Consider the following 72089-nt stretch of genomic DNA (forward strand, 5'->3'; position numbering starts at 1 on the left):
CTTTTCCAATTTTTATTTGTAATGTAATGCAATTTAATTGTTCTAAAAAAGTAAAATCCCTAACCAAAAATGAAAATGACATTTAACTTACTGGAGCTATACCATACCATAGAATCATGCTTTTATAGACTACCTTTAGCTGTTACAATTAATATTTTATTGCAAATAATTCAGCATAGGCAGTAGATTACCATGGGTCCACTACTGTCTTAAAGTAGGACAGACAATTCTGAATTAAGAGTTTATTTGTATCATTTTGTAAACATTGTTATTAACTTAGGGACATTAAATAACAATGACACCATAAGTAGTACAATCATCAGTTCAAAACAAAACAAAACAGAAGTTTTTACAAATGTTTCCCATTACAGTCATCAGTTTATAATGCAAAAGTGGATAACACTGATTCCCAGTAGAAGTCTATTACAAATTAGGTAGAACTATGCAGGAGGCTCTATGCTTTCAAGAGAAGATTTTTAACCATTTAACTATTTTTTGAAATTTAAAAGATACATATATTTTTCTTTTTAAAAAAATTATATGCCAGGCGGTGGTGGTTCACACCTTTAATCTCAGCACTCAGGAGGCAGAGGCAGGCCGATCTCTGTGAGTTTGAGGCCAGCCTGGTCTACAGAGTGAGATCCAGGACAGGCACAGAAACCTTGTTTCGAAAAACCAGAAAATAAAAAATATATACAATATATTTTTATCACGTTTCCCCTTCCTGAACTCCCCCTTGATCTTCCTAACCTACCAACCCACCCAACCCATTGTCCTTTCTTTTTCTCTTTAGACAACAGGCAAACAAAAAAGCAAACCAAGACACACAAACTAAGGCAAAAAATATAAGAAGCCTCTCTATTCTCTCTCACCCTCGCTCTCTCTCTCATACACACACACATACACACACACAAATATATAAAATTGAGGACTATATTATACAAGCAAAACACCAGTAAGACAAAATTTGCCCAAACAAAGCAACATGAAATAAAAAGTCTACAAAATACCATTGAGTTCATTTTTTGTTTGCCATCTGCTGTTAGTAATGGGGTCTACCCTGAAGTACTAGAGCTCTGTAAAGCACTTTGACATCAGACATGGCCCTGATGGTTTTTGCACTTGCTTTGTTCCAATATTTCCTCACTATGCTATAGTGATATTTTATTTGTGCCGAAATGTGATTTTATATATATGTTAATAAATAAAGTTGCCTGGGGATCAGAGCTAAAAGTGGGACATTTAGCAGAAGTCTGACAGTGGTAGCACACGCCCTTAATCCAATCACATGGCAGGCTGAGTCTCTGTGTGTTCAAGGACACAGCCAAGCAGTGACACTAATTTTTAATCCCAGTACTAACCATAAAGACCTGGAGGTCTGTATAGACCAGCAATGATGAAGAAATCATGTGACTGGGTTTAGAGCCAATGAGAAGACAGAACAGGAAGGCAATAAAAAGACAGTCATACAGGAAGAAAGTCTCTCTCTCAGGGGAAGGACAGCAGCAAGTGGTAAGCTAAAGGCTATTTGCTAATGCTCTGATCTCTTGGGCTTTTAACTCTGCAGTTGGCTCTGTGTTTCTTATTTAATAAGACCTAAGACTGTTTAGAATTTCATTTACACTATGCCCCCTTTCCTCCCTTTTGAAATGCTAATGTATATTCTATGCCATTGTATGTTAGAAGTATGTGATCTGATCTTTGGCTTTTGATTGTACAGAACAGTATATTTAAGAGATTGCCATGTATCTCAGAAGACACTTTAAACTTGTGCTTTTAAACAGTACTGAGACTGTGGTAAACTATGGAGACTTTTGAATGGATGCATTTTGTATTATGATATGGCTACAGGCCTATGGAAGCTAGTGAGTGGAATGTGGTGGTTTGAATAAGAATGACTTTTACAGGCTCATATATTTGATTGCTTAGTCATCAGGAAATGTGTAATATCCTTCCCTATCTTTTCTGGTTAGTTTTGGTTTGGAATCTATTTTGGCAGATATTGAAATGTCTATACTCACTTACCTCTTGGGTCCATTTTCTTGAATACCTTTTCCTATCTTTTACCATGAAGTGATATCTATTATTGATGGTGATGTATGTTTCTTGGATACAGTACAAAGATAAGTCCTGTTTTTTTAATCTAATCTGTTAGCCTATGTCTTTTTATTGAATAATTGAGACCATTAATATTGAGAGCTACCTATCACCATTATTTAATTCCTGCTGTTTTGGTGGACGTGGGGACCCCTCTTTTTGATTTATTGTTCTGGGATTGTTTATTTCTTTGTTCATCTTGTTTGTGGTTAACTGCTTCTAACTAAAGTTTTCCTTCTGTTCCTCTCCATAGAGGTAGACTGGTAGACAGAGTAGATTAAATTCAGATTTATAACAGAACCTTTTTCTTTCTCTATTCATTGAAATTGATATTTTTCTGGGTATAGAGTCTGACTGGCGTCTGTAGTCACTTAGAATTTGTAGAATATCTGTCTAGGCCCTTCTTGCTTTCAAAGTATCCACTGAAAAGTCAGGTGTTGTTCTAATGTCCCTGCCTTTAAATGTAACTTGATCTGTTCCCCCCAAAAGATTTTCATATATTTTATTAGTTAAGTTTAATTTTGGGTTATTATTATGTGTCCTAGGGAACTTTTCTAGTCCTGTTTATTTGGTGTCCTGCATGCTTCTTGTATCTTGATAGACATCTCCTCCTTAGGTTAGAGAAATTTTCTTGTATGATTATATTAGAAATATTTGTTATGCCTTTGACCTGGTTTTCTCCTTCCTCTATTCCTAGTATCCACATTTTTGGTCTGTTCATAGTTTCAAATTTTTCCTGGATATCTTGTGTATGGATTTATTTTTAATAATCTAAAAGATTTAACATTTTCTTTGACTGAGGTATCCATTTTTTACCTTGTTTTCAATGCCTGAGATGCTCTCTTGTCTTGTAATCTGTTGCTGATACTTATTGCTGAGATTATTCTCTGATTTCTTAAATGTGTCATTTCAGTTTTTCTCCAGTAGTTCTATTTCTATGTTAAATTCTATTTTCATATCTTGAATTGTTTTTATTATTGCATTCAACTGTTTCTTTGTGCTTTCATGCTCTTCTTAGGGGATTGTTCATATCCCTAATACCAGAGGATAAGACTGGAGAAATCAGAGGACAAGTTATAAAAGGTTCCTTGAACATATTTGTAACTGCTATTTTGACTCCTTATCTTGAGTTTCAGCTATATTGCATTTCTCAGGACCTACTACAGTTGTGTTACTATGTTTTAGTAGAGGCATATTGTCTTTGCTGTTCATGAATTTATTTTTGTGCTGATGTCAAGGACTCTGGAGTTATGACTGAAATAATTCTGGGTGTTGATATATAGTCTTGTCCTTGTTGAGTGAATGTTAAGTTTCTTGGTTTCTGTTGTTCTCTCTATATATTAGGAAAGCTTGGCAGTTGTAATTTCCTTAATGGTGCTTCTGCAGGTGAATGGGTAGCAGAGAGAAAAAAGAAATAGCTAGAAGAAAATGCTGAAGGGCTGTGGGGAAGAACTAAGGGCATCTTGTCCACTCTAAGAGGCCAGATCCCTGGGGAATTGTCAGTGTGGTAGGAGGAGAAGCTCCTGCAAGTAGATTGCATTTGGAAAAAGAATATGTCTTGAAAGATAGGGATAAAAAGGCAAGAAGGACATGGTCTGTACTAGGTGATAGAATCTCTAGTGGATACAGTTGGGGTAGGAGAAGGAACATTTGCAAGCAGGCTAGTACAGGGTTGAAATTTGCATCTACATAGATCTTAATGTTGAACAGGAAGGGTAGTAAAATTTGCCTATCTGAGTCCCAGACTGGTGTATCCACTGGAAGTCCCAGGTAGGAAGCATTTTTAGGTATCAGCATATAACACAAAGGAATGAAGATGAGCTATATGGGAAGTCTGAGAAGGTCTGCAGTAAAGAGCTGAGTCCAGCACAATAGGTTGTGGAGTCCATAGGGAATCTATATATTTATTAAAAATACTGACTTTCCTAAAGATAAATTTGATCAACGTTTTCCAAGATTATGTGTATGCTGAAGATCCACTGGATTTCACAAATGTCATTATACTTTGAGGAGAGCAGAGGGTACTTTGATGTCAGTATGATTCAAAGACATCTTCTCACACTATTTTAAAGAAATGTGCTCAACTGCCAAACTATGCTTTAAGTTAAATGGAAGTTTTCTCTGCTTTAATAATGAAATTTGAAGAGTGAAGCCCAAATAATTGTCATATTTGTATTAAAAAAGCTGTTATAATTTTTAACAAAAAAACAAAACATATTTTAGTATCTGTTTTTTTTTTTACCAATTAAGAGTTTGTATTTCTAATTCAAACTTGCTAAATGTATCTTTATGAAAAAATTAAGAGAAAAACACATATTCTGAACTAGATATTTTATAATGTCTGTGTGCAGGTGTACATGTGCGTAATTTTTTTTTATCCTTAAGATTTGGGATTTAAATTTCTGTATGATGATGATAACCATACCAAAATAAAATTTACTCTTTTAATGTATAAATCAGAATAAAAATGAACATTTTCTAATTCACTCCAAATGTCACAGGATACTGGCAGTAAAGATGATGAGGAAAACAGCAAAATAGTAGATATTTTTCTGGAAAAAAAAGGGGGGGTTAGACTCAAGGAACCAGATTACTCCAAGCAGAGGACAAGACTAGAGAAATCAGAGGATAAGACTAGACAAACCAGGGAACAAGAGAGAGACCTGAAGACAGACCTAGAGTAACAAGGGACAAGACTAGAATAAGAGTAACAGGGTTAAGACAAGAGAAAACAGAGGAAAGTATTAAAGAGACAAGGGGACAACAGAATAATCAGGGGACAATGCTAGAGTAATAGGGACAAGACTAAAGAAACCAGGGAGTAAGTCTAGAGTAACTAGAGGACAAGACAAGGGACACCAGGGGACAAGACTAGAGTGACAAGCAGGTGCAACTGGGGATGGCTGTCCCTTTACTTATTGCAGCTCCCCTGAGTGCCATAATTTACTGAAACTTAGCTTTCTGAAGCACTCAGTTACAGTAGTACTTTCAGTTAGCTTTCCTGAGAAGCCTTGCCTCAGGGCGAGAATGGTTGCCATAGTAACTGAGACTCTTTTGTTGTTCAGCTGGTAAGATTCAAACTGTTTCTTAAAGGGGCCACACATTAATTTGCCACTAGAAGCAGTGTGGCTCCAGGTTCCATTTCATTCCAGCTTTTCTGCAGAAATGTCAGTGGAATCATTACAGCCGAATTTTCTTTTTCACACATTGTACCAAACTCAGGCAGCCAGCAAGCTTCATTTGGTGAGTGAGGATAAAATTCCCCCTTCTTAATTTTTGAAGTTGCATCTTAAGATTGCCATGAGCTCTTTTAATAATGCCAATGTTTCTCTCTTGCATCTCAAACACAACCCAAGTTTCTTTTTTGCCTGTAAGTTTTTTCCACACCCAAAGCAACTTCCCAGTGTTGGGATAGCTTTTCCTTGCTTTCTAAAGGATTTCAAAGCAGCTCCTTGACAAACAGCATTAGCACTTTAATTGCTTCCTGACAGGCAAGTTGTTCACCTGCTTCCCATTTTCAGAATATAATGTTAACAAAGCTTGTGGGAAAAGTGGCATTTTGGGGTTTTTTAGGCTATTCCGGCAGCAAGCCGTTCTTAATTGCTATTTAAAAGGAATTAAAACATCCACTTTCTCGATATTTCCCTTGGGCATCTTGCTGCTCTGTTATGAGGAACATATGAAAGTTTTATCCTAGACTGTCTACATTTTCCTCCAGGCCTGCCTGTACGGCCACACTTTTTCCAACTACATTTCCCAAGCTGCCTTTCTAGGTCCCAGAGAAAACTCAGCTGTGGCCAGTTGTGGTCACTGTACTCCAGTTCCATTCACTTGGTCTGTATTTGAGCTTTTGCTCTTTTGCCATGGGAGGTTTTTGAGTTAAGATTAAGTTTTCCACCTGGCACTGTCCCTGGAGCGGGTCATGCTCGACTGCACACACCCAGACTGACACTTGGTTCCAGAAACAAAAACCTTCAGGGCTTTGCTCCCCCTCCTCACTGGAGGGGTTGGGGATGAGAGTACTTGAAACAGGAGCATTTTCGGAAAGATCCTTTCCTCAATAGATCTCCTACTTGTCCTCACTTGTCTCCTCCCCCCAGATGCAGAGTTCTTGATGCCAGCTATTTATTCTCAGGATCTCTGCTACCCACTTTCTGTTCTTAGGAGGAGGGACTTTGTGCTAAGGCAATTACAGGCGACTTTCCCATTCTGATAGATGTTCCCTTCAGGTTAGTCTAATTTTGCCCTTATAGAAAGAAAATGAGACTTAAAGAGTTTCTAATTTTTTTAGTAAGAGAAATTACTAGATTTTTCAAGCCCTTCAGTTGCTTCTTTGTCTTATCCCAAGACTTCTTTTCCTTAAATTTGGTTTCTTAGCCAAGAAGGAACTGACCCTGATTGAACCATGTTATCAGCAAGCATTTTTATCCAGCAGCACTGGAGTGAAGGGTTTTCTCTCACCCACATCTGTCTCAGGGAAAATGTTTTCCCTTGACACTCAGGACTCAAATCTAATCTGTCCACAGTCCAAAAGCTTCCACAGGAATCTTTTTCTGGCCTGTTTTCCACACAGTACTTTTGCATGACTCTGATTCTTCCCCATGAGTCTGCGTTCAGAGACCCAAAAACACAGTTCCTCTGTCTTGTTGCTTTATTTACATTTTCTTCCAACACTATATTCCATATTCTACCTACCCTAAGATTTTTTGTACATTATATTCCTATACATAACCCTACATTTTTTCCTAATTTTATTCCTATATTCTACCTTATATATTTTCCTAATTTTAATAGATAGAAATTAAGAGAGAGAGAGAGAAAGAAACCTAGACAGAAAGAGATACTTGCTGCAGCCTAACTTCCCTCTTTGGTTTTTCTTTCTGCCACTTTACCTCATCTATATACTCCCCCAAAATAAAATACCATTGTCTTTATTTTTAATTCATCACCAGGCATGCCCTCCAGATCCACAATGTCCCCTTTCACCAGGTCCCTAGTTAAATTTCTGTACTGTGGGGTCCCTGAACCTGTGCCCCATGTTCTGGCACCATCTGTGGGAGGCCAGCTCCCACATTTTCCCATTTTCCCCCAGGGTACTCTTGAGGAGAGATGGATAAGAAATATTAGATAGAAATATAGTGGAGAGAGAAAAAGACAGAAACACAGAATAGCTTTAGGAGAGACTGGATCAAGATCCACTGGTCCCTCTTTTCTCTTCGAAAGGGTTTTTATAGGAATGCCAAGGGGCAGGGCAAAAGACCTCCCCTACCATAGCCAACTTTAACCCTTCCAATTATATGGTAACCATACACATGGTCAAGCCATCCCTTAATGTAGGCCTACTGGGTAAAGCAAGTTCAGATCTCACTAGGAAAACTCTCTGGGCCCCCACACTTTCCCTAAAAAGCAATTGCTTCTCACTTGGACATACAAAGTAACAAAACATTAGATTTTTTACTATATTTTTATAAAGTTAGAAGATATAAAAATAATATAAAGCTACAGTAATTGAGGCAGTAAGATATAGCCACCTAGAAAGACAAACATGGGAATATAAGAGAAACAGGACTCAAACATAGACCATCTGATGTGTGACAATACAAAAAAAACCAAAAACCTGTTTTCCCTTTCAACAAAAAGCACTATCTCGAACATTTATCCGTATAAAACTTACTACTACATCACAATATAAAAAACATTTACCAAAGACAGTGTTCACCTAAGAATATAAGACAAAACAATAAAACTCCAAGAAGTTCACTGAGAAAATAAATCACTCTTGACTTTGCAATAGGCAGATAGTTCAAATAGGATAATGAATATTAGCCACAAGATAAATTATTTATTAATGTTTAACTTTAGAACTTCTGTTTGTGAGCAAATATTATCAACAGAATTAAAATGCAAACAATGTCATAAGAGGAGATACCAACCATACATGCATTCATTGAGGATCAGTAACCACAATTTAACAAGTAAAGTTAAGAAGATAATGTTTAAATAACATGTAAACTTGAAACTGTAGTTTATGAAAGATAAGACTCACATAGAAAATAAGCATATGAATGTTCTTATATCATTCAGTACTAAGAAGATACAAATGAAAAGCACAATGGAAAACTCTTAACTGTAAGAATTATTATGGCAAAATTCTCCCTAGTAGCTTAAAAATGAATGTATGAACTATCTGTTAATTAAAAATGGATTCATAATTTTACATAGGCTACAACTGAATAATTTATAACAATAATTGAGGAGTTCTGGCCATAGATGGGTTAATTTCATAGACAGTGCTATCTTTAAAGAGCTGGCACAAATTAATTAATATATTCTGCATATATAAATTAAATGCTTAAAAAGATAGAACTACTTAAGCTAAAGACTATATTAGTGTTTATCTTTGGACAGAATGATACAGACAGGAAGACCTGAAAGAGGTTTCTAGAATGTTAACAAAGTTCTAGCAATGGCTGAATGAACATATTCCTTTTAAAAAGTTTATTGAGCTGTGTGTGTTTCATTTTATTAATGTTTACATGAAGCCATCTACAATGAATCTCATCATTTTTGTAATTAGGAAGCAACCACTTTTCAGACACTGCCTTCACAATTACAACTATTCAGATTTCTTGCTGTCAGAAAATCTATCTATTGGACAGGACACGCAATGTGAGAAAAAGAATATCATCACAATATGGCAATGTGTAACCCCATGTAAACACCAACAGTCCTCACATGACCTCACATGACCATAAGCAAGAGGACAAGTTCCTCTTTTGGTGATCAGGGTGAAAGTATTAAGAGCAAGGACATTTTTGAACATTCATGAGGAAGAAAATCATTAAAGCATGGAGTGTATCCATGCAGCTCCTGGTCCTCAGCAGAATGTAAATCAGATGAGACCTGCTCCTCCAAAGGACAATACAAGGCATACACTCAATGAGTCATAGTTATATTATTCATGTTATAATTTATTATGTTGATTTTCAAATAGCCATAAAATGTAAAACAATGAATTCACCTCAAAGAATGATAAAGTTTGAGAATATAACATGTATATTTATTTAAAATTTTAGCTCTGTCCCACTCAACTCTTTGCATAAGAGGGCATACCCCTATTACATAAGGTCATTCATTTATGCTTTACCTGAACAGCCACCTGATATATCTATGTATTTTTTTGTCATATGAAATCAATAGTAATTAAACAGTTCATATTACCTGAATTTTATTAACAAACATACTTTTTCTTATTGGAAATGACACATGAGTAAAAGCAAACGAGCTGGTTAGCTTTTACCAGAATCAAGACAACTGCCCTATGCTCACCCTTGTATGAACACAAATTTTATCAACTCTTGTTTAACATTTCCATTTAGCTATCTATTTTCCAGTTATAAGTAAGATTAATTTAAATAGGTATGAATACAGATTATGTGGATCTTTCATGAAAATACTAATAACAATGCAAAGATAATTGAACTTAAAGGAAGTAAAGAAAAACAACTACGTCCTTCATCTTTAAATACATTTCCATTTGCAAAACATTGAAACACATGAAAATAGAGTCAATATAAATATTTTCCTATTCAAATTCTAAAAATAAGACAGAAAAAGTTAAAAAAAAAATGGGAAAAGGCTTAATTACAATGTTGATTTCCTCTTGTTTATTGTATTTATAGAAGTGCTATATTAAATACATAACAATCATTAACAACATTAAAAAAAAAACTTATCTTGGAGTCCCAAGTTTCCCACAGAGTTCTGAATAAAATCTAAAAATCAAGCTCATACTCAAATTAATGAATTAACATAATCTGTATGGTACAAAGTGAAAATAATTCTCAGATAAAAAAATGGGATTAAAGGTATGTGTCACTACTGCCTGGTTTCTATGTTTAATCTAGTGGTTCATTCTGTCCTCTGATCTTCAGGCAAATTTTATTAGGGTACACAATTTATCATCACATTTTTTTGGCTAAAATAGTAAGAAGTTATAACTAATATAAGAAAAACTACATACAATAAATATATACAATATGTAAAGTCAAGAATTACATTAACAGTGTCCAGTCCATAAACATTTGACAAATTCAGAGAAAAGACACCATTATCTATCCTATTTTGGTGAATCCAAAGAGTTGTACCTAATTTAATTTCTATCCTAACTTATATTACCAACTAAAAACTATCTTTTGATGTCTTTCAAATTTATACACTTTACACCTCTCAAGTGAGGTTCTTTTCTGAATTTGTTAATAAAGAAAACTATATAATTATCTAGTCTTCAACAGCCTCAGAGACCTGAGAAGAAAATAATATTACCTAAGTAAGCAAGAAGTACAAACAAGTGACTTCCAAAAAGAATGTGAGAAATAACGGAAACAGCTGGCTGCCTAAATAGTCCCTAAGGTTCCTCTGAAAAATTGGGCCATCCATCTTCAGCCTACAGACCTAGCATATCTGACAGACTCATCTGTGAAGTAGGATTTTCTAAAAGGCCTTTCTACCTTGTCTTGGCAAGGTTCAGCAGTCCTTTTTTTTTGTGTATCCTGCTTATCCATTTGAAAAGCATACTGTCAGTAGTTGAGGCAAGGGAATTTTCTTGCCCAGTGGGTAACTTGCCACAAAGAAAGTAAGCACCATATGGAGTTTCTTTGATGCCCATCATCTTCTCTGAAGTAGACTGGTGCTGCCAACAGCAGACATGTATCATGTCATTAACAAAAAGAACCTATGTTATTAAAACATCTTAAATGCCATATTATGTAGATCTCTGAAGTGTTTGAAGATGACCTGTATATCTAAAATATATCAATTTGACCTTGAAAACATACCTAACCTGACAAGTTCCATTGTAATAGGTGACTATCAACTAACCTACATTTCTTTATTATCCTAAATAGTTGGTAATAACTTTCAAGGACTAGAAAATTGCATTACATTATTAAATGAGCTGTCTAAGTACAATACCTTAAATAACATTAGAAGTGTATGTACAGTATGTTCTAACAAAATTAATCTCAAATTTGTATCAATATACAAAATTTGTATACAATATACAAAAATCCAATGTAAAATACATAAAACTAGTAATTGCTTTTTTAAAGTACATTCAATAATCTACCTTTTTATCTTATCATATCTATATCTTCCCTTTTTTCTTTTCAGAGTAGATTCAGTAATCTACCCTTTTATCCTATCATTTCTATATAATACATTTCTATATCATATCCTCCTTTCTTCTTTTAGAAAGAGATTGACTATGACCCATAACAATTTTTAACTAACTCTAACAAAGACAAACATCCATAATCCATTTTTTGGGAATGTGGGCATAGCTTTCTAGGCTACGTCCTGTTGATTGGAGGCACTGGTGGTTTCATGGTGACACAAAGAAAATTTAGGATTATGGTCAAATCCTGATTGTAGTAGTCTGTAAGGCTATATCATTTCAGCTAGCCATTTCAATATTGTCCTGAGAAGTTTATAGTCCAAAACCAATCTTTTGGTAGTGTTTGTCAGCTTAATGGCATTATCATTGTCCTGATGGACTCATTGTTGTGAGGTCCCATCATCTTTTTGAGGTGTCAGTGTTTGCTGCTAGGCATGGTCATGGTTCACAGCAGAAAACCTTTTTTATGGGATATTTTTTCTGAATGATTTGTCCTTTTTGTTCAAATGTCTAATTTGTCCAGTATTCTTCAGATTCCTTAGCCTTCATTCTCCTGAAAGGCAAAAACAAAACCCTTCCCCAAACATAACTTTGGGGAGGTTCCCTTTTGGCAAGTTATATCTGATCAAATGAAAAGCTTTTGTTAGTCATATAAGTTAATTTAAATTGAATGGTCACACTGGTTGATGAACTATCACCTCTTCTAATCATGAGATCTCTCTTGTTCAAATTGAACCTTTATCAAAGTTGATGGTATCCATAGCTTTTCTTCTCCAGTGGAAACCAAAGCAAAATCTCTTCCCCAAAGTAACTCATACCATGGTGTCCATTCTGAGGTCAGCATATCTTTAAAGTATATAGGCTGATTTAATTCTGTAGTTTTTTTTTTTAATTATTATCAAATGTCTCTCCACAGCTGTTGTTCCTTTCTCATTAGCATTTAGAATATTTAACATTAATAAAAAATTATGTAATCTATTTGTGGGGGGTTTTGTTACCTCTGTTTATTTAACATAACCTTTAGAGTTCAGTTTGATCTTTCTATGACTGCTTGGCCTACAGAATTGTGTGGTATACCTGTAATACACTTTATATTTTAATAAGCAAAAAATTGTTTCATTTTACCAGGGATATATGCTAGAGCACTGTCAGTCTTGATTTTTACAGGTATACCCATGATGGCCATAACTTCTAGCAAATGTGTGATAACAAAATCAGTCTTTTTGGAACTCAGAGCAGTTGCCCATTGAAATACTAAATAGGTATCAATGGTGTGGTATACATATTTTAATTTTCCAAATACTACAAAATGAAACACAACCATCTGCTAGATGTCATTCCTATGAGTACTTTTGGGTTACTTCCTGCAGGTAGTGGAGTTTGATTGTTTAAAAAATAGGTAGGAAATTTCTTATAATTCCCTTGGTTTGTTGTCAGAGTATGGAAAAATCCTTTTTCAAACTCTTACTACTGACATGATAATTTTTATGAAATTCTGAGGCCTCCACCACCACATTTCCTATCAATATATCGTCAGGCTCATCATTACCTTGTGCTAGAGGGCCTGGCAGACCCATATGGGATTTTTATATAAGGGATCATTCCTATACCTGATAATTCTCTTTAACTGTCTAAGTCCTTGTCACCCTCTAAGGTTTTGAACAAACTACTCAGTTCATCATTTTTTATCCCAATAGTGGTCTGTAGATTTAAAATGTCTCCTAATAATCTTTGAAGGTCATTAAGTGTCCAAAATTGATATCTTCTAATTTGTATCTTTTGGGGTCTAATTATTTGTACACCTATTTCATATCCTAAATAATTAGTTAAATCTCCTCTTTGTATTTTTTGTTGTTGTTTGAGACAGGGTTTCTCTGTATAGCTTTGTGCCTTTCCTGTATCTCACTCTGTAGCCTAGGCTGCCCTTGAACTCACAGAGATCTGTCTGGCTCTGCCTCCCAAGTGCTGGGATTAAAGGCATGTGCCACTACCGCCCAGCTCCTCTTTATATTTTTTTAGAAGCAATTTGTAATCCCCAACAAGGCAAAACTTACTTTACTCCTTCAAACATTCTTTCTAAAGTATCTACACTTGAATCAGCTAGTAATATGTTGTCCATGTAATGATAAACTATAGATTGAGGAAATTGTTTATGTATTACTTGCAATGGCTGTCATACAAAATATTGACAGATAGTTGGGCTATTTAACATTCCCTGTGGGAGAACCTTCCATTGATATCTCTAAACAGGATGAGAATTATTATAAGTAGGCACCGTGAAGGCAAATTTTTCTGTCTTTTTCTTGTAAGGGTATTGAGAAGAAACAGTCTTTTAAATCAATAACTATAAGAGGCTATCCTTTAGACAACAGAGAAGGCAAAGGAATTCCAGATTGTAGAGAGGCTATTGGCTGAGTTACTTTGTTAATAGATCTTAGACCTGTTATTATTCTCAACTTACCAGATTTTTTTAAATAACAAATACAGGAGAATTCCAAGGGCTGGTTGATTCTTCAATATGCTGAGCATTTACCTGCTCTTGTACCAGCTGTTCTAAAGCCTGTGGTTTCTCTGCTGTTAAAGGCCACTGCTGAACCCATACAGGCTTGTCTGTTAACCATTTTAAAAGTAGAGTGTAGTGGATAGCCATCCCAGCATTGGCCTGGAAGTTCCAACCCCCATTGAGGCTTCGGTAATGATCACGCCCACAAGGTGGGGCAGAGAAGGGAGTGGAAGACCGAGGATGAAGAAGAGGTCCCTCTCTTGGTTCTGGTACTCTGGACGCAGGAGGTAGACCAAGCAAAGTTCTCCAGAGAACACCGCCGGACTGCGTTATACCTTTGCCAGACCCTGCAACCTACCCCTTCATTTGTAAGTTAGCCCACAAAATAAACCTCCCTTTTAACTACGTGGAGTGGCCTTAATAATTTCACCAATAGTAGAGCTGTTGGTGTCTTTAAAGATCAGCAGCTGTTGTGCCCTGTTTTTGTACAATCTGGATGGTCAGTGACTGTTCTTTATAATACCTTCTAATATTTTTTTCCAGAAATGTATGTTAGTTTATAGTTTGTTTCTGAGATTGGAGGAATGTTAATCTGGGTATTTCATTGCTGTAACAAATAATGCCCCCATAAATTCATAGCTATATTAACCACATAGGACTTTAGTTTTCCTCTCTGTCCTTCTGGCCCTATACATTCGACCCATTTCACTCTGTTTCACATGGGATAATGTTACAGTCCCTAACAGCTAAACATTTACCTCTTGAAGAAGCCAGTTTGGATGCCAAGATTCTGGTGCAATTATTGTTATATCCGCATCTATGTCTACAAGACATTCAACGAGAACATCATTTATTCATATTTTTAATTTTGGTCTTTGTTCATGTATAGACATTTACCAAATAATTCATGTTATGGTTTCTCCAGAGTTTTCTGTTCTCTCTTCTTAGCTTTTCTATCATCCAGGGCAGCGTGGTGGTTTTTTACAATAGGCATTAGGTACTTTTTTTTTTTTTTTTGGAGCTGAGGACTGAACCCAGGGCCTTGTGCTTGCTAGGCAAGCGCTCTACCACTGAGCTAAATCCTCAACCCTGGCATTAGGTTCTTTAGTTGCTCTGAGAAAAAGTTTCTTCCATGGTAATAGAAAGAACTTAACCAAATTTGACATGGGGGGCTGTCAGAGGCTCCTCAGGGAGTTTCCCAATAGCAAAGGCAAAGGATTACCTTGTCTGTTCCTTGTTGACCTACATTCATTAGTCCATTGTCTGCCTTTCTCACACCTTCTGCATAATCCAGAAAGGAGGGGTGTTGTGTTGAGATTATTCTTAACAAAACATTGTTTCTAGGAACAGTCCCTTTTTAGGTGTCCTTATTTACCACAATTGAAATATTTGACATTACTATTTTACTTCAAACCTGTGAAAATTACCTCTCCTATTCACGTATCATCATGGTCATGAGATTCAATATTTATTGTATCTCAGATCCATTTCTCCAAGGGTGCTGACATTGTCTTTAATAGCCTAATTACCCCTTTGCACTGTGCACTAGCATTTTCAAAAGCCAGAGATTCAATTATTACTTGTCTAGCTTCTGAATTTGGTATCCTATTTACTGCTGATGTCAGTCTTTGTAAGAAATCAGTGAAGGTTTCTTTTGGACCTTGTATAACTTTAGTAAATGACTCAATTTTCTTTCTATTTCTTCAATTCTGTACTAAGCATTCAAGGCTTCAATTTGGCATAAAGCTAGGATGTGGTCATCATATAGAGATTATCTTAGTATATCAGCATAATCGCCTTCTCCAAGAAGTTGATCTTGGGAAATTTCAATACCTCTAACCCTACTTTGTTGTTCAATAGATAAGGTTCATCCTTCCACCACGTCCTCCATTGTAATTGGGACCAGCCTCTAAGACCACTGTAACCAAATCTCTCCAGTCTTGAGGGATTATTCAAGTTGACCACAAGTTTAACATTTGCTGCATGAAAGATGAGTGGATGCCATCTGAGACTATCACTTCTTTGAATATCCTCAAATCAAACATTTGCACAGGAGTCCATTCAGCTCTTATACAGTCTTTGGGATATCTATCATTTGGCAGTTCCTATAAAGTTACTGGAAAGATTAGGTTGGTTGTTTGAAAGCCTTAGGCTGTTTCTATGTAACCTTATAATGCAATGTTGAGATTAATTATCCTTTAAATTCTTCTTTCTGTGTCTGAATATCTTTGTGATCTGTTTTAAGAGTTTTTTTTCTAAAACTTTTATCTTTGCACTCATATTAACCAACTTTTTAAATGGTAAAACAGAAATGATCAAACAAATATTTATAATTGACATTACATAAATTTCAGCAATATTAATTATCCTCTCATTTAATTGTTCCATTTTCAGAGTGTCAATCATATTCTAAAACATAGACCAAACCCCCTCCATCATAAAAATGTTTCCCATGTTTTAATGTGGGAAAAAACTTCCTTTTAACTAAGTCCTCTCTTTAAGAAATCTCAACTGACTCACCAACTCTGCTGACAACATCAATTCAGATGATGGTGTGGCAGCAGCCCAAGGAGGAGGCACAGAGAAAGCCAAAACTCAACAGGAGAGAAAAGAATTGAAAGATCCAGCCATCTGCAAGGGAAAATGTGCAAAAGTGGCTAACTCTTGCAGTTTTTGGAGCCCCAAAACCCTTGGAATTTGCTGCAGAGAGGCTACAACAAAAACTTAGTTGGCAGGGTGGGGACCCTTGCTGAGTGTAGCTCTGGCCTGAGCCACAGGCAAGTGGATTTTTTGTGAATTTGTGCCCCAAAAGTTGGATTCCAGAAATAACACAAATTGCTAAATGGTTTTTTAATAAAAACCCACAGCCAGATATTGGGGTAAATATTAAAAGATCAGAGAGACAAAGAACAAGACATTGTGTAACACAAATTGCTAAACAGTCTTGTTAATAAATAACCCAAAGCCAGATGTTGCGGTGAAAGCTGAAAGAACAGAGTGATAGAACAAGCCATAGCCACAAGTTCTTACTGCTAGGAAACCCTCAGCCCTGTATACTTCCTATATACTCATACCTTATATGCCTTTCTGTGCTCTGCCATCCTACTTCCTTTCTCTATCTAGCTTTATCACTTCCTCTTTCTGCCCAGCTCTATCACTTCCTGTCTGTCTGTCCAGACCTCCAGACCTCTATGGTTGACTAGCACTGGGACTGAAGGTGTGTAGCACCATGCCTAGCTCTGTTTCCAGTGTGGCCTTGAACTCACAGAGATCCAGATGGATCTCTGCCTCCTGAATGCTAGAATGAAAGGCATGTGCTACCACTGCCTGACCTCCATATTTAATATAGTGCCTGACTTTTTCCTCTGATCCCCAGATAAGTTTTATTGGAGTGCACAAATAAAATATCACCACACCATGGCCACATCCTACCTTTAGAACTCCTCAGCCTGTAAAAGCCATACTTCATGTCTCCTCATGCCTTATAAATCTTTCTCCACCCAGCCATCACTTCCTTCTTAGTGCTGGGATTAAAGGCATGTGTGCTTCCCAAACAAAGGCATGAGGTCTCAAGTGTTGGGATTAAACACATGTGATTTCCAAATACTGGGATTAAAGGTGTGTGCCACCTCTGCCTGGCTCTGTTTCTCTCCTAGACTAAGTCAATCTCATGTAGTCCAGGGTGGCTTTGAACTCACAGAAATCTAGATGGATCTCTGCTTCCCAGGTGCTAGAATTAAAGGTGTGTGCCACCTCTGCCTGGCCTCTATGTTTAATCTGGTGGCTTTTTCTGTTCTCTATTCTTCAGGCAAATTTTATTAGGGTACACAATATATCACCACAGTATGCTAGGTAGCACCATGGGGGTAAATGAAGTATGTACCATTAGGAGCTACTGTTCTTTTAACAGTAACTGTTCTTAGTCTGGTACAGCCCTTTTATTTTTCACACATTGACCTTTTTCTAAAAACTATTAGGTGGCTCAGTTAAATATATTCCTTTTGTGTAGGTGCCCTGCTTCTCAGTAGAAGCACCAACTGAAAGAGATAAGGCAAAGACCCCTGTAGTGGTATTGTGTTCCCCACAATATTGTGCACTCTAATAAATTTATCTGGGGTCAGAGAACAGACAGCCACTAGGACAAAGCCAAAAATGGTGGCTAGAAAATGGGTCAGAGCAAGCCATAGCAGAAGTTGGGCGGTGGTGGTGCATGCCTTTAATCCCAGCACTTGGGAGGCAGAGCTAGGCGGATCTCTGAGTTCAAGGCCACTTTAGAAACAGCTAGGCATGGTGACACACGCCTTTAATCCCAGAAATCCAGCCTTTAATCCCAGGGAGTGATGGCAGAAAGTAGAAAGACATATAAGGCATGAAGACCAGAAACTAGAAGCATTTTGGCTGGTTAAGCTTTAGGCTTCTAGCAGTAGTTCAGCTGAGACCCATTCTGGATGAGGACTCAGAGGCATCCAGTCTGAGGAAAATAAGACCAGCTGAGGAACTGGTGAGGTGAGGTAGCTGTGGCTTGTTCTGTGTCTCTGATCTTCCAGCATTCACCTCAATGACTTGCATTGGGTTTGAATTAATTAATAAGACCTTTTAAGATTCCAACTACAGACCCCTCTGGGAGGCAGTTAGTTATAATGTTGCGGGGGGGGGGGGGGGTCTATGAATTGGAGCTGCTCTGGAACAAGATTGTTCTCCAGAGTAATTTATGAGACAAGTTAGAGAGACTGAGTGATGATTCTATGAATGCATTTCCACAGGATCAGGAAGGACATCAGGTTGCAACGTAGGAGCGGAGTTGTCATCTCCATTCTAATGTCATTTCGAGATAGTCAATTTCAAAGGCTGGTCTCAGTCAGTTCTCATTATCCACTCCTGGTTCAGGTCCACAACAGCCTTGGGTTACACAAGATTGATCTAGTCTAAAAGAGAAATAGAACCAGGCAGTGGTGGCACACACCTTTGATCCCAGCACTTGGAATATCATGCCTTTAATCCCAGCTCTGTGGAGGTGGAGACAGGAAGTGATATGGCTGGGTGGAGAAAAGAAATATAAGGCAGGAGGAGAGGAACTCAGTCTCTTTCAGCTGAGGATTTCATAGAGGTAAGAACCAGTCGCTGGCTGTTCTGCTTCTCTGATTTTCGCCATTTACCCTGATATCTAACTCCAAGTTTTTATTAATAGGGACAATTAGAATTCACACTACATATGAGAGGAGCTCTGGGAACATTGTGAGTATAAACATACCTTCTAAGGGTTAACAGGGGACTACAGGGCTCTGTCTTCATCAAGGACATTGTTTGGATGCCTTGCCTACTGGTTGGTTTCCCCAAATCACTTGACCTTGACTTTGTGTGAGCCTGGGTACCCAGACATTTTCTAGGAAGAGCTAGAAGATTTAGTCTCTGTTTTAATTTCTCCTCTGAGGTAAGCAGTCCCCTTTCTAGATATACTGCTTTTTTGATCCCTTGATATGAGGGACTATTCCCCCTGTTGGGGTTTCAGCTCCCATGTAGGAGCCAGCCAACAAGTCAGCAGGGGTACCTGAATAGAGGCTTGAGGACTAAAGAAAAACAAAGGAGACAGGACAGAGTCAGGAGGGCTGTCAGTCAATACAGAAGCAGCAAGTTTATTTCTCAGCCTGCTTGTACACAAACTGAAAGGCAGAAGCTCAAGTGCCATCACACCAAAATCTGTCCATGGCAGATTACTCAGACATCCACATAAAAATTTAAAACAAAAAGACATGATTCAATGCATTATATGGTGACTGAAGGTATAACTCCCCCTTCTTTATTTTGTTAAGTTGCACCTTGAGACTGATGTGGCCTCATTCAACAATACCTTGTCCTTGAGGATTATAAGTAATGTCAGTTTTATGTTCAATTTTCCAATGAAAACAAAATTGTTTAAATGCTTTACTAATATAACTAGAGCTTTTGTCAATTTTTAATATCTTTGGCCCATATAGGAGAAACATTTCACACAATAAGCAATTACATGGTTAGTGGCCTCTCCAGATTGTGCACTGCCCACTAATAACCTTAAATAAGTATTAATTGCCACATGCATATATTTCAATTTTCCAAATTCTGAAACATGAATAGTATCCATTTGCCATAAATGGTTAGGAAGAAGACTTCAAGGGTTTACTCCTAAATGAGGCACAGGAAAATATTGTGGGCACACAACACATTGATTAACAATCTGACAAGCAACTTCTCTAGTAAGGCCAAATTGTTTTCTTAAACTCCTGCTATTCTGATGATGAAGGGCATGTGACTGTTGAGCCAATTCTAGCTAAGATAGGCTGAACATCTGTGTCATTTTATCAGCTGATGCATTATTAATAGCTAGAGGACCGGGAAGATTGGACTGAGCCCTAATATGACCCAAAAAGCATGGCAACTTTCTTGGATGAACGCTATCTTGAATTTGTTGAAACAACCTTCTAACTTGATCATTACTAGTCCCAATACAGGGAACAGCTCATAACTATTTGAACTGAAGCTGGAGTTGTTTGTATTACATATCCTTTACCATTAATAAAATAAGCTGTTCTTCCATTAGAAGAACCATCAGTAAAAGCTAACATAGCATTTCTTATAGGATCTTTCATAATAACTTTAGAAAAAATAAAGGAATGCATTTGTGCAAGTTGTAACAATTTATCCGTGGGAAAATGATTATCAATTTGTCTTGAAAACTGTGCAAACACAATGGCCCAGGAATCATTATTTTGAAATGATCAATTGACTTGCTGTTTTATGAAAGATACATTAATAGTGCAGGGCTCTTTTCCAAAATGTCTTCAAGATTCTACCCAGCATCTCTGCACTAACACAGCAACAGCTTCTAATACAGATCAGATGATACAGATAAATGAATCTGTGGTAAAGGGCCATCTTGCCATAGCACAGCTATAGGGATATGTTTAGTGGAAAGAATATAAGCTTCCCAATTTTTATGATAATTAATATATTTTATTTGCTGCTGTTGGATGGCATATTCCACTTGAGCCAGAACAATATATGCTGCATCAGTAAGTCACTGAGGAGAATATGAGTCACTATCCCCTTTAAGTGTATCACTGAGAGCCTTAAGTTCTCAAGTGGCTAATTTTAAATAAGGTCTCAAGCACTGAATGTCTCCTAATAACTTTTGAAAATCATTTAATGTCTTTAAATTATTCTTATGAATCTTCATATTCTGAGGCTTAATTTTCTTGGGATAAAGTATATATCCTAAACATTGAAAAGATGGCTGGCTTTGAACTTTTTCAGGGGCTGTAACTAATCCTGCATGAGACAAACCTTACTGAAATGGACCATAAGTAGCCAATAAAGTTCCCTTGAGCATCCTGCTGTTCCATAATGGAAACATCTTAAATTTTTGAATGTTTTCTCTTCTCCTCTATTGGCTGCTTCCCTTACACTGGCTTGCAATGGGCTGTCAAAGCCTGTCAAGGGCATGGAGGCTTCTGAACCATAGCAATCATGGAATGTTCCTCCACTTTAATAGTTGGATCTTCAGGAGGGTCTAAACTTGCTATTGGATCAGGAGCCTCCAAGCTCTTGGCAGATGTTGACTGTTAGCCCATTGCAAACCTGTAGTAGGAATCTTAAAAGTACTTATTAATAAAATCAAACCCAAGGCCAGGTATTGGGGTGAATGCTGTGTAGCAGGAATCTTAAAAGGTCTTATTAATGAAAACAAACCTGAGGCCAGTTATTGGGGTGAATGCTGGAAGATCAGAGAAGCAAAACAAGCCACAGTTTACTCACCTCGACAGTTCCTCAGCTGGTCTGTTTCCTCAGACTGCAAGCTTCTGTGTCCTCATCCCAATGGCTCTCAGCTGAACTGCTGCTGCATAGCCTGATTGCTTCTCCAGCCAAATGCTTAACTAACTAAATGCTGAACTAACTCTGGTGCCTGGTCTTCATGCCTTATATATCTTTCTACTTTCTTCATCACTCCCTGGGATTAAAGGCTGGGTTTCTGGGATTGAAGGCTGGGTCACCAAGCTTAGCTGTTTCTAAAGTGGCCTTGAACACACAGAGATCCACCTGGCTCTGCCTCCCAAGTGCTGGGATTAAAGGTGTGTACCACCACCCAACTTCTGCTATGGTTTACTCTTCCCATTTTCTAGCCACCATTTTTGGCTTTGTTCTAGTGGCTGTCTGTTCTCTGACCCCAGATATGATTATTTTGGGGAACACACAATATTTCAGGGAACACAATACCACCACAATGCTAGAAGATCAGAGACACAGAACAAGCCACAGCTACCTCACCTTGCTAGTTCCTCAGGTGATCCTGTTTCCTCAGGCTGGAAGCTTCTGAGTCCTCCTCCACATGAATCTCAGCTAAACTGTGCTGCTCCAAAGCCTGAATGCTAAACCAGCCAAATGCTTAACTAATTTAGTTCCTGGTCCTCAGCCTTATATATCTTTCTACTTTCTGCATCACTCCCTGGGATTAAAGGCTGGATTTCTGGGATTAAAGGTGTGTGTCACCATGCCTAGCTGTTTCTGAAGTGGCCTTGAACTCAGAGATCTGCCTAGCTCTGCCTCCCAAGTGCTGGGATTAAAGGCATGCACCACCACTGCCCAACTTCTGCTATGGCTTGCTCTGACCCATTTTCTAGCCACCATTTTTGGCTTTGTTCTAGTGGCTGTCTGTTCTCTGACCCCAGATAAATTTATTAGAGTGCACAATATTGTGGGGAACACAATACCACCACACAAACCAGCATAAGGGAAACAGCCAATAGAGGAGGAGACTTCAAGGATTTATTTCCATTTATGGAACAGCAGGATGCATTGTCTAATTCACATACAGTTCCACATCAACATTTTCTACAGTTGTCTAAGCTTAGAAATTCTTACCTGTGTTCTGTTGGGTGCAGCTATATTTTTAAGGCAGAAAAATGTACAGCAGGCTGTCAGAAAAAAATCATACCCAAAGTAGAAAAATGAGAGAGGAAGAAGCCAGGCCAACTTAACCAATAGGAAATTTTGCTCTGTATCTTGTTTGCCATAGCCTCTTGCTTTACTCCGTGAATAACTCATGCTCCACCCCAACATGGAAAGCATACAAGTTAAACAGAAAACCACAAGACTATGAAATGCTCTTACCCTCTGGGCTTTCAGTGCTACTCTCATATATATATATATATATGATTACCAGTTCCAGTCTGGCTTCCTTAAGCTCCGACCACGTGTGTTGGCATTTCAGCCAAAAGCAGCCGATCTGTGGCTTTGAACTCACAGAGATCCAGACAGATCTTTGCCTCTGGAATACTAGGATTAAAGGTGTGTGCTACCACTGCCTGAACCTATGTTTAATATAGTGGCTGTTCTGTCTCTGACCCCCAGGTAAGTTTATTGAAGTGCACAATATATCAACCACAGATCATAAACAGGGTGTGTTAAGCCTGTGATTCTCTTTAGCCCTCTATACCTTTCCCTCAGTTCTTACATCTTTCCTCTGTAGTTATTTTTATAAATTGCATGCCTTATTTTTAATAGAAATGGGTTAATTTAAGATATAAGTGTGGTGGTATTATGTTCCCCAAAATATTGTGCACCCTAATAAATTTATCTGGGGTCAGAGAACAGACAGCCACTAGATATAGAGGCTAGAAATTGGTGGCACTCACGCCTTTAATACTAGCATTTCAGAGGCAGAAATCCCTCTGGGTCTCTGTGAGTTCAAGGCCACATTAGAAACAGCCAGGCGTGGTGACACACACCTTTAATCCCAAGAAGTGAGCCTTTAATACCAGGGAGTGATGGCAAAAACAGAAAGATATATAAGGCATGAAGGCCAGAAACTAGAAGCATTTAGCTAGTTAAGCTTTTAGGCTTTTGAGCAGAGCGGTTCAGTTGACATCCATTTGGATGAAGACTCAGAAGCTTCCAGGCTGAGGAAACAGGATCATCTGAGGAACTGCCAAGGTGAGGTAGCTGTGGCTTGTTTTGTCTCTCTGATATTCCAGCATTCACCCCAATACCTGGCTCCAGGTTTGATTTTATTAATAAGACTCTTTAAGATTCATGCTACATATAAGAGCTAGCTAGCAAGAGGCCTGCCATAGGGCATACAGTTTGTAAATTATATTAATCCTCTGAGTGATTATTTTATAAATGGCTATAGGACCGTGGGGTGGGACCAGAGAAACATGGGACCTCAGGGCCGGGAGGAACCAGAGAAAACTTCCAGCTATATCTTAGTCTGGCTGCATTTATATTTTAGATCTGAATTCTATTCTGATATTCCATGTAACCATATAAGCTCTTAGAAATGGAAGAGTCAGGGAGAAGCATCAGAACACTGCTGCTAAAGGAAAAAGGCAGAGTGGAATAAAGTAGAACTTGGACTGCTGTTGCTGGCTCAGGAAGGCAAGAGGAAGGTGGTGAATATGTCTGTAGAAGCTAAGAACTAGTACCCTCTAACAGCCATTAAAGAAGAAATGCCCTCAGTGCCATACCCTCAGGGAAGAGAACTTCACTGGCAACTTGGAGAAGTCTGGAAGCACATTATTTTGTGGAACCTCCTGAAAGAAGCAGGGTTTCTTACACCCTGATTTTGTTTCTGTGAACCCACAGGCCTTGCTTGTTTCTTTGGCTTTCTAATCTGTAGAACTTGGAAATCACAAATGTATGCTGTTTAAATTTCACCAAGAGAAAACAAATAGTACTTTTAGCCTTAAATCATTTAAGCACTAAATAGAATCATTTAAGAATTCCACATTGGAGGTTCATTACAAACTTTTCTTTTTGTGAAATTCTACTAATATTGGGCAAGTTAAGATCTCTGTTTAGGTATTTTTTACATGCTGGAAAGTTGAAGGGATGCTATAATGTTTCACCGATTTCACATAAGATTGCCTCAAGGTTTTGGTGAGCAATCTGCCAATTTCTTCTTTCGTGTGCTATTTGAGGTAAAAGTTTCCACAACATTCCACCCTAAATTCTTCCCACCTCTTCCTCTTCCTTTTCTTTTTATCTTCCTTGTCCATCTGTAACTATAACTCTTTCATTATCTTGAAATCTGATATGGAATCTGGAATAAAATTCAAAACTATTTCCTGTGCCCTCTTCTAATCAAAAGAATAAAATTATGTGTGGGGTTAGAATTGGTGGGTTATTTTATTCAAAATCTATCATTGTCCTGAGGGGCATGCCACAGAGATTTATTTCACCATCATACTGTCAGTCCAGTACATTTTTCATGGCAGGAATTTTTTGATTCTTCAATAGATAATTTGAATAACAAGGAAAGCAGCATGGGTCAGTCATCCTTGTATATTGTACTTCTCATTGGACAAACCATAAAGATAGCAGCCAATGAAGGACACAGGCTGGTGCAGTTACACATTCACTAACTTATTAGGGCTCAACTTAGATATAAATTATTTATGTACATTTCTCAGGAGTTATTTTAGCAGAGGTTCAAGAACACAATGTCTATAGCATTTCTGCAAAATGCCTTCAATAGAATAATCCTTTCATGTCTTTCATTGGCAACTTCTCATTTGTGGAGGGTCCACATTGCAGTGTAACTGATAGTGTTAGCTGCCTCTTCAAAAGATGTCCAGGTCTCTTTGGTTGGGGTTCCATTTGAGAGTTGGAGACTTCAAGGCTCATCCAAAGAGAGCATGAACTTATTTTGACCCTTGCTAATTCTGCAAGCAGCAACTTAAATTAACTTGCTTTCAATTTTCACATTGCTAAATTAGGCTCAACTGAAGGAGAGTCTGAACTGAATTTAACTTATGTCAGGGCTGAAAAGAACAACTGTATTTTTCATAAACCTGACATAAGCTTGCACTTTCCTCCAGATCCTGGAATTCTTGAAGTAAAAAGTTTCCTATCTGTAGTTGACTTCAGAATATGTACTATTCCAAATCATATAGCTTGACAACTACCTCTACAACAGCATTTCACTGTTATTTAGTTTATTAGCATTATCTTTTCTCTTTATATTAACTCCTTGAGAATTTCATACAATGTATTTTGATCATTTTCAGCCCCTCCTTTAGGGAGCTAAGGAAGCTCTGAGTGAGTGAAGTCCTGAGGAAATGTGTGATTTGACATGAGTCCAGCCCATTGAGGGTTCCAAGACCAATAGGCACACCATAAACTTTCAAAGCTGTTACTCATATGTTCCAGGCTCAAGAGGGATGGCAACAATTCCCTCAGAAGTGGTTAAGAATGATTGATCAGTGTGTGCAAAGACTAGCATCTGAAGCTTCCTCTGGATGTTTATAACCTGAGACTGCCAGTAAACAGAAATGTCCTATCAAGACTAGCTAACCCCTCCCCTTGTGCTGTACTTAATGAACAGGATGAGGTTCCAGGTTCTGGCCACAGGGGTTAGAGAACCCTCACCTAATCCTAGCTTCATTGCATGTGTGTTTGTGTTTCTGTCTTTTTTTTTTTTTTCATTCCTTTGCTGACCCTGGCCAGGGTTACAGAACCCAAGTAGCACAGGACACAGCATACTCCTTTAAACTCCTCCAAGATCCACACCACCTCCCTGCTTTCATAGCTTGCTATCATTTCTTTAAACCCACCAAGTCCAATTTGTGTTGCACATATACTCTAGGGTGCATGGCCATCCACTAGAGCATGATTGGCCTCCAAAGAGTCACAACCTTAAAGAAAACTCACTTTCCCTCTACAAACAGCTATCAGTTCCCAATATCTCCTCAGCTCGGGGTGGGACATCATGCTTACCTCTCCTCTCAACATTGGATTTTTCTCGGGAAGAAGTTTGTAGAGGTTTTGTGTATGCTGTTACAACATCTGTGACTTCACAGTAAAACTGTCCTGTCCTGTTTGGGAAACATTGTTTCCTTGTGTATATTTTCAACCTTTTGATCTTACAGTATTTCCTCCCCAACTTCTGTAATGACACCTGAGGACTGGAAGAAGTGGGATATAAATCTTCCATTTAGGGATGAGGATTGCACAGTCTCTCATTCTCTGCACCTTGATCAGTTGTAGGTCTCTGTGTGTTTTAGTTACTTTTACATCACTATGAAGAGACACCATGACCAAAACAATTTATAGAAGGAAATGTTTAGTGGGGGCTTACAGTTTCAGAGGGTGAGTCCATAACTGTAACAGTGGCAAACATGGCAGCAGACATGATGCTATAGCAGTAGCTGAGAGCTTACATCTGAACCACAAAGCATGATGCAGAAAGAGGGCTAACTGTGAATGGTGTGGGCTTTTGAAACCTCAAAGCCGACCCCTAGTGACACACCTCCTCCAACATGCCATACCTCCTAATTCTTCCCAAATAATTCCACCAACTGGGAACCAAACATTCAAATATATAAGCCTATGGTCTTTCCTTAAGAATATCTTTTTATTTTTCTCTTAAGTGGATTATCTGAATAATTTTCTTTCTCACATTTGCCTCTTCTGGGTTTTGTATTAACTTTGTAATGGCCTTGTTGTATGAATTGGTGAATGTTCTCTATTGCTCCTATTCTTGGGAAATTTGAAACAATTTGATAGCTATTTTCATGTGCTAAATTATTGCATTAAAGCATTTCAGACAGATGTTAAAATGTTACTCTGAATGTGTCTATGAAAATGTTTCTGAAAGGATTTATCAACTGACTAAGAAACTTAGGTAAGTAGGCAGTTTCCCTCAGTGCGGATGGGTATCACTCTCATTCATCTTTGATAGAACAAAGAACGTGATGGGAATGCAATCCACAATGTGCTAGAACTGATGCTACTGTCAGACCTGAGTTCTTAGGCTTCAGAATTATACCATTGGTTGATACCTTCAGATCATGGGACTTGTTTATCTTGTGAACCACCCCCGACAAATCTTTTCCTACTGGTTTTGCTGGAAATTTTTCAGTAATAACTGATTTTTAAATAAAAATGGATAATCAGCACATTTTAGAAACTGACTCTACTGCTTTCTTTATAGAATGATTTCAAATCTAAATCAATTTTTCTAAAGCTAATTCTAAAATCAATTTCATTTTTAATGTTTTTTTCTTTATTTTTAACATCAACTTATAAAGATGTTCATCCTATTAATTTCTGCTACATATATAGTTGTATTCATTACTTTTTTCATAGCTGTGAAAAATACTTGAAAAAAGCAATTGAATTTTTTTAATGGTTAGAAAGGGTATATACAATATGACTGGGGAAGATGCTGAGGCAGAGGCAGGTATAAGGCAACTGATTGCACTAGCAGTGAGAGAGCAGAGAGCTCAGGCGGATGAACACATGGAAGTCCTTATCCTAAAGCTCTGTTTCAGCCAGCTAGGCCCCATGTCCAAGTTTTAGAACTCCCCTAAAGAGCACTACCAGCTAAGGAATAACTGCTCAAATGCATGAGCCTTTGAAGGACATTTCTCATATAAACTGAACAAAGGTAACTCATGTTTATAAAATTTGAGAAGCAATGTTCCATATTTTATCTTTCCACTAAAAATAATCATAGATTTTTGTTTAATTTTTAGTTTCAAATATTTTAAAACCTAACACTGAAATTTAAATTCATTTTCACAAAGTGAAATCTTTATAAGTAATACCAGATCAATAAAATATTTATCTGTATACTCTTGGTTAACTTGTTTGATGATGTTGGGGTATGGACTGGTTATAGGCATTCAGGGAATACAGAGCTTGTTACATGGTGGATGTTGGTATCTCAACTCTGGCCTGTAGATGTAACTGTCTTGTTAAATAAGAAACACAGAACCAATTGCAGAGTTAAAAGCCACGAGGTCAGAGCAAGAACAGAAAACCTTACCATTCACTGCTTCTGCTGTCCTTCCTCTCCGCAAGAGACCTACTTCTGTGTGTCCTGTCTTTTTTCTAGACTTTCTGTTCTATTTTCTCATTGGTTGTAAACCCAGCCACATGACCTCCTCATCACCGCCTGTTTGTACAGACCTCCAGGTCTTCTATGGTTGGTATTGAGATTAAAGGTGTGTGTCTGCCATGCTGGCTGTGTCCTTGAACACACAGAGATCTACCTAGCTCTGCCTCCCAAGTGCTGGGATTAAAGGCGTGCACCACCTGCACCTGCACCATCACCACCACCACCACCACCACCCAGCTTCTGCTCTGGCTTGCTCTGACCTCAGGGCAACTTTATTAACATACAAATAAAATCACATTTCAATACAAATAAAATATCACTATACTGGTCCTCATGATAGTGCAGAAAGCATTAAGTTAAGCTCTTGGTTATTTTTGAGATTGTGAAAGTAAAAGAGCAAGTACCATTTTTTTATTTGACTTCTCTTGCTCAACATTTATGGTACACATCCAATAAGTTCATAAAAGTTAACTTATTGTCTTGTATGTATTTGTTTCTCAGATTTTGGAACAGGGTCCTACAGTATAGCCCACCACACTAACCCTGAGTTCATGGCAGTCTTCCTGCTCAGCTTCTTGGGCACTGAAATTACAAACATGGGCTTACCCTGCCTGTCTTAATCACTTCTTATTGCTATATATAGTATTTTACTATAGGAAAACAGCACAACACATGTATTCTACTTTTAGACATTTACAATCAGTCCTACTACAAACATTTTTTACATGCTTTTCTGCTAAGTATGTGTTTCTTATCCCCTTTCCCACTTCTACTCCTCTGCTTTTGCAAGCTCTGTTTTCATAACATAAATTCTAAGAAGTGGTTTAACCCAATCCTCTGGTACCTCATTCCTACTTAAGACATCTCAGTGACTGCCACAGAGACCAACTTATAAAAAGTGTATTTTTTTAAGATTTATTTATTTATTATGTATACAGTGTTCTGTCTGCATGTATGCCTGCAGGTCAGAAGAGGGCACCAGATCTCATTACAGATGGTTGTGAGCCACCATGTGGTTGCTGGAAAATGAACTCAGGACCTCTGGAAGAGCAGTCTGTTCTCTTAACCTCTGAGCCATCTCTCCAGCCCTTGTGTATTGTTTTTATAAATCATTGTGTTGTAGGAAAGGTTATATAGGCTACAACACAAACATTTTATAGTAAGGATTTCGGTCCACAAATAACCAGAAAACAGTAAAAAACATAACCAAGATAATATAATTAACTTTTCTTTTTTAAGTTTCAGAAGAAGCAATTCTCTTATTTTTATTCTTTCACATTTTCAAACGTGTTTATGATGAACTTGATTCTTCTCATGACTCTATTGTCCCCCTGTGGTATGGAAACTTTTCTTGAAGACCTGCGTGTCCTTTCATGTGTGTGTGTGGGAGGTGGGCAGTAATGATGTACTGGGTTTCATTGTCTGGTCGCAGCTTACCTGAGCATGGCAACCTACCACTTAAGAAAATGTCACACATCCCATCAGAGCAACCATAAACTGTTGATAGCTCTCCCATCCATAATGGAATAGTAATGAACCAATTTATAATACTCTAAATAGATCTCAACACAGAGGGTGTCAGAACTCAGCAATACAGTCGTTTATTTTAAAGCATGACTTCCCACTTATTTATGTACTATCACAGTATACTAGTGCGTTCCCTGGACTTAAGTGACAAGTTTTAAAAAAAAATGTGACAAAACTCAAGGGTGCATGTTGGACCCTACCTCACTTCCAGCACAAAATTCACCCGACAAAGCCATACGTGCAATCTGGGAAGAGTCCCATGGCACACTCGCAGCATCACAGGAAGTACCCCGCACGAATTCCCAGCCTCTTCTGAGATCCGAGGTCGCGAAGGCTCCCTGGGAAGCAGAATGCGCATGTGTGGTGCTCGGGCGCATGCGTCGCATTCCGCGCATGCTCAGAAGTTACAACCGCTGGGCTACCGCGGAGGCCACCGCACCCCGCCCCACCCCGGCCGGGTTTGGAGTTCTGCGTTCCCGGCCGTCTTCGCTTCCCTTTCCGGCAGGCTGGTGCCTGGCTCCGGCATTTCTGTATCTCTGCTCGCGCTCTTGGCGGGATCCATGCCACGCTCCATGGCCGGGGCTGTGGGGAGAAGGAACTGGGCGACCCTCCCGCTCTGCGCTGCCGGTGAGGAGCAAGCGGAGCGGTGGGAAGCGGTGGGAGGCTGTGCTGGGGATGGAGCCGAGCTGGGTTGGGGCCGCGCTCCAGGGTCCCTTGGATAACCAGTAATCCTCGGTGGGCCGGGCTTTCTCAGCGGTACTCTGCAGACTTATGCCAAGAGGGTACTGCTACCCTCTCTGCGATCAGGAAGTTTCCTTGACTCCACTGATGACAAGGATGTTGAGCCCCAACTTGGTGTAGGTTCTGAGTCTTGTTACATTGGAAGACTTTTCTTTCACAAACTAAGAAAGGGATGATGCCTAAGGGCAGATCCTAGTCAGATAGCCAAGACTATGTTGTGAAGAAAGACCCAGTGTCTTTTAAGCTGTCAGCATGGAGTATTTGGGTTCTTTGTGGTTCACCCCTGACTGGGCCACCAATTTTGAATCCTCTGTGAGTCAGGCACTTCCCTGTAATAAGTGTTAGAGCTGAAGCCCAGTTTTGTCTTCTACCTATTTTGGGGAATTCCATTTGGACTTCGTACCGAAGGGATAAATGTTACTAGATGATAAAGAAAATTATTTTTATCTCTAGGCCAGAAAATTAGGTTAGTGAAAAGGAAAAATAAAACGGGAGTGGAAATATGTAGAACAAGCAACTCTGTATTGTGTACTCACCTACATAGTGCTTGCCCTTTGCAGTGTGATTACATGTATTGTAAATTTTACTGAGTGTGTGAACTACTGTGCTTTTGTGTCATTTAACACAGTGTAATGGATCATTGGTGAGCTTTTTGGTAAATAGTAAAAAAAAAAAAAAAAAAATTCCAACGTTTTATAGGTAATTTAGACTTAAGGTAAAAAACGAAGTGATAAATCATTTATCTTCTACATTTTGTCCTTTTGTCCTTTCCAGTTATTTTACTTGACCTGGCTGGCTGTAAAGGATTTGTAGAAGATCTAAATGAATCGTGAGTATACGTACATATCTTAAATACTATTTAACATTATTTAACTCAGATGGCATCCAAATATCTACACAGGAATCTAACTTTTCAATAATATAGGTGCAGTGGTGACCAATATTAGCATATTGCCAAATTTGTTTCAGTTGTTTTAAGTTCCATTTGCATGCTAAATGGAGGAGTGACCAGAGAGTTTTGCTAATAGTTGTAAGGTGGAAAACCAGCAAATGTTTCTATATTGTTTCTTTCTTTGTGTTTAATCATACACAGTAAGTACTGGAATTCAGTGTTTAATCTGTAGTATAACAGGTTTATTCACAAGACCTTGCTCACAATAGGTGAGAAGTCTAACTTAATTGCAAAATTCAAGGTCAGTCTTTCTGCCTTGACTGCAGGTGATAACAATCTTTTCCCTGGCAGGCCACATGGGTGCCTTTCCCACACCAGATTTGGTGTACAGTCTCTGGAGGGACTTGTAGTCAAGGACTCAGACCTCCCATGCCAACCAAGCTCATAAATATACCAGCACTCCCAGCCTACTTGTTGGTTCATTATTGGTGGCTTCACCTTTTTTATATACGTTACTACTAAAATGTTCTTATTGAGGTCTTTAACTTAGTTACTTTCCCACTTACAGAGAGGCAGAAGTCTTTTCTTCTGTGCTCCTTATCAGTGAGATGGATTTCCCTGTCTGTGTACTACATCTGCCTGATGTTTGTATGGTACTGTTTTCATAACAGAAACAAACTACACCCATCCAAGGAGTTACCATCCTTTTTTTCTCATATCTTTCACTATTAACAGTGGATGAATCAGGACTTGTTACTTCCAGTTTTCTTTTTGCGTATGTGGTGTGTATGTAGGTATTTGTTTCTAGTTTGTAGCATGTGTGCACATGTGTGAGCACAACCTTTGCATGCATGTACAGAGGACAGACCATCACTCTGGAAGTTCTGCTTTACATCTTACTCCTTTGAGACAGGATCTTTCACTGAACCTGGTGCTGGCCAGTATCTCGCAAGCCCCAGAACTCTTCCTGTTTCTACCCCTGTAAACTGAGATTGCAGGCATGGTGTTAGCTTTGTTGTAGGTGCTATATTCTAAACCCAGGTCCTCTCTCTTGCACAACAAACTCTCTTACTCACTGAACAATTTCTATAGACAGTTAATTTCAATTTTGTTCCTTGTCCCCATCAACCACCTTGCCACCTGACTGTGTGATCAAATTGCTGTAGTGAGTAATATGATCATTTGATACAGGTGCTCTGAATTGGCCAGAAGTATGAACGTCACATGGGTCCTAGTCATAGTAATGGGCCTTGGCATTGTGTGTGAAGATTGTTTATAGAAACTGATTTTTGAGCAAAACTCTTTGATAACAAGAAAGTAGCTTTATTTAACTCAATGGGATAGTGTTTTGTGGGTATGTCACTATCAACCACCTTTTCACACTGCTTTTAATAATAGTAACTCTGTGAAAGGAGAGTTTCATTTCTAGTAATCACTTGGCTCTTTATGTGATGTTCACCTGAAAGGCTCTTCCATTGGGGAATATTAATGATAGAGTAACTTACTTGTTGGCTAAATGAGAAAACTAAAATGTATCTTATGGTAGGTGCCAGCAGATGTTGCCACTCAGACCCACAAAATTCAGACATGATTCCAGACTGAGCAAGGAATTCAGTTGTAAAAAAGCACCAAAACAGTATGAAAAAAAAAGTTCCATTTGTCATATCCCGGTGATGATATCTCACAGGGAGATTGCTGAAGCCGAAAGTCATGCCATTCTCACCATTGGAACATGTTGGACCCCTTGTGTTGTCTTAATATTCCTCTGGACCTGACTGCCAGTGATGTGTCACTGAGTTTGCTTAATCATCCCCATGCTTTGTGCTCACTTGACCCACTCTGTTGAGCTCATGTGTGCCATTTTGCTTCCTATTGAGTGTAGCATTTGATGGTGGCCCTGGAGTTTTGAATTAGCCTATATATAGTGGGCTCATTCAGGGGAATACAATTAATCCTATGCTGTGTCACACATATCCACAGGACTAGGTGAGTGTTAAGATACACAGTTAAAGGACAGGCCTAACTAGCTGATGGCATTTTACAAGTTTATTATAGCCTGGAATATGAATCTCAGACCTTTGGTTCCAGTACAGCAATTCTGGATTTGTTGCTTTTCACAAATATTTTATGAGAACTGCATTCTTTACCAGGAATGATGAGACTCCTTCTAAAATCCATGATCTTAATGAGAACAAGGGGCCAATCTTGTAAGCAGACTTTTCTAAGAATAACCTTGGTCCACAACATTAATTTCTTGCATGGATTTAAAATGGAATACAGAAGAGAAGAGGTTAGGAAATATATCATCATCCCTTAGTACTCATGGAGATTAGTTCCAGGATTTTCTGTAGATAACAAAGTCTGGATGCTCAAGTACATTATATGTATGATAATTTATTTACATTTATTTGTACACATCTTCCTGTGTATTTTAACTTATCCCTAGGTTTTATGTGACACCTAACAAAGCATAATGTAAATACATTTGCTATTTTGTTAATGTAATAAAGAAGTGAAAACCAGTACTTATTCAGAATAGAGAAACCCCTTGTTCCAAGTTGAATACCAGATAAAGGAAGCAGACTACATTTGTGGTTTTCCCCAAATATTCTTTCTTTCATTGGAGTTTTTCAATTCTTTGGACAGTTTCAAATGTTTACTAAATAGTATAAGATTTAGCAATTACTGAGTATAAATTTCATAAGAAACTTTTATTCAGAGCATTTGTTCTGTGTCCTTGTATTGATCAGTTCAGTATTCTTAAATAAATTATACTAGTTATACTAGTAAATACTATTGGTAGGGGTGTTGTTTGTAAACATAAATATAAAATCAGATTTATTTTTCCTTTTCTTTTTAGATTTAAAGATAACCGAAAAGATGACATTTGGCTTGTTGATGTGAGTATATAAATCTAAATATCAGTTTTGGTCTCTTCTATGCAAAAAGAACAGTTTGCTTTCTCAGAAATTGATATTTTTATGTCACTCTAATGTATGTGCATGTGGTGCGTATGCATGGGTATTTCCAGGTGTACATTCACTTATGCATGGTGTATGTCTGTGCCTGTGAAGGCTGGAAGTATATATTGTGTCTTCTTCAGTTGTTCGACACCTTGTATAATGTAAGGCAGGCTCTCTCACTGATCCCAGATGGAACTCAAAATTTTCTCTATTTTGGTTAGGTGTCTTGCTCAGGGGATTCCCTGTCTCTTCCTCATGTGGACTAAGATATGTAATCTTAGTTGCATGTTACCTGTCTAGGTTGTACTTGTGTTTTGGTGATCCAGATTCTGGTCTTTAGAAGTGTGTAGCATGCTCTTTACCCTCTCAGCTATCTTCCTGCCTCTATTTAGATTTTTATATTTAAATGACCATGAGAACTTTCAAGCTTCTGGCAAAGGAATTTATTTTCGATTAAATGCTGGGAGTAGAGTCATTCTGGGAGAAAGCTGGGACCATTTCTTATAATGAGGTTGTGGATTATTTCTTAAGGAGATTTTGTGTTATGATTTCAGTATAGACTTCACCCTTGTTCCTTCATTTCTTTATAAGATTGATCTTTCTTAATATACATTAATACCAAACACACTTTTATCCCAATACCCCAATACTGGGCAAAATTAAATTTGGGGATTTGCTTTAACATATATAAAGTATATCCCACAAAATGGAACAAGAGAACAGAGTTAGTTACTATTGAGAGTAGAAAATAGAGCCTGAGAATCTTCTGTTTAATTCTTCCTCCTTTTATTTATGTTTGAACATTTCAGTGGAATCACATTTAAAAATAAGTCTCATTTCATGAAAATACATAAATATTGTGTTAATACCATATAACTAGAGTTCCTAAGTAAACTGTGTTTGATGATTCTGAAATGGGAAGGGCTGTGCTTGTAATCAACTTGACTTTTCCCTGTGTCAGGTCTCTCAATGATCACCTCAAATCCTGCTAGTGAAAACAGTAGAACTCAGCAAATGTACCTACCTCTGTGTTAAATTTTTGTACTAGGAACAGATATTTTCTATGAACACAGGATGTATGTGGTATGGTGCATGCATGTTTATTTAGCGGTTTTATTTTATGTAGAACATGGACACATTTGCACAGAATTAAAGACTTTGAATCAATCATGTTTCTATTCTAAATAGGTATTGATAGTCAATTAAAATGAAACTAAAATAATAGTTTTGAGGTATGCCCTAAGAGGTAAGTGATCTAGATTTATATGTTTTATTTTATTTTGTTATATTGCCACTTAAAAACTATCTTGTCTGAAATAGATTAATATTAGATTGCTTAAATAAATTCTTTGAATATTATGGTTGAGCTTCATAGTGGTATAACATTTTAGTGTCTTTTCTTTTTGTGTAGTTTTATGCACCCTGGTGTGGCCATTGTAAAAAATTGGAACCAATTTGGAATGAAGTTGGACTTGAAATGAAAAGCATTGGTTCTCCAGTTAAAGTTGGAAAGATGGATGCTACTTCCTACTCTAGTAAGCTCATAGTTAATTATTTTATTGTTTTAATAATGGAAATATTTTAATTATATTCAGGGTGAGTAGAAGAAGAGATGTTTTATCACGTAAAGTTGTCTTAATAAGTTAAGGTTGTATACTTTGAGTTAAATGAATTAGGCATTAAAATTTTAATATATAGCGTGTGCTAATCTTAAGCATAACATAGACATATAAACCATTGTTTGCTCCTAGTTGAGTCCACATTGATAATCTTATATTATAAGAAGCAACTACAGAAAAATTGAATTTGTAAGTGTAAGCTGAGGAAGCATAATATGGAAATAAGTAGACACTTAAAGGATGAATTGAGTTAGAAAAATGTAAGTGAGGATTAGGAACATATTGAAAGTTGAAAATGAAGTTAATGAGTGGTGCAGAGAACTCAATGAAGCTGGGACAATGGCACCCAGAGGCCAACCCTGCCCTGCTGCCTGTTTGTAAATAGAGTTATTGGACTATTGCCACAGCCATTTGTTTATTGCTGTATGGTCTATTTTCATGCTCCACTGTCAAAACTGAACTGTGGCAGAGCTACATCTCCCCATAATCTAAAATGTTCCCTATCTGCCATTTCAGAGAATCTTTACTAGCAAGTGTCTTAAGGGAAATAGTAAAAGAAGAAGTTAAGTGTTGTTGTTTGCTTCTGCTGTTTTGGGGGGCCCACCACCCAGTTCCCAAATAAATCACACACAGAGGTATATGCTTAATTATGAATGCCCGGCCTCAACTTGGCTTAGTTTCTAGCAAACTTTTCTTAACTTAAATTATCCTGTCTACCTTTTGCCTCTGGGCTTTTCCCAGTCTCTCGCTTCTGTAAATCTTGCCTTTTCTCTGTGACTTGCTGTGTAGCTAGCTGGGTGGCTGGCCCCTGGAGTCCTCCTCCTTGTCTGGCTACTCCTCCTCCCAGATTTCTTCTATTTATCCTCTCTGCCTGCCAACCCTACCTATTTTTCTCTGACCATTCTGCTCTTTATTAGACCATCAGGTGTTTTACACAGGCACAGTAACAGAACTTCACAGAGTTAAACAAATGCAGCATAAGCAAAAGTAACACATCTTAAAATAATATTCTACAACAGTTAAACTTAAAGAAGTATGGGATGACATATCAACTTGGAAAGAGCATGGCTTCAAAGAAAGTACATTGGCATTGCCTGTAGCTTTTGTGTGTGATCCTGGGAAGGCTTCTAAAGGCTTTATTGGTAAACATTTAATTGTGACATTTCTTTTACTGGCTATTTTGAAGTTTGAATGATGTGATGACACATGTGAAATTCTTCATATCCAGTAAGATTGGTTTTCTTGTCTTTTACTTATGAAAGTAGAAGTATGTTACGTGGCAATATGAGTGCTTGCTCCCTTTAAAACAATTCTCTGTAGTTTAGGCTGGCCTAGAACATTCTATAAAGTCCTTGGACTCATATCAGTATTCTTCCTCTGTCTCCCAGGTATTAGGATTACAAGTATGAACTACCAACACACCCTGCTATTTACTATTTACTGTGCTTTTTAAAAAAAAAAAAATATTTATTTGTTTTTTCAGAAAGTCATGTTCTAGATTGTACTTTGGGTCAAGATAGACCCATGTTTTTAATCTCAGCTCTTATGTCCTATTTTGTGGCTTTGGGCAGGATACATAACCACATTTTAGCTATTGAATCTGTCAGGGAGTGATCATGAGATGATTGCATAATGTTTCATACTTAAAACTACTTGGTTCCGTGGCTAGTGCATGTGATGATGGAGAAGGTACTGTATTGTTAATGAGTTTACCAGATGAAAGAGTGCTGTACATTCTATCATTTGTCAATTGGGAGAAAACACATTTGAGGGAAAACAAATGTGCTTTGGGATGTTCTATATGCTATGAATGTGTTGCTCTGATTGGTTGATAAGTAAAATGCTGATTGGTCAGTAGCCAGGCAGGAAGTATAGGCAGGATAAGCAGACAAGGAGAATTCTGGTAAGCAGAAGGCTGAAGGTTAGGCACCAGCCCACAGTCCAGGGAACAGCACGTAATGCCATGGAACACGTGGCAACATACAGATTAACAGAAATGGGCTGAGTTTAAGTGTAAGAGCTAGTCATTGGTAGGCCTGAGCTAATGGCCGAGCAGTTATAATTAATATAAGCTGTGTGTTTACTTGGGGGATGAGAGTGGAAGAGATTTGTCCCAACTGCTGGCAAGCCAGGACACAAGAAAACTTCAGCTACAGAAGGCTGAGTCAGGTAGACGCAGCCCACTGTCCAGGGAGCAGCATGTAATGACACACAGGTAAAACCATGGAACACGTGGCAACATACAAATTAACAGAAATGGGCTGAGTTTAAATGTCAGAGCTAGTCAGTAGTTAGCCTCAGCTAATGGCCAAACAGTTTTAATTAATATAAGCTTCTGTATGTTTACTTGGGTCTGAGTGGCTGCAGACCAGGTGGGACACAGGAAAATTTTCAGCTACACAAATGACTTGATCCAAATGTTTTTGGTAGAAACTTGTAAGATGAAACAGAAGAATAATGCATAGAGGAAAATTATCTGTGTGACTTTCATATTCTGTGTAGGGTGCTCGGAGTTCAGGCTTGAATGGAAGTAGCAGAACTGTGAAAACAATGCTGGTAGTCATTTGCAAGGCTGGGATAGCTTGGCACTGTAATACTCAGTTTACTTTCTGAGCATCACCACTGCTATATGGCAAAGCATGTTCTTTGTTTATGTTCAAGATGTCAGCTAATCTAAATTGGCAATCTTTTAGATTACTGATGTTAACGAATCAGTGCTCTAGAATGTGGTCAAGTTGTTAGAGCTGGAATTCCTGAGTGAGATAAGATAACTAACAGGCCATTGTGGAGGAGAGGGAGAATAATTCGTTTGGACTGGTATGTTTGAATTAGTTTTTAACAGTGTTAGAAGGGGCTAGAGAGATGGCAAAGAGCACTTGCTACAATTGCAGAGGACCTGGATTTGGTTCCCTGCATTTACATAGTGGCTCACAACCATCCTTAACTCCAGCTTCCCTATCATAGTATGTTTATTTCTATTGTGGAGTCCCTAAAACTCTGCTTGTTCTCCATCCTACATATAGCCTTGTACAGCTTGAGTCCTTTGCATCACTTGCATGAGTAAACTTGCACTGTTGTTTGGCCGATACCATTCCTATTCTTTGTTCTTCTTAAAGCATTAGTTTTGCAAATTTCCTTTCTCGATTACAAACTCTTTTTACTATAATTCATGGTTTCTCAAACTTGTATTATTGACATTTTGGACAAGCTGTTTCTTTCTGGCTTCCTGTGTGTGTGTTATTGCAATTTTTTGTTTGTTTGTTTTTGTTTTTTTGTTTTTGAGACAGGATTACTTCGAGTAGTTTTGGTGCCTGTCCTGGGTCTTGCTTTGTGGACCAGGCTGGCCTGGAGCTCACAGAGATCCTCATGGCTCTGCCTCCCGAGTGCTGGGATTAATGGCGTGAACCATTTTTTTCCTCACACAAAATTATTTTGAGCTACATTTAAGTGATATTAAAGCCAGTTTATATCAGTATATATTAGCATATGTACTGTGGTGTGCCAGCAGATATCTCTTAGCAGTGAGGTCAGGATCAGGGGTCAAGAACTGGATCTTCAGTTACAGAGTTCTGTGTGCTAGTCTATGTAGTAGATACTTTCCTTTGTATGTGTTCATTTAAAAATCCTTCTGCACACTTTTTCTCATGAGTCTTCAGAATTTTAATTTGTAAATCTATGTATGGGGATTATAGGTCATGAAACTAGAAGAGGGACAATGAGAGGAAAAGAAGATAATAGAAGAGGGGGAAGAACAAAGTGTAATCATTATTTTGACATTCACTTTTTATCTTTTCAGAATATTTTCTGAAGTTCATATATGAGATTATTAACTAATTATAATAAAATTTCATGTCTGAGATTTTAATACTTAAAAACATTCACTCAGGTTTATATAAATACACTTTTTTTAAGTAAAAGGCTCATGTTACCTAGTTTTCTCAGTTTAAAAACAACTTAGAAATATTTATTCTTTTTCTTATCAAGGCATTGCTTCAGAGTTTGGAGTTCGAGGTTATCCAACAATTAAGCTGTAAGTTGAATGTTTTATGTTTATTTTTAATCGTTCACTGTTCTTCATTTCATTTATTCTAGTTTGTTCTTTGGAGGGTGAAGTTTTGGGTTCAGCCATTGTTTTTAAGCAGAGTGTGTGCTACACCTCTATAGGTCTTCATATTTAAGTGTGTGGTGTACAGCTAATTCAGTAAATATGTTCTGAGCACTTACTGTGTAGCATGCACTTACAGGAAAAGGTATATATTCATAAATTATGAAAGGTCTCCTCTGAAGGAGCCCCAGTTTGTGTTCTGCTTTACAACAGCAAATCACATCTAACAGATTTCATTCTTGTATAATTAAAGAGTCTTACTTCATCAGAGAAAAAAGAAATCAAGAGAAGGAAAATTGATAGATGTTAATTTTAATCAATGAGTATTGATCAAGTCTTGTAGAGAATTTAAGTTAGAAAAATAGTATGGTTATTCTAAAGGGAATTGTTTTGTAATGATTTTGCTTCATTTTCCTATTTTCATTAACCTCATTTTGGCACTATGAGGAGCTAACCAGTTATTTTCAAAGTTATCTCCCTACCGCCAGGGAGTAAAACCCTCAATTTCACAATTTTGAGTAAATATATTTTTCTGGGGTTTTATATTGGTATTTTTCTTTTCTTTTGTGGGGGGGTATTTTTCTTTTTTTAAAAAAATGCTGTAATTTTACAGTACAGTGTGATGTTAATGATCCTTTCTCTTTGTTATTAGGAATTCTGTTTTTGTTTATTTTTTTATATATACAGTTGATTTTTATTAACAGGTTTCTTGAAAGATAATCAATGTTTTAGGAAAGCTATTTTTATGTCTGATTCATGATACCTAATGGAGGGTTTATCAACTAACTTGTATTGGTGAAAATGAGCTTTGCCATCACCAAAGTACTTTTTTATTTACCACTTGATAGTTAGATTAAAACTACTTTGATTTAAGCCCTTGACTGTAAATGTGCAGTTACTCACTTTTTAGACAGTACATACTAAAACTCTGCACAACAGAGTAAAATGTATTCTGTTGTGTGAGTGGAGTATAGCCTTTTCTTATGAATCTTAAGGTGCTGTTCCTCAGAAGACAATTGGATATTCTTTTTACATAAGTGTGCTGCTTGTAAACCTTCCTCTTATTTAGTGTTCTATGCATTTTAAGCATATATTTCAATAAAGGATTGAGATTAAATATGAAGACAGATAATTTCCAATTCTTACCTTTTATTTTTAAGTTTAAAGGGGGACTTGGCATATAATTACAGAGGACCACGGACTAAAGATGATATAATTGAGTTTGCTCACAGAGTATCTGGGTAAGTTGAAAAAGCCTTTAATACATGATTTTAATCTTTGAAAGAAAATATATTTTAGTTGACCACATTGGACATGCATAGTCTAGGTATGAAATGTGTTGTATGCATTTATGAAAAATATAAGATTATGTAGCACATGCAGTGAAATTCTGTAAAGAGATATTATATTTTATAGTATATGTTAATTTTGTGTTTAAGGCCATTTTATGTTTAGAAGAATCTTTTTTCTCCAATGAATTTTAATGCATTTTCATATTTTTTTATTACTTACAAAACAGTCTTTCCTATTTATAAAGGATATCCTAAGCTCCACACCTTACCCCATCCCCATCCTCTACTCCCCAATGCTCGAAACTGTGCCTAGTACCAGATCATATGAACATTCTCTATTTCTTTCTCTTAAAATATCTTGTACTTTTATCTTTTCACTTAAAAGAAGCACTTGATTTCCTTTCTTTATTTTCTGGATTACCAGTGTCACTAACTTCTGTACTTTGAATCCATTGTTAAACAAAGTCAGGATTACTTGCACTTAAGTCCTGCAATTCCTTCATAAGTTAGTCTGGTAACTTAAAGGGCTGTACAATTGCTAATGGGCAGGTCATGTACACAACATGCATACACTGATTGAAGGGGTGATTCCTTGGCTTTCTATGTACCTTTTGAGGGGAAATAGGTTTCATATTACTCAGAACAGTGCACAGTTTAACTTATGGACTGTTTCCTGTGGAAGTTCCTGTTTAGTATCATCGGACCCTAATTATTATGGGTAATTGGAACATAGGAAATGAAATTGGGAGGATTATTCTAGCAATTTTGTGAATCTTAATTTTTAAAAGTATTTTCCTTATGTAGTGATGCCTTATATCAACTTATATTTCTTGTTCTCTAATTTTGGAGTCTTAAGAGAAGCTCAGAGTATTCTTGTTCTGATAAACTTGGTATTCCATCCCTAGTTTGTGGTTCTGAAAATATTTTTTAGATGCAGCTAAATTAATTTTCTTTATCATCACATTTTATGTCATCTGAAAAGTATTCTGGCAGTATTTACCTACCAGATGACACAGTTAGAACCCAGTGAGCCATTTGCATTGAATGGACAGATCTTTGACTTATTGCTGGTCAGGAAGTATATCCTTCCATAAGCAATTCTTACTGATTTAAATGTGATTTTTTTTAAAGGAAATGTTTATGTCTTGCCAAGGTGTAGAGAATATTGGTGTTTATAATTATATTTATAATATGTTTGTGTGTATCTCTTTTGAAGATCATTTGTCAAGATCAATTAATCTATATTGGCTTTAAAGTTCTAGGGACTATTCTTATTGGCTTGACAAGATACAGTGGTAATTATATATAGCTTTAAGTTAAAACAGGATAGTTTGTTGTGTAAAATGATGCCTCAAAATATTTGTGTAAATGCAGAATTAGGAATAATCTTTGTTAAAGTTTGTGATGCTTAATATGTAATTTCCATTGTATTTTCTGCTATTGCATATTTCTCTTCATTTACTTTGTGAATAAATATAATTTGAAATGGTTTTATTGGAGGTGAGTGCTAGTGGGATGCACTTGACTCCCCTGTGGCTTCAGGTAGCTTTATATTTATCAGTTACAAGTTCATTTTTCTTTAACCCTAAGAAGGAATTCTGCTTATGTAAAGGTGCCTTTGGAGTAGGGGAGATTTCATGACTCAGTTCTAGAATTGCATCACTTACTGGTTAATTATGAAGGACTGAAGCAGAGACCAGGGAGAGTGATGCAATGACCTTAAGAACTGTGTGTTTTGAAAGTGTTTGCTTTTGCAAAATAGGTTCTATTCATTTTGTAAGTTTTGAAGACTGAACGTATGCTAATCTAAACCATTTTAAAAGAAGAAAGCATTTATTCCTTTCTTAACCTTTTTTTTCATTTTTCTTTATTAAGAAATTTTCTACTCACTCCATATACTATCCACAGATTCTCCCCTCCTTCCTCCTCCCACTCCCCAGCTCTCTTTCCCAAGCCACCCCACAACCCCACACCCCCAAATCAAAGTCTCCCATGGGGAGTCAGCAGAGCCCAGCACACTGAGCCTAGGCAGGTCCAAGCCCCTTCCCACTGCACCAAGGCTGTACAAGGTGTCACACCACAGGCACCGGGTTCCAGAAGCCTGCCCATAGACCAGGGACAGATCCCAATCCCTCTGCCTGGGTGCCCCCCAAACAGTTCGAGCCAAACAACCATCTCCGGTATCCAGAGGGCCTAGTCCAGTCCCATGGGGGCTCCACAGCCACCACAGTTCATGGGCTTCCACTATTGTTTTATAAGTGATATGTTTTATAGTAACCTTTAGGGCAATTCATTTATTCATTTGTTTTTGAAAATGGCTATAATAAATTTCATAGAATTATTTTCCTTTTTGTACTAGTGTAACTATTGCTTCATTCTATTTTTTTTAAATAAACAGTAATAATATAAACTGGAAGCTTGAGGCTTTGACCTCCCTAAGGTACTTAAGAAGTTTGTAACATTTAAATTGACACATTTTATATAAATAATAACTCTTGTTGACTCCTAGATACTGTTTCATGATCTGTTTCTGTAAATAATGCTTTTGAAAAGGAAAGACTCTTCAGGTAAATTGTCTTGCTTTTAGCCAAGGACTGTAAATGAGTGATTATTCTGTGTCTCACTAATCAAAAATGTTATTGATGGTGTATAAAGAAATGTATTTGGAACTGGCAGATTTAATTCTGGGTACTACATAAAGTATTACACAAACACCATAGGCTGAAATTTTATTTGGGTGTGTTTGGGATATGCTTAAGTGCAGATGATATATTGTTAACACATTAAACATCATCAGCTGTCACATAAATTGGATTGAATTGTGCATTGTTTTTAGTTCAGACTCATTTGTTTTGTTTTCAAATAGGGCTCTGATTCGGCCACTTCCAAGTCAACAAATGTTCGACCATGTACGGAAGAGGCATCGTGTATTTTTTGTTTATATTGGCGGAGAATCACCCTTGAAAGTATGAAATTATCCTTTTCCCACATAAACAGACATAGTGTAATTTTATTCGGTGTACAGCTATGATTTTGCAAAAACTTGAAAGCAAAATATTTTAGTTTATCTAAGTATTTTTCATAATAAAAATACTTTATTTAATCTTCCTTACTAAATTTGCCATTATGAAATTGAACTGAGTAAAAATTTGGGTAAATATTGCCTGCATTAGTAATTCTTATGGTACTAACCAGGTTATTTAATGTTAACACTTTTAAAACACCTTAAGTGAAAGAATGGAAACTGCAGTGAAATGTTACCTTTTTAAAGCAAAACGGCATTCCTAAGGTTACTTAATGTATGTGTGTCTGCCACCTTCTCTACTGTCATCTCCACCATCGTTCATCATGGTAATAGCCCGAGTTGACCTTGTGGTATAACTCAGCTCTCTTTGAAGGGGAGGATAGGAACACTTAGTTGATATGATTGTTTACCTTTAGAACAGTATATTTGGTTTGGTTATATTTTCTCCTTTCACTGAAAGGTGACATGGTAGGAAATTCTTGCACTGCTTATAAATAGCCTTGATTGTTAGAGAACCAAATTTTGATCTTTGATATTCAAGATGTCTTTTTTCTGTTTGTATTATCATAGGAGAAATACATAGATGCTGCTTCAGAATTAATTGTATATACATACTTCTTTTCTGCCTCAGAAGATGTGGTTCCTGAGGTAATATTTAATATCTGGTTTAATGACAAAAATTCACTCTTAAGAATTACGGTTTGATTTTAGGTACCTGGTTTATTCATAATGTTATATGAGAAGAAAGAAACTTTTACTGTTGTTGTCAGACTGTTTGTAATTCACGAGCCAGGACTCCATTACCATGGCACAGAGACTGCAGCTGTCACATTACTGACTTTTTTCTCTGTGAAATAATACTGGTGAGCAGTGATATACATCAAACTCCAAAGGTTCCCAGTGTTGTTGTGACCCCAAAATATAAAATTATTTTCATTACTGCTTCATAGCTGTAATTTTGCTACTGTTATGAATTGTAATATGAATATCTGAAATGCAGGATATCTGATCTACTACCCCTGTGGAAGGGTAGCTTGACTCCAAAGGAGTAACAACCTACAGGTTGAGAACCACAGTTCTAGTATGTATATAGGTTCTTATAATGAAAATTCTGAAATGATTTCAGTTTGTTGAAGAACCTCTATTTTTGCCAGTCTAAATCCACTCCAGTTTACCTATTATACCAGTTATAAGACATGTTATTTTTCAGAGAAGATCATGCTAATATTCTTAATTTGCCATTTCTCCTTTTTAAATCTAAGTATTGATGTTTCTATTTTACAGTCAAACTCTTTCATTTTGGTGTTCAGGTATATGGGGTTTGTTGTTGTTTTGGTTTTTGGGTTTTTTGTTTTTTGGTTTTTTTTTTGGAGCTGAGGATCGAACCCAGGGCCTTGCACTTGCTAGGCAAGCGCTATACCACTGTGCTAAATCCGAATGGAAATAGTTGTGTAACCAGTACGTCTTTGAAGCTGTAGAATTAGCTGGGCAGAATATTAAACACCTGAAGATAGAAGCAGGAGCTCAAGGCCAGCCTGGGCTACATGAGACTTTGTATTTAAACAACAACAACAACAACAAAAAAAAAAAACCTAAAAAGATAGATAACAGACCCAGCACCCCCTGCAATGTGATAGTGAAGGTCAAGGAATGTAGGAGACAGATGGATATGGAACTGGATTCTCTGCTGCAAGTTCTTTGAGGAAGGGCTACTTTGTTGCTTTGAAAGGGAAAAACCAGCCAGGCAGTGGTGGCACAAGCCTTTTAGTCCCAGCACTCGGGAGGCAGAGCCAGGCAGATCTCTGTGAGTTCGAGGCCAGCCTGGTCTACCAAGTGAGTTCCAGGAAAGGCGCAAAGCTACACAGAGAAACCCTGTCTCAGGAAAAAAAAAAAAAAAAAAGAAAGGGAAAAACCTGAAAGTAGAACTTTTTATATCATTTTTGTGGATGAGTTGCCAAAAACTGGTGGATCTAGTCCTGGTTGAGAGCTTTTTCACTACCTAAGGTAGTTTTTTTCATGATATTGTTTAATGTTTAGTTACAATGTATCAAGAACATTTGTCATATTGCCTCTGTGCTGAGATGTACCTGGATCCCTTTATTTGTTACTTTCATGTTTCATGTGTTCATAATTGCTTAGCCAAATTGTTTGTCCTCTGATAGTCATAATTTTACTCTTGAAATAAATACAAAATAGAAAGAGATACTTTTAGGTGACTCCTTATGAATGACAAGTGTGTTTAAAAAGCAGTTTAGAGAGTTCTTTCCTATGTTGACTCCCTAGATAAAGTGGCTGCATATCACATAGCTAGTGGGGAACGACATCCTTAAGTAGGCTGCTGTTCTGTGTCCCAGAACTCTCCATCTTTCCCTACCCAGAATGCTATCTGTGGTCTTTTAGAAACTCTTAAGAGTAGTCTTTGTTTTTTGGTCAAACAGGATGCTTCCAGGGAGATATCTGAAAATACTCAGATAGAAAAGTTGGTTGAACTTAAGATTGTACTCTGTTTAGTCTTTTGTTGCTGTCTGTATGTGTTCCAAGTTTTTTTCTGTGCTTTTTCAGAAGTTATAGGCACTAATTGTATTATTGTCTTCTGGTGTTTTTCTGCAGTATGTGACACTGAAAGAGATGCCCGCAGTGCTTGTTTTCAAAGATGACACTTACTTTGTTTATGATGGTAAGTTTCAAAGTTTTAACTCATATAAGCCTTTCATAATTACAACATTATTACAAGGAGGTCTTTATAGAAGATTTTATAAGTGCTGCCAGTGTCGTAGTTCCCTGTGGTAAATGACCTTTTTAACCCTTAAGAAGTTTTTCCATCAGTGTGCTTTCATCTTTAGTTGCTTCCAACAATTTTGTGTGTTGTGAAATTATTTGCCAGTTTAAGAAATAAGCTATATGTGATTTCTATGCGTTAAAATGTTCAGAATTAATTTTAAGAGGATAGTAAACATTTTACCACACATAGATAAAATAAAACATCCTCAGCAGAATGGAACCCTATACTCTTTCTAAGTATTTTCCCTCTGTGTCTGAAAGCACTTTCTTGAAGTTAATACTTCATTTTAGCTAAGTTTTATTTTTGTATCACCCATACATCATAAAAAGAATGGCATAATAAAACTCTGGTACTCATAGTAATATTGAATGATTAACCAGACCTTACTGCACTTGGTTTGGTTTTGTTCTCTTTGGAAACATTTCAAAGCAGATCATAAAGGCATTTTGTCACTATGTTTCATTATTCTTTTTGAAAATGTGGGCTATGTTTTTTAGGTAGCCACTTGGTTATTGGACCACAGAAGACAGCTTTTTTATTGCTTCAGTAAAATAATATGTTTTGATTATTGTGCCGAGAAAATTAAGCATCTCTTTTTTTTTTACTGTGTTTAATTGAACTCATTTTAATTTCTTGATATATTATTATCACTTCTGTGCATGTAGTTAACCATGCAGTAGGTGTACTGTGTTAACCTACTTAATGTTGCATTGTTATTTTATCCTTTAAAGAAATTATGCAGTGGATAATATGGCAGATACATGAATGTCCTACATCACTAGAATGTTAGATAAGGAAATTTATACAGTGAAATAGAAAGTCAGTTCATAAGCTCATTAATTCAGGGGTTAGTTATTTAATGTTTACAATTATCTCCAAGCAAGCAAATGTTTGCCATCAAAGGAACATGAGAGAAACTTGCACACATAAAAATAGGAGAAAAGAGCCAGGCGTGGTGGTGCATGCCTTTAATCCCAGCACTCAGAGGCAGAGCCAGGTGGATCTCTGTGATTTCATGGCCAGTCTGATATACTGAGTGAAATCCAGTATAAGCACCAAAACTACACAGAGAAACCCTGTCTCGAGACACCCCCCCAAAAAAAATAGGAGAAAAGAAATAACCATAACTGTGTCTTTACCTTCTTTCTTTTTGATGTTAGAATAACTACTAGAAGTATGGTTTCTTCATGCCATTATCATGTTTCCAAAAGTATTTCAGAACTCTGTTTAATCAGGATGTGTTATTTCCCCAAAACATTGTATTTCCTGGGGGTTGGGGATTTAGCTCAGCAGTAGAGCACTTGTCTAGCAAGCGCAAGGCCCTAGGTTCGATCCTCAGCTCAAAAAATAAAATTGTATTTCCTGTCAGCCTAGAAAAAGATGTATTTGATATTGAAATAAAGCTCATGAACTGTGTTTTATGTTTGTGTTTAAGTTGTACATATGAGAAACAATTATAAACTAAGATAAAAATCTAAGAGACAAGAGCAAAGAAATTACAATACATAGTACCTGCAATGATAGGAATCAGGTAACACCTTTACCAGGCTGTCATTGTAGGAGAATATGTTTTTATTTGATCAATGTGTAACATATCTTTCCAACTTCATTTTTAAATGAATATTCAGACTGTAATAACTGTTTATATAGTAGTATATGTAGTATAAGTTATTTTTAAGTTTATAAATGGACTTATTTAACATGTTATAAAATATATTCAGTTTTGATTTAGGGCAATTTAATTATTTCTTTTATTTGAATTATTTTTTGCTAATTTTATTGGTACTATAGTAAATAATTTCATTGTTCATTAATTGTGGTCTACATCTGATTGAGTAGAATAAACTACCTAAGAACCAGCTTATGGTTTTAAAATTATGATACTGTATTAGATATTTTATTCACATTGCTGGATTGAGACATTGCAGCTATCTTGTACTCTGGTGTATTTCATTTGCTTTGTTTTCAAGAGTATGAAGATGGTGATCTGTCCGCATGGATCAGCAGGGAGAGGTTTCAGAACTATCTTACTATGGATGGCTTCCTGTTGTATGAACTTGGAGACACAGGTAACAAGCATATGGCCATTCCTATTTCATTATAGATTTTTTTTCTTTGATTCAGTACTTAATTACTGTTTCTTTTAAAGTTGCATTTACTAATTAAAATAGACTTATGTTTATTAGTTCTTTTTAAGAATTGAAACTTACATATCCATACCACATATTTAAGTACATATAATTCATATGAGGATCAGTGTAGCCAAAGAAGGGCTTTTTCTAATATCTAATGGTGATGAGGAAGACAAGGATCCTGGATGATTGAGGAATGAAGGGGGGGAAACAAAACAAAACATGAAGCTACAAGTCTTCTAAGATCTGCTTTTACTTGTAAGTAGGAATCTGTCATATTGTTCATTTCATAAGATCATATGATAGAAAATTACAGATAAAGCAAGAAAACAAATAGAAAGTAACTATATATATAAATAGAAAGTTCAAAACTTCTAGGACACTTACTTTTTAGGAGAAAGTATTGTGTAAATTTAGACCCAATTGTAAGTGAAATATTTACTTATTGTTACACATGTATTTCCTCTCACAGTTTCATGGTCATGGGATAGAAGTGCAGCTATAGAGAAGAGGCATTTGAAAATTAAATTAACACAGAATAAAAACTAAGTATGAAATATTTCAAGAAATGAAATAATCCTTATACACTGATGTTTTCAACAAAAAGAAAACAGTGAGTTGAGATTGTATAGATGTAATATTTTTAGAGATGTGTTATGTAGGGCAAGATTAGGAAAAGCAGCAAAATAACATTGAATGATATGTTTTGTTTCCTTAATCCTACATTTGTGTTCCTACCCTTGAAAAATAATGTTCCCATATGTTTAGGTATATAAGTTCATTTAACTTTCCTCATAACTCTGAAAAACTGTTGCTTTCCTGAAATAAATGAGCATTCCTTGAAGTTAAGGTACTTAGCTAGTAAACTGTGGTTCCTCACCTGTGTTCTCCCAGGGCTTAGTATAGTGCTGAGAACATAACACCTTCAACCCACATCATCACCACCACAGCACCACTGTTCTGTTATTACATCATTCTACCCTCCTGAACATTATCATATGGAGTACTGTTTCACTTATGCCTCAGAAACCGTTTCACTAAATTTGATGCTATACGTCAATGGTGAATGGTGATCCATTGTAATGGATGTAACAGAGGAAATGGCCACAAAGAAAGCATCTCCTTTGTGTTATAAAAAATTGCTTTTTAGCACCACAATTTTTATTAAATTTTTTAAAATCAACATCTTTATGGTACAGCTTTTGACAAAATACTGTACCAGTCTATGGGTCACATAAAACAATTTTAGTAGAGAAATTATTATTATTCACCTCCTAGAGGAAATTTGTCATTTGTAATTGCCTAATTCATTGGTTCAGGCTATAAGCAATATACCATAATATATTAATTTTGTGTAACATGTGAAGGATGATTGGAATTAAAGTCTAGAAGCATATTCTTATAGTTCCCAGTTACATCAGAAGTAATATTTGACAAGCATATGTAATGTGAGTTATATCATTCTCAATTCCAGGAAATGAAAGATATTATTCTTAATTTTAGGAAAGCTTGTGGCCATTGCAGTTATTGATGAGAAAAACACATCGCTTGAACATACCAGGTATGATTGCTTTGAATTTATTTAAGCTTCAAATGCCATCCAGATCTTGTTTTGCCTGTAGCACTTAGATAAGGCAACAGATGTGATAATGAGATAATTAAACTTTTTAACTGAAGAGGTGAAATATTTATGTGTTTGTTCTTCTACAGATTAAAGTCGGTTATTCAAGAAGTTGCTAGAGATTTCAGAGACCACTTCCATAGGTATGTACCTGTGTTCTGAAAGGTTGCCTTTGTGTAACTTGGTGTTACAGTGAAGTAAATCTAAAACAGTAAGATAAATTGAGTAACCCTAATCTCTAAAATTTAAATCTGAGATACCCTCAGGTCTAAGTGAAGGGCTGTGACATGACACTAAGTAGAAAATCCACAGCTACCTTCACATGATAGTGGTCAGAGCACAAAGCCACTTTTAAAAAATTGTGTGAAATTCCTTCAGGATATGTTTATAGGGTATATATATGGTGAGGGAAAGTGAATTCTGTACTTAACATTTTGGTCCCTGCCCTAGGGAGCTCATTGTTTATGTGAAAATGTTCCAAACCGTGAAAACTTGGAGAAATGTAAAGCACTTCTGGCCCCAGGTTTTTAGAAAACAGAGTCCATCTCACACTTAGAAAGGTGAATCAAGGATTGCAGTGAATAGCCAGGTGGTGATGGCAAGCACTTGGGAGGCAGAGGCAGATGGATCTCAGAGAGTTAAAGGCCAGCCTGGTCTGCAAAGCGAGTTCCAGTACAGCCAGAACTGTTATACAGAGAAGCCATCTCTCAAAAAAAGCAAACAAACAAAATAGAGTTGTAGTGAATGACCTGGAGCTTCAGGTCAGCATGAGGATAAATCCATGTCACATCTTACGAGTTAGAGAAGATGCATCCAGTCATTTATAATTTATTCCATTCATGCTTCCTGAGAGTGTTTGACATGTGTTTTATGGTAGGTTTATATGCCCATAGACTAACAAATTTGAAACAATTCTAGTGAACAGTCACATGTCAGGTAGATATTCAAATTAATGGAATATAACAATTTACTTGGGAATGAGAATTTTTGCTGTATTCCAAATTTTTGTGTTTGTTGCTGCCATTCAAAACAACAATAGGAACTTACAGGACTCATTATTTTCTTCATATTTCAAACCTACTGAAAGTTCATTGTGCAGCATGGTACATGGTAGCTGACCTCTTTTGAGTGATCCTCTTTCTTTTTTTGGTTTTTATTTTTTTTTTTTTTTTGGTTTGGTTGGTTTTTTTTTTTTTTTTTTTTTTTTTTTTTTTTTTTTTGTTTTTTCGAGACAAGGTTTCTCTGTGTAGCTTTGCGCCTTTCCTGGATCTCACTCTGTAGACCATGCTGGCCTCGAACTCAAAGATCTACCTGGCTCTGCCTCCCGAGTGCTGGGATTAAAGGCGTGCGCCACCACCACCTGGCTGTGATCCTATTTCATGGTAAATTAGCTTTCATTAAATCCATTTTACTTGGAGCACATTTTCTTACCTGCCTTTTAAACATGTAAAATGAGGTGAAATGTCACAGAGCTTGTTGCCACTGCCCATGTACTTGTTCATAAAACCCAGTAACACACACACTTAGGTACAAATCAGGGGTTTCCATGTTCAGTATTGAAAGTTTATGTGCTTACCAAGGTCATGTTTGTGTTGTGTACATTTTTTTAAATCTACATTTGTGTTCTTTCTCTTCTCTCTGTTGTTGCTGGTGTCGGATAGAGATTTTCAGTTTGGCCATATGGATGGAAATGACTACATAAACACATTGCTGATGGAGTAAGTAAAGTGTTAATGGTTTTACTAGCAGTTTTTCCTCTTTGATATTTCAAAAAAAAAACAAAAACAAAAACAGAAAACTCACATCATTTTCTGATGTCTTAGTTTATAAATCCCTTTATTTTGAATTTATTGAAATTCAATTTTATTCTTTACTATAGAAAATTATCTGCCACTTCAACATTATAACTTATAGTGTCCTTAAATCATTCTATAACATATATATTTGTGGTTTTTTATAATTCCTACTTTAATAATTTTAATATGGAATTATGGTCTGCTAAGGTTGTTCACTGGGTAGAGGCAATTGCATACAGGTCTGACAACTTGAGTTTGATCCCGTTATACCACAAGGTAGCAGGAAAGACCCCATTCCTGAGTTGTTGGCCAACTTACACATTTCTTAACACATAGTTTAATCAGATAATAGAAAATCTGAGCTCAAATTAGAATCAGGAGAACATAATTAGCTTAAGTTGCTACATTTGAAGGGTATGTTAGGTTTTTGCCTCTGCCTGAGGGTTTTAAAGGAGGTAAAATTTATTTTGATTCTGGTTTATAAGTCTCAATGTTGGTGGGCTCCATTGCTTTCTGTCTAAAGGAGACACAGCATCATGGCGGCAGGAGTACGTGGCTAGTACTCCTCACTTTAGATGAACAAGAAGCAAAAGATGAGGAAGAGAAAAGGAGACCAAGCATTAAGAGCATGTTTCCAGTGACTTGGTCCATCCTGCTAGGCTTAGCCTTGAAGATTCCCTACCTACCAAGATAATATCACCAGTTGGGGACCAAGGCTTCCACACATGAACCTCAGGCCATTTTATATTCAAGCTATAATAACAAGTCTTTATGTGCAGAGATATGGCCTGCTTTGATGAATTTTTAAGTATATTGGAAAATATATGTATCCTCTTGTTGGAAAGAGTGGCAAGAGACTATAGAGACTTCATAGTAGTGTTATTCAACATGTTTTTTGTATGTTAACATATACAAGGTACCATGTGAATATTTAGCTTGAATTTTCTCATGTAATTATTTAGCAAGTTAGGTACTCTTGGTTTCTTTATTTTATGAGGAAAAAAAAAACTTTACATGTAAGAAGTTAAATTACTTGATAGACATCCTGTAGTGTTAAGAGAAAGCGCCATATTCAAACACATTGTGACTTCAGAGACCATCCTGTTGCCTGTGTGGGTTTTTGAGTGCCATCTGAAGTAGGGTATATGTTATTAGTGTTTTGTATAATACTGTGCAGAAATTTATCCTTTCTATTTTATATTTAATATAAATATATTTATATCATATATATTTATATATAATTATATTTAGTCACTGTTGATCAGGTGTTGATTATTAGAATATTTTCATACATTCTTGGTTAGTAGTAAATTTGATGGAAAATTTGAAAGGTTCAGGTAGACCACAGGGATAAAGATATTAAAAATCTCTTTTCTTCCTTGACTATAATTACTAAGATGTAAATGATAATTAGGGTATTTATTATTATTGTACTTAACATAAATTTTTATTTTTTTTTCTAGTGAATTGACAGTCCCAACCATAGTTGTACTGAATACTTCAAATCAACAATACTTTTTACTAGATAGACATATTAAGGATGCCAGTGACATGGTCCAGTTCATTAACAGCATTTTGGATGGTACAGTACCAGTAAGTAGTTCCAATCCATTTCAGAGGGATGAAGGGGAGGAGGCTGAAGAGAAGTAAACAGATCTTCACCTCTGATCCTGAGAAAGATAGGTAGCCATTGCCTGGAGAGAATAGAGAATCAGCTTCCACCAACTGCATCCTCATGTCTCACTCACCCAGTCTGTTAGCACATTCTTCTGTGGCAGAGGCTTATAGGTGCAAATGTCCTTCGAAGAGTTATCTGGAATACCTTGCTTGTCACAGTAATAGGAAAGGTGCTCTTGGCCTCTAGGGTTAGATTAGAGATATTAAGAGGTTTGTGATGTGAAATAATGCTTTTTAGAGAATTTTCATGGCACGTAACACCCTTTTTGGTCAGTTGAATTAAGGATAACTGAAGTAAGTTACCAGAAATAGTGATTTTTTTTAAAAAGCTATGAAAAACATTAGTTTTCTAAACAATCAAGAAATGTATTGAGAATCATAGCTCCAGCAAAGAGTTCTAAAAATACTTATGTGAAAGAATAAAGACTTGTTGTAAAGACTACATGATCTTAATTTTCTTTTTTGTTATCTTTGTTACTGTAAATCCTTTTGAGGTATTTCTCAAACTAGGTTGCAACTCATAGTAACAGTCATGAAACCTTGCTCAGGTAGAGATCAGGTGTCAATAGCACACATATTAGTTGAAAAAATTCAGGAAGGGTCTTTGTGGCTTCAATAATATTTATTGTTTTCTTATATTTTTATTTCAGTTTTATACAAACTTTGAAAAGCCAATATGTGTACCTACCTTGGTTTGAAGCCAATAACTTGGGGAAACTCTCTTAGTCATATAGTAGCAATATGATATATGTAGAAATGATATTTTCATTGAAAGAAACTCATTTGTAGTAGTGAGAGCCCTTTTGTTTGTGATTTAGTGAAGCCTGATGAGACTTTTATAAGAGAGATTGCATTGGTCCTGTAGTTTAGGAATTCAAAGAATGGGCAAGACTTCTGGGAGGGCTAGATGCTGGGGTTTGATTTTCTCAAGAAGTCTCTTGGCTTCTCAGCACTCCCTGTTGAGCTCCATCTGCAGGAGGATGTTCCTACTTTGTAGGAAAGTCTTCTGCCATAGTGTGGCTAAGCAGCCCAGAAATTCAAGCTTGTACAAGCCTGGGGAGGGTGGGCCAGCATCCCAAGCCACAAGGATCATGAGTAAGGGAAGATGAGTTTTTAGGGTGTGTTAGCATAAGATAGGAATATAGGACATGAGGGGGATGTAAATATTGTAAATATTTAACATGAATTTAGGGGGTGATGTGTGTAACATTTTGTAAGTCAACTTTATGACTTCCAGTTACATGATTATGTAACATAAAATGTAGTACTAGTATGTGCATAACATATTTTATTCTTATTAAATTGAAGGCCCAAGGAGGTGATAGCATTTTGCAGAGATTGAAAAGAATAGTATTTGATGCTAAATCTACAATTGTGGTAAGTTCTGACAGTTAATTTAGTACCCTTGATAACTAAAAAATTTGGAGGTTCTCAGTCACCTCTCTCTTTCCACTTATCTTTCTTTCTTTTGTACTTTATTTCTTTAAATGGCAGACTTAATTGTAGAATTAAAATGTAACAGTAATTCTCTAACAATGTCTTCATTTCTTTGTTCATCCCAGCTGTCTTGCTAACTGCTCCATGTCATTTTTCATTTGTTGAGGCCTAGGCCACCATGAAAATGTAGCTAGCCTTCTTTATTGGTAAGGAGTAAAATTAAGTAATCTGAATTGTCCCATACCTAGTATCCTTCTGTTTTTTCAGTCACATTTGGCTCCTTTTTATTTTTTCTGCCAGCTGCCCTCATTTTCATTCAGGTCCACAGTCTTTCTCACTAGTCTTAAATTTGTTCTTCATACTACTGCACAATGTCACAACAGCCATCAGTTCTGAGCACTTTCTTTTTCCAGTGATAATATCAGAAGATCCCATCCATCTGAAATACTTTCCTTATTGGCTTTTATATATTACTGAGGCTTTCTAGGGATCACTGCTAGTGGTCACATGTTACCTCTGCCTCTTTCTCACTCATTTTTAAATTTCCACTTCTTATTCTATGAATCAATCCAAAATTGATCTTTTTGTTCTCTGGACTCTTCTTAAGAGTAACAGACCCAATCCATAAAATACATCTTAGTGGTAAATCTGATTTAGTAACAAAAAATTTTCTGAGAGCTGAGGAAATAGCACATAACATAAAAGAAACTAGTAAATTAATGTGGCTTTACTAGCAACCAGATTACTCATACGTTAAAATACAAATAGGGCTATAAATAGATGGCTCTGTAGTTAAGAGCTGGTGCCTCTTACAAAGGACCCAAATTCAGTTCCCAGCTCACAAAGTAACTCCAGCCACGGAGGATCTGATACCTCTGGCCTCCAGGCACCACCAGTACACACACACACACACACACACACACACACACAAATTAAATAAAATCTTAAAAAAAAAACACTATAAGAGCATGTATATAAACTCTTTATTCGTAAGCAACCTTGTAGAATTCAAACACAGACAGTAATTATCTAAGAGATCATAGGTAATGTGAGAAAAGAAGGGTCTTTATTAAGTACTTAATCTATTTGGTTTCTTTTCCTATTCCCGTAGCCAGTTCTACACACAAGCACACTCACATGTGCGTGTATGAGCATAAAATTTTTAATCTTAGAGTCTTTAACATGGTAGGTATTGCTCAGGTATTGACATGTATTCATTGAAACTAAGTTCAGTAGCAGTGAGTGGAAATCTATTGTGGCATTATATTTATATCATGCTTTTTATGTCAGAATTCTGTTCAAGTACAACTGAATTCTCTCCCTAGTCTATATTCAAGAGCTCTCCACTTATGGGCTGCTTTCTCTTCGGCCTGCCCCTTGGTGTCATCAGCATCATGTGCTATGGAATCTACACAGCTGACACAGATGGAGGCTATATAGAAGAGCGGTATGAAGTATCCAAAAGTGAGATGGAAAACCAGGAGCAGATAGAAGAGAGCAAAGAGCAGGAGTCCATCATTGGAGGATCTCTAGTCCCTACTGTGCAAGAGCCCAAGGATGTATTAGAAAAGAAGAAAGACTGAGACTTCACAGATAAAAAATATTTGATAGGATTTCAGGTTATTAAAGAATATTTATTGAATTTAATCATGATCTATTTACAGAAGAGAACATGTTATTTGTATTTTGCTAATAACAACTGCATGAATTAAAGTAATCCTTCCATAAGTGGGAAGACATTTGGAACAGAGAGATTAAGAGTTTGTACACAACCAAGCCAGATCATTGTGTCAGTTTACCTTGCAGATGCCCATTTTGTGCACACTTCTCTGTGTGCATGTTCTATGACAAAGTTAAAAACTTGAACAGAATATTATCTTGACCATTGGGGTGGAAGATACATGGTTTTACAGAGAGAAATAGTACTTTCACCTACTATATCAATTCTATATTTTGGATAAAATTTATATGAATAAATTAAGTCTTTAAAATTTAGATGTTTTAAGAGTAACTAGTAACTTTTTCCATGTATCAAATTTCAGATTCTGAGTTTAAAAATCACGTGGTTTTTATATAGCATACTGATTTTATTTTACTAGTTGTTTTTAAAGGAGAAATGTTACTTTTTTACTTATATCAGTTGCATTATTATGATATTGGCTTATAGTCCCATGAAGTGAGGGAAGAATCTTGTAATTGGCCTTTACAAAATGACCAAGGTATGCAGGGAGTGGTGGGTTCAGTCCCTGCCTTATGCTGCTCAGCAGGGCACACTGTCCATCGCTGTAGGAAAGAGAGGCCCCTGTTAGTTCACCTCACTTTTAGCCAAAGCAGCCTAGTATTTTGTTTTGTTTTATTTATATTTTATAGCTTGACATTACTTCTAAAATTTCTATTAATTAAGAATGTTTTCAGAAGTAACATAAATCATGTTTTTATGACATATAAACTAATAATTTAAATTTTACTACCACACCTCTATTGTGGGAGGCTATGACATGTCAGTTATATAATTAGCATGTTAAACTCAGATGTCATGAACAAAGGGAGACATCCATGTTTCCCTTCTCTAGCTCTCAGCTTTTCCTCCATGACAGTCATGAACTCTCATCTTTCATCAGAATGCAGTCATGTCTAAGAGTAGGTATTTTGTGATAACATGTTTACGACATATTAATTTGTTAATTTTGAGGCCTTCATTTTAGCTAATTTCAGAATTTTTATTAAATAGTGTTTAGATGGCTGTTGTTTGAGTAGTTTAGGGTTTATTGAAAGGATCCACTCAGCATTTGTAAACATGGCTTCAGTCCTAATACTGATGTTACTTAAGTTTTGGTTACCAGGGGAGCTTCTGGTTTCTGGACTGAAACTTGTGTATCTGTAGAGTCAGGGAATTGTTAGTCATAGTTTGTATCTAGGTGTGCTTTTCATGTTTAAAAAAAATCCACTTTTAATATTTAATCACTTTTTTTTTTTTTGGTTTGGTTTTTTTTTTTTGGTTTTTCGAGACAGGGTTTCTCTGTGTAGCTTTGCACCTTTCCTGGAACTCGCTTTGGAGACCAGGCTGGCCTCGAACTCACAAAAAAAGATCCACCTGCCTCTGCCTCCCGAGAGCTGGGATTAAAGGCATGTGCCACCTACTGCCCTTAATCACCCATTGTTAACTTTATTAATAATGGTATAAACATACAGTCACAGGGAATTTCAGAAGATAAAAGAATATTTTTAAATGGAAACTGGAGATGAGCATTGTTAATAGTTGCTATGACAAGTAAACTCCTCCAAAGAAGACTCTTTGGGAAGGTTCATGATAGTTGTCCCAATGGCCAAGTCTTTTTGCAGGAGGAAAGACCTGAAGTGCATATAGATGCCTCATTTATAATACTGTATGTTAAGGAGAGAGAGCTGAGGTAATAGGAAGTACCACTAATATATTTTAATATTGTTCATCACTATCAAATGTTATGTGTATTTTTCCTTATCAATCAAAACTTGTAAATAAGTTCTCAGTAGGAAAAAGGTAAAGCACAGTTTTGCATCAGGAAACAGAAGCGCAGAGATATTTTTTGGTTTTGGGGGTGGGGCTTGCAACACTTTCCTTTATGAATGAGTGCTTTGGTTTTCTGTTGTGAAATAACTTTATGCTGATTCTCATTCACTTTGTACTTTTAAAATGTGTTCATTGGGAAAAACAAAATGTGTAAGTGGTTTGTAAGTTAATAGTTTTATTTCTTTTTGTATTAAACTACTTTTTTCTTCTTGAGATTTTTATTTGCATTGTCATATTGTTCACATAACAAAATTTAAAGTTTGTTCATTCATGTGCTTTTTGATATGTTATCATTCTATTTGCTTATCAGGAAAACATGCTTTAGAATCAAGGCAGCTCTCTTCATAATCTAGGAAAATATTGATCTTCTAATTCAATGGTAAGTCCCATGGTTAAATACCAACAACAGAATCCTTTTAGGAAATTGGAATTCCACCCTTTCTTTCATGTGTAAAGTTCTGATTTCTGAAATTCAAAAATTTAGCTCTTTGGTGCTGAAACAACATTTCAGAGTATTGTAGAGATTGTTCATGCTTGGTCCAGCATCCTCAGCATCTCTTTCTGAAAGCTTTCTTCATTATGTGCATAGATATTTTTATACCTTCTATTGTTTGAAGCTTGTTTGAAATTTATTAGATATACATGTTTTGTTTTCTTCCTCACTCTAAGGACTCCTGGAACATGATTTAGAAATGCCAAATGAGTAAAGGTGATAGAAAGGACTCTTGAAGAGCTAAAGCAATTGTGTCTGTTTCTGTTTAGTCAGTTTTATTGCCCGTGATGTTTCTGACATTTTGACTTGGTAGCTCTTGATTTTAAAATAATATTTTCATCAGTGTTTCCTGATGAAATGAACAGGGAAAAAAATCACTCAGCTATTCTTATGCAGAAACTGTTAAACTAGTGTAACATGTTAAGATTTAAGTGGAGGGACTGAGTTTGCCATTTTATCTTTACAAATATATATTTTTTCTGAATGTTTCTGAGTCCCAAGAATAAGCAAAATAATAATAATTTTATAGTTTGGACTAAGCTATAAAGGTTTTTGAAAGTCTGTATTACTACTAACTTGTTGACTTGTGATACTCTGCCTTATAGCATCAATTGCAAACCTTTGTTTTTCTAAAATAAAGTAATTAAAAAACATGATTGCATAATTGCTACCTTTAATATTTATTTTTTCAGAAGTTTGCCACATGACTAATTCTCTATACAAAATCAGAAGCTACAACTAATATTTCATACAATATTTTTTATTAAAACAGTTTAATAATAATTATAGAAACTCAATTTTAGATTTTAAACAGTCCTAGAAGTGAATTGTAGCTTGATTCCCTATAGACTAATTCCCTAACACCCATTTTTCTAGTGTATTTTGATTTTATAAAGCCTAGTTGTTGTTGTTTTTTTTAATATTTTTTTTCTCCAAAAGGATGCCTCAACTTTTCTACAAAGTTTAAAGTTAGAATAGGATTTGAATTTTGCATTACTAAATTACAATCCTGGACATACTACTATCCTGACCTATCATTTTCATTATCAGTTAACAGCGAATTTAAAGCCTTTGGGGTAGGGGGTCACTTTGATTTTTTACTTATTTTTACTTATTGAATGGAAAGCATATATTATAAAAACATAAATTTTATACAAAGTTAATTTTTAAATTTCTTGCACCAAAAAGATGTGTTTTCATGGAGTGTTGGGAACAAAACATGAGCTTGCACTGATTTGCAGGTTATGAGCAGAGACAGCCTACTGAGCTATGTGAGGCAGGTGCCCTGTGTCGGAGTAGGGGGACACTATCTGTATGGGATGCAGGTCTCACTTCATGGTCCTTTTTCTTGCTCCACCCTTGTGGAATTAGGAAAGCCAATTAACCTCTCCCACTTCTGAATTACCTGTGATTTGAGAATAATGCCACCTTTCTCTAAATTATGAAGGTTAAATTGACCTGTGACTGGCATATAGCCACAGCTCAAAAATTTAATTGACTTTTCACTTCATTTAGAATTCTATCATCGGTGTGGAAAAAAAATTCATTGTAATGTGAAGTCCTGATACTTTTAACTTTTCTTGGCTAGTTTTCTGCAATTTTTGAATTCTAGAACTTTATATAGTGATGGAAAATATTTTAATATTGAAATTAAAATTAAATACAAGTATTTAGGTTTAGTCACCTGTGAAAAACCCCTGGCTTTTGTATTTTTTAGATGAAAATGATCACACACAAGAAGGTGTAACTGGTCAGTAAGGTTATTGATTAATATATGTGCGTATCTTGCTTACATTTCTGTGCGATTTAGGCAGAGTTAGATGTAGGTTTGTCACTGGAGTGGGTTTTGAGGTTTCAAAAGCTGCCTGTGGATTAGGATGTAGCTCTCAGGTGTTTCTCTAGCATCATGCCTGCCTGCCTACCTGCCACCATGCTCCCATCATGATAATGATGTTTTCTGAAGCTGTAAGCAAGCCCCTGATTAAATGTTGTTGTAAGAATAGAGTTGGTTGTGTTTCAGCACAGTAATAATAACCCTAAGACAGTCTTGTTCTGTCTCTACCTGGAAGACTACTTTGGACAGGTGAGCTGGGGAAGCAGGTTGAGAACAGAATTTTCACATAGGAATGCAAGCATTTGGTGTATGTATGTAACATTTGAATTGCTTTAGAAGAAAACTTGCTGAAATGACATTTTCCTGTCTTCTTGGAATGGTAAGATAATAGTTTGCTATGTCACAGTGGAAGGAAGGAAGTAATCTAAATTGGAGTGGGGATTAATGTCAAAAGTAAGGGGGGGAGGAGTTTAGTCATACGGGCTGGCTTGCTATACCATGCTTTGTTGACACCCGTGGGAGGCCTGCCCATATTTGAAGAGAAACAGGAAGAGTGGATGTGGAGGGGGTATCACAGAGGGGAAGCAGGGCAAAAAAAAGGATGAGATGGGGGAGGGAAATTGGGGTCAGAATGTAAAATAAATGAAAAAATTTAATAAAAAGAAAAAATGTACTTAAAAAAAGTAAGTGAGGGCTGGAGAGATGGCCATTGACCACTCTTCCAGAATATCCAGATTCAGTTCCCAACACTCACATGGTTGCTCACAACATTTTGTAATTCCAGTTCCAGGGGATCTTGTAAATTGAATTCTGTCATTGGTCCGATAGCCAATTATAAGTAGCAGCTTGGCCCAAAGGGAAGATTTTTTATTGGAGGGTACATGACCTGAATCCCCAAATAAAAAGCTGGGGTGGGGTGAAGCACACTCTTGGAAAGTGGAGTTGTTGGCAGTGAGCCATGGGAGAAAGCATGGCTTGGTTAGATTCCCCACGCTCCTTGGGAAATAAAGAATATCTCAGGAAAACCAGTAAAAAATCTAATTATTGAAAAGGACTCAAGGAAGTATTACAGAATATTTAGGATTTCCAATGGATAGAATAAACAAGTGAAAATTACCACAAATACATGTATGTATAAGAGTATTTCTGATGCTGATAATGACCAGCATTATTGCAAAGAAGATAGAAGACACAGTTATCATGATAAGTAGTTAAGAGAAATAAAATTAAAGATTCTTCTGTTCCCAAAGTCTCAATCATAGAAGGCACAAAAAAAAAAAATACAATTTCATTATGGTAGCTAATATATCTGATGGCATCACATATACCTATAAAAGAAAGATATAAATTACGAAGGTTCCACAAGAATTTGAACAATGAGGGCTTTTTTTTTTAATCTAAAGAACTAGGATCTATAAATTCAGAGAAAGAAAAATGACCATTTCAACCCTCAGCAGAAATGATAAAAGTCAGCATAATATGAAGCAGAAGCCTATAGCCCAATCTTCAGGAGAATGAAGTAGGGGGATGAAGAATTCATCTGAGCTGCAATCTGTATCAAAATAGATGCATGATAGATAGAGAGATAGAGAGATAGACAGACAGACAGACCTTAATGTCCCATGCAGATATTTGAGGATGCAGCCTAGAACAGGGCCAAGTTATCTTGAACTTTTACAAATTAGAAAATGAGGACAATGTGAATTATTTTTTCTTCCAGTATCTCAGAGTAATCCAGCTTCTCTAATAATTAAATGATGGACATGCACTAACAGCATCCAACAGTGCAGATCACTGAACCAGATCCCAGGCAAAAGCTCAGACAAGAGGAGCAGAAAGCAATACTTGAAGAATTCTTAGAACCCATATTCTAAAAGGAAAAATTATGAACTGTCACTCTCCTCTCATTCAGGGGAAGCAGTGCATTAGAAGCTCCATATTTCTTCATTTTTATAATGTTTGTTTTCTTGAGTAATTTTTTAGTGAATCACATAATATCTGCCCATTTTAAAATGTGATGCTTGACATATGGCTAAAGCATATAATAGTATACTTAATACTGCTTTAAGCTTGAGGCTTTTGGACAATAATCCCAGTATAGGAAACTTTCCTGAAAGACATTCTGAACCCTTAGAAATCTTCCAAGTCATGCTAAAACAGTCATCCATGGAATACTTCATTACAGAGCCCTTTTCTATTTCTATTTTCAGAATGTCTGCAAAGAAAAGAGAAAAAAGAAAAAAAGCCATGTGCATTTGCCATGCTACATAGAAATGTTTTTGTGCTTTAAAAGATCTCTACTATATATTAATTTTCTATAATCCCAATATTGCAAAAGCAATGCTATTAAAACTGACAACCTGGGTTCTTCAACCTCTGGGCTTCCTGACATTTATTTACATATCAGCTTAATTTGGAAGAACACAAATATTTAAAAGCAAGGTGAATGAACTGAGAGTCCTAAAACTTCCTTCAACTCTTTCTTACCCTGTTCTCCTTTGATTTTCCATCTTTCCTCTACTCCCCAAAATACAAGTCTCTGTGACCATGGGGAACCTAGGGATTCCAAAAGCCACATAAAGGACTCACATGCTAACACAATGCCATTAGCACATTCCACAGAGCTTGCATCAGGGTATTTGGGTTTCTCAATGGATTCTGTCTCTTTCGAAGGTCTAGTGGGTACTTTATCAGCCATAATGGTGCTTTTATCAACCTAGCTCTCTGCAGAGGCAACTGAAATGAGAACAAACCCAGGTGAAATACCAACTCTTCTTTAGAATGATATTGGTGCCACTAAGGCTTGCACTTTCATTTTTATTTTGAATTCATCAATTCTGTCATATGTTTAGTCCCTATAAATTGTCTTATTTGTCAACATGTGTTTGGCATGTGTGAGTCACTACATATATAAACATAATAAAAACTGGTTATTTATTATTATCATAAGGAAATTATTTAAGTTTAAAATGGAGATGTAACAAGATACTGATAAGAGAACAGGAAGTACAAATATGTAGGCATCCATAATTCAAGACCCACAATTCAAGTTCCCCAAGAGTAGGGAACTGTATATACTATACCACAAAGTTAAATTCAAGTAAGAATCTTTACTTACAACAAGAGATCAGAGTAGTAGACACAAAAGTCAGCACAGAAAATACTAGGAGCTTCATGGTGATGAGTGGAAGAGCAGGAAGCAGAAACAATCAAGCTCCAAAACTAGAACTAAGAAGACCACAGAAATGCACATCATAGATACATAGCATGTGTACAGTGTACCAATCAGAAGCGGTCACAACCTGATATGTGAGTGACAGGAAAGGATGGGGATCAGGGAAAATGGAAATCATCCACGTAGCTAGAGGCCATCTAGAAAGGTCACAACTTCAAATGTTTGACAGATCCTTGATTCTGACAACATAAGTGTCCAGTCAAAATGTTTCCTAATAAACATTTCTGGCTTTATCTTCTTTGAGACAAAGCATTGCCACATTATAAACTAAGAAGTTGGAAATATCCAACACAGTCCTCCTTACTACTTTGAATACAGCTGAATTTTAAAATGTACAGAATCTTCAGTTCCATGTTTTATTCATCTGAGTAATCAGGGTAGAACAGCAGGATCAAAGTGTTATCTGGAGTCAGGTAGGCTGTATAGTCTACAAACCACGGTGTCCCCACTATATAGGCAGCAAGGGTCATGTGAACACTCAGAGAATATAAACCCAACATTGATCCAAAGAACAAATCTTCCTTCACAGGATTTCAATAATTCTTGTATAAAATTGAAAATATAAGAGCAAAAGGTCAGGAAATCTAATTTGAGTTTCTTAATAACTGCATACACTGATTCAGTTCATTTATTAAGATTTGTCTTTATTTGGTTTTGATACCACAATTTCTATAGCCAAGCAAATCTTGAAATCCTGATCCTCCTAATTTAGTTCTGGAGTGCTGGGATTACAAGTGTGTGGCACCACACAGAGATTGAATACATGCTGATAGAGTGTAATTATGAATCAGGTGAAAATAGACATAAGAAATGTAGTACAAACTGAATAGAGGGCTCAGAAGTAAGAGCACTGGATGCTTTTCCAGAATCTGCTTAGTGATTCACTACTGTTTGTAACTGGTTTCAGGTAATTCCACACCCTCTTCTGGCCTCCATGGAGGCCACACAAGCTTTATACAAACATACATTCAGATGAAATATACATATACATTAAACAAATTTTAAGAGTTAAAGAAATGTAATAGAAAAGAAAAATCACTAAATACCCCAAGCCATACATTCTGAAAAGATAATTTGAAAAGTAAGGGAAAAGATAAAAATAAGAAAAGAACAATGTGGTATATATGAAGGAGGAATTCATCATTACATATATGTGTATGATATGGAAGTAGTGAAGATGCTAGGAGAAGAGAGAAAGAGAAATAAAGGTAGAAAGGAGGATAAAAGAAAGTGATGGAATTTATGCAGCATAAAAACAAATGGGAACTCTGTAAGAAGAAAGGGAACCAGCCACAGGAAGAGAGAAGAGAACAGTGTGGGAGACAATAAATAAAATGAATGTATAGATTATTTGTAAAATGGCAAATTAGAAGGCAACCCAGAGAACATGTGGGAACCTGATCTTTGGATAAGAGTTCTGTTCCTGGCCAGAAAAAGGGAAGTGGCCTCGGAAGTAACTCTCCAATTGTTGTTATGCCCATTTTGTTGGCTATAATTGCTGACTAAAAGTCATCCTCTACTGAGGAGGTCATTAAGGCCCACAATAAGCACTACCAAGAACAATGTGACACCAACTTATCTATCGCCTTCATTCCATCCATGAATGATATTTCTTCTGCTTCTACTGACAAGGAGACGAATGAAAATAAACATAAAGTAATAAAAAGGGATGGAAAGAGAGAAAAATGCTTGCAGCAGCACACAAGCCTATACCAGCAGCCCCTCTCAATGCTCCCCCCATACCTCAAGCAGCTACACACACCCCCTCACTACATTATCCACAGAGTGATTTGCCTGGATGTCTGCCTGGTGAGACAGCTGCTCTGCATACCTCCCGGCCTATTCTACCTATGGTGCTGCACATGCCCACTATGGCATTTCCAGTTAATGTGGGCCCTGATGTGGCCAACCAGCCATGCATACCTGCCCCTCTTGCAGACCTGTCTTTGTTTTGTAATGCTGCTAATGAATCAGGTCCTGACTCGATGTATTTTGAGCAAGTCCTACAACAGTGGGCAATACATTTACAGACTTACTATGACTGATATCATTTGATGAAGGCTGTGTTGGAGCCTGTGGTCTTCCTTAACTGGCACACTGCCTATGATGACCAGGCCGAGGCTCAGGCTTGTTTTAATATATAGTATAACATTGCTGTTTCTCTTGAGATGTTCACAGGCCAAGAACCATATGTTAACTCTGTCACACAAGCCCAAAGTGGACAATATGCTTAATACTTGCCTCAGGAGACACCATTGCCCTTAGTGCATTGGAGGGATCCCATTACCCTTCAATGGCAACTCCCTGCTCCCCTATTAGCCCGGGGGCGAGGATATGCTTGCATTTTCCCCCAGAATACCACCACACTGATATGGGTACCCTCCAGAGATGTGTGCCCAGCAACAGACCAAGAGACTTTGGTCAAAGAAGAAGTGTCAGAGGGGTAATGTATGATTTGACCCGCTACTGTGGCATGAGTAAAGGTCATGTTATCACTGGCATGTGACCCTAGATATAAATCAATTGCTGCACCCCCTGCAAGGTCACTAATATATCATCAGAAAGACTTCGATTGGCACAATAAATATGACTAGGGTCCCATCCATGTCCTTGAGACTGAAATTTTTTACTAATCCTTCTCTTATTCAAATATCTTCTGCAACAGGTTCACCAACAGAAGGTGTCCACAAAGGCAACCCTACAGGTTTTATTGGCTCTCAGATATCTAGATCAAAGTCCTCCTAGAGAGATAATGCACACTTGACTCACTGAGATACAGAAGGCTACTGCCTAAAGCCCACCAGCCAGACAGCTCTCCAGGATTGATGCTCTTCCAGGGCTGGTGATTAATGACGGATACGAGCTTGTTTGGTAAGCCAATCTAAGACAAGCACAGTCCATCATGCTGAGCTCTCCTGAGGTGGGGTCAACAAGGTTAGGGCAATGCACCCTAGCTTCTACTGAGCATGTCCTATAAAATAAATAAAAAGGGGTGGATATGTGGGATGACTCATCCCGAACAGGCTTGAGGGCCAGCCTGCCCAAACAAGTAAAAGAGATCCTTTCTGGGTCTGCCTAAGGGCCTTAGCAACAGCAGCACAGTACCTTGCCATGGTGTTTATTTCATTCTGAGTGTAATATTGCCATTTGGTACAAATCAGGAGATATCATTTGCAGACTCTTAATGACTTTCAAGATTGCTAGGAGACATTTCCAATTTAGAGCCCACTATTGGGATGAATGCTAATGAACTGAGTAATTTGTTCAGTACCTCTATATGGGGACAGGGACTTACACAGTCCAAGAGAATTACCAGCTGAAACTGAGAGGAAATTGGTATATGTCTCTTGCTTGATATTGTTCTTATTGGTTGTATTTACATTTTTATTCACATTATTATCTTTTCTTTCTTCTAGACAACACTTGATAATTGTTCTTATTGTATATAACTTTGTATTGGGTTTAGAACTTTCTTATTTAGACAAAAAGGAGGAGTGTTGTGGGAATTCATTCCATTCAATCAATGGTTTTTTTGGGTATCTGAACTGATGGGCATGGTCTTGTTTGTATATTTGACCACTTAAGAGGAGAGATAAAGGGGTCATCATACTCTCTCTTGGGTAGGGAAGTCCAGGTCAGGCAGTGTGAAGCAGCTTATAGCTGGTTCCCATCACCTTTGGTTGGAATGACAACAGCTGGATAAGTGGTGGTGGTTATTTTGTTCTGTATCTGTGAGTGTATCATCCCCATTTTATATCATAATAAATTCTTAAGATTCTTTAACAGACTCTTGTATGTTCATATAGCATAATGACTTTAAGACAAAATTAGTGCATAGAGGAAAATGTCATTTCATAGTAATTAAGGGAACAATGCACCATGAGTACATAACAATTTTTATTTTATTTTTTCCATTGAGAACCTGGTACTATGAATTCTCACTATCCAATCTGAGTAAATGTCCATGTATAAATGTCTACTCACATGCAATAAACCAGTCACTGGTCCCTGAAACTGTCCCCAGAATGGTTTATTTCCTTGTCTTTTACCAATCCAAGGACATTGCTATTTTGACAGGAGACACCCAGGTAATGGTGACACTTAAATTCATGAAGTTTGAAATGTCTTTCTTTTCTATCATTTCTGGTCTCAATGAAATAAAAGTAATGATCATTAACAAAGAGAAATGGCAGATCATGTAAAAACTCATGGAAATTGAAAAACATTATTGATTGATAAATGGCTCATTAAGGAAGTCAGGAGAGAAATTTAAAAGTTAATAAAATCAAATGGAAGTTTAAAAGCACCATAACAAATGTGTAGGCATGAAAATAAATTGTGAAGTTTATGTCTATAAGTGAATTCATAGAAAACTAGAGATATCCCAAAATGAATAACTTAATGAAGTAACTTTTTTGTTTGTTTGTTTGTTTGTTTTTTTGAGACAGGGTTTCTCTGTGTAGCTTTGCACCTTTCCTGGAACTTGCTCTGTAGCCCAGGCTGGCCTCGAACTCAAAGAGATCCACCTGCCTCTGCCTCCCGAGTGCTAGGATTACAGGTGTGCGCCACCACTGCCTGGCTATGAAGTAACTTAAAAACACTAATAATCCAAACTCAACAATAGTATATATATTAGTTGCTAGTAAATAGATTAATGAAGTGGAAAATACATTTTTGAAATGTTAAAAATTAATGACATAAGGGGCTGGAGAGATGGCTCAGCGGTTAAGAGCACTTGACTGCTTGCTTTTTGAGAGGTCCTGAATTCAATTCCCAGCAACCACATGGTGGTTCACAACCATCTGTAATGGGATCAGATTCCTTCTGGTGTGCATGAAGACAGAGCACTCATACACATGAAATATATGAATAAATAAATCTTCAAAAAATTAATGAATTAAAAAAGCTGGTGGCAATATCAGAAGAGCAGAAGGTGGCAATTGAGCTTCAGAAAAATCGCCACCACCACCACCCCCAGAAGCAAGGTGCTAATGTATTTTCTGAAGCTCAGTTGCTACCTGCTCTGGCATGGCCACCAATGTCTCCTACAGGAGAGAGTGAGAAGGAAGTCATCAGGAAAGAAAAGGGAAACATCAGGGTAGAAGAACAGAACAGAAAAAGAATATGATAGAACAGCAACACAAAGAATAATAAAAAAGAACTTTATCCCTCAGAAGTATGTGTTTTTTCTTTCCAACTCTGCATCTCACCCCCAGTCTCTCTGACTTGCAGAAGGCTGGACTCTCTATATACAGACACCCAGAACAGGAACCTGGGTACATAGTACTTTGAGATTGTCCTGCATGAAGTAATTCTCTGATGTTCAGTACAGATGGATTCTCACTTAAGAGGGTCTGTACCTCCTCCACCACTGGAAGCTGGGTAAAGGCAGGTGAGTAATCCAGTTGTTTTTCATGCCTTTTCCCCAAGACGGGACGAGAAGAATTGAAGGACAGACAGTTCTTTATCATTTTTATTAAACACACACTTAGGAAAAGAATTAAGATTAGCACTGGTCAGCTGACTGATTTTCTCTAGTTTGTGCAGTTAGCCCCTGCTTTCCAGACCTGGGAACTTTTGTTGTAGAAATTTGGGATACAGTAGGGGTAGATATTAAGAACTAGTATACAGAGAATTGAGAAAAGGACATGAATTCTACAGCATTTTCTATTTGGAGTGTTCTTAGAAAGTCATTGGCAAGTGATAAAGAGATCTTGTGCGCTCCAGAACCCTCTGCACCACCTCTTTATGAGGGAACACCCTTCTTGTTATCTCATTTAGAATCTAAGAAAGAAGCAACGAAGTATCTTTATCCTAATTGATCTTTACTGCAATGCATTACTGTAAATCACTCTGCAAGAACCCCTGAGAAATGTAAATAGGAGCTGGTGGGATTTGCTGTCACTATAAGTCAGGCTCACTAGCAAGGTGATTCATTGGGGAAAGACAAGAAAGAGTTAACTTGCAAAACAGTTATAAGCATAGGAAATGACTTAGAGCAGCAGCTGCTCAACAGAAACTAAGAAAAAGAGCCTCACTGACAATGTCTGCTGTACTATGCCAGGCTTTTAGCACTAAATTAAAAATCCTAAAAGGTGATGCCCCAACCCTACCTTTAATCTCAGCACTTGTGATACTAGTTACTCATCTACTCACCTGTTTTCCCCTCTTTCTGCTCTAAACACTTGTCTTTCCCTTCCTATTGGGTATCACTACAGAGCCCCCTGATTTGTTTACTTTTACTAGGAAAGCCACACCAGTGTGCCAGTAAGCTCCCTCTAGCTGCCCCCCACCACTTGGAAAAGGATGTCTTTCATATGTGATTTGGGGTATTTCTTTCTGACAAGTCTTTCAGTCCATTTGGAGATGTCCCAGATTGAAATTCTTTTTACCAGGACACTGACCCTCTCTGCTTCCACATTATTAATCTTATCTCCCTCCTGTAACTTCCTTACTTCCCCCCAAGAGGTGCCTGAATTCTCCAACCTCATTTAGCCCTGATAACCTTTTCCTGTCACTTCTCTTACTTTCCCAGGATACAGCCTTAACAGTTTGGAATAAACTTTTTTTCCTTTTCAGCCATGGAGCAGCAATTTTGGTTTCTTTACTGAACTCATTTTTATCATGGTGCACTATAGAAGGATTAATAAGGTTAGTCACCCTAAGGATTGTATTTATGATTTAAAAGTTTTACTTCAATACTAAAAGAACTTCAATTCAA

General features: G+C 36.9%; 1 protein-coding gene across 1 annotated transcript; it reads left to right on the plus strand.

The window, feature by feature from the left end:
- Positions 1-30574: 30574 nt before the first annotated feature.
- Tmx3 (thioredoxin related transmembrane protein 3) lies at positions 30575-59228 on the plus strand. Its single transcript, XM_036205175.1, has 16 exons — positions 30575-30801; positions 31690-31744; positions 34668-34707; positions 36182-36305; positions 40374-40419; positions 41655-41735; positions 44653-44752; positions 45382-45459; positions 47422-47488; positions 49564-49662; positions 51229-51286; positions 51436-51489; positions 53008-53064; positions 54606-54735; positions 56128-56196; positions 57582-59228. The coding sequence occupies exons 1-16, from the start codon at positions 30735-30737 to the stop codon at positions 57837-57839; spliced, it is 1383 nt and encodes a 460-aa protein (XP_036061068.1). The 5' UTR covers positions 30575-30734; the 3' UTR covers positions 57840-59228.
- The last annotated feature ends 12861 nt before the right edge of the window (positions 59229-72089 follow it).

Source organism: Onychomys torridus, chromosome 13 (genome assembly GCF_903995425.1).
Source record: "Onychomys torridus chromosome 13, mOncTor1.1, whole genome shotgun sequence".
Taxonomy (NCBI): Eukaryota; Metazoa; Chordata; class Mammalia; order Rodentia; family Cricetidae; genus Onychomys; species Onychomys torridus.

What these genes read in the sequence shown, in the direction of transcription:
- Tmx3 (XM_036205175.1), top strand. Translation starts at nt 30,735, where the DNA reads ATGCCACGCTCCATGGCCGGGGCTGTGGGGAGAAGGAACTGGGCGACC. An exon ending in GGTTATCCAACAATTAAGCT is followed by an intron (nt 40,420 to 41,654) that starts GTAAGTTGAATG and finishes TTTATTTTTAAG; the next exon opens with TTTAAAGGGGGACTTGGCAT. An exon ending in GCGGAGAATCACCCTTGAAA is followed by an intron (nt 44,753 to 45,381) that starts GTATGAAATTAT and finishes GTATTATCATAG; the next exon opens with GAGAAATACATAGATGCTGC.